This window comes from Lolium rigidum, chromosome 4, assembly GCF_022539505.1.
Source record: "Lolium rigidum isolate FL_2022 chromosome 4, APGP_CSIRO_Lrig_0.1, whole genome shotgun sequence".
NCBI lineage: Eukaryota > Viridiplantae > Streptophyta > Magnoliopsida > Poales > Poaceae > Lolium > Lolium rigidum.
Genome location: NC_061511.1, coordinates 273689563 through 273761651, shown reverse-complemented (window position 1 = coordinate 273761651; position 72089 = coordinate 273689563). Strand labels below are relative to the sequence as shown.

General features: G+C 43.6%; 3 protein-coding genes and 1 long non-coding RNA gene across 5 annotated transcripts; all 4 read left to right on the top strand.

Moving 5' to 3' along the window:
• The first annotated feature begins 13535 nt into the window (after positions 1 to 13535).
• On the top strand, positions 13536 to 14587 carry LOC124650616 (probable calcium-binding protein CML15). Its single transcript, XM_047190135.1, has one exon. It carries the CDS (start codon positions 13617 to 13619, stop codon positions 14208 to 14210), a length of 594 nt encoding a protein of 197 aa, XP_047046091.1. The 5' UTR covers positions 13536 to 13616; the 3' UTR covers positions 14211 to 14587.
• Positions 14588 to 36190: 21603 nt separating this feature from the next.
• LOC124650612 lies at positions 36191 to 36880 on the top strand. Its single transcript, XR_006987073.1, has 2 exons — positions 36191 to 36592; positions 36718 to 36880. It is a non-coding gene; the product is annotated as an uncharacterized LOC124650612 (long non-coding RNA).
• Positions 36881 to 47037: 10157 nt separating this feature from the next.
• Positions 47038 to 51562, top strand: LOC124707778 (conserved oligomeric Golgi complex subunit 5-like). The gene is made up of 3 exons (XM_047239472.1): positions 47038 to 48120; positions 48852 to 49325; positions 50478 to 51562. Exons 1-3 carry the CDS (start codon positions 47059 to 47061, stop codon positions 51390 to 51392), a joined length of 2451 nt encoding a protein of 816 aa, XP_047095428.1. The 5' UTR covers positions 47038 to 47058; the 3' UTR covers positions 51393 to 51562.
• A 1206-nt stretch (positions 51563 to 52768) lies between these two features.
• LOC124650611 (probable methyltransferase PMT7) lies at positions 52769 to 57028 on the top strand. Of its 2 annotated transcripts, none has more exons than XM_047190130.1 (7): positions 52769 to 52957; positions 53359 to 53770; positions 54029 to 54318; positions 54576 to 54959; positions 55256 to 55502; positions 55578 to 55716; positions 56491 to 57028. In XM_047190130.1, exons 1-7 carry the CDS (start codon positions 52786 to 52788, stop codon positions 56647 to 56649), a joined length of 1803 nt encoding a protein of 600 aa, XP_047046086.1. In that variant the 5' UTR covers positions 52769 to 52785; the 3' UTR covers positions 56650 to 57028. The 2 variants fall into 2 exon arrangements, with proteins under 2 accessions (XP_047046086.1, XP_047046085.1); XM_047190129.1 differs by having other exon boundaries at positions 53353 to 53770.
• Positions 57029 to 72089: the final 15061 nt, after the last annotated feature.

Below are 72089 nucleotides of genomic sequence, written 5' to 3'. Positions count from 1 at the left end.
TGTTTCCAGGTAGTCGACTAGCCAATCCTCCGGATCTTGCAAACCATCGAACTTTTTGTAGTTATCGGGTAATTCGAAACCAGACGGTACCCGCGTTTTGCGAACTCGTCGAGTAAAACAGGGGAGTCCGCACATCTCCTCCTCGTCAACCTCTGGTGACTGCCGACTGATACGTCTCAAACGTATCTATAATTTCTTATGTTCCATGCTACTTTTATGATGATACTCACATATTTTATACACACTCTATGTCATTATTATGCATTTTCCGGCACTAACCTATTGACGAGATGCCGAAGAGCCGCTTGTTGTTTTCTCGTTGTTTTTGGTTTCAGAAATCCTACAAAGGAAATATTCTCGGAATTGGACGAAATCAACGCCCAGGTTCTTATTTTTCCACGAAGCTTCCCGAAGACCGGAGGGAATACGAAGTGGGGCCACGAGGACCCGTAACCATAGGGCGGCGCGGCCAGCCAGGGGCCCGCGCCGGCCTATGGTGTGGGTCCCCCGCGCCGCCTCCAACCCTACCCTTCCGCCTAATTATAGCCTTCGTCACGAAAACCCCTGTACCGAGAGCCACGATACGGAAAACCTTCCAGAGACGCCGCCGCCGCCAATCCCATCTCGGGGGATTCAGGAGATCGCCTCCGGCACTCCCGCCGGAGAGGGGAATCATCTCCCGGAGGACTCTACATCATCATGATCGCCTCCGGATTGATGTGTGAGTAGTTCACCCCTGGACTATGGGTCCATAGCGTAGCTAGATGGTTGTCTTCTCCTCATTGTGCTATCATGTTAGATCTTGTGAGCTGCCTATCATGATCAAGATCATCTATTTGTAATGCTACATGTTGTGTTTGTTGGGATCCGATGAATATGGAATACTATGTCAAGTTGATTATCAATCTATCATATATGTGTTGTTTATGTTCTTGCATGCTCTCCGTTGCTAGTAGAGGCTCGGCCAAGTTGATACTTGTAACTCCAAGAGGGAGTATTTATGCTCGATAGTGGGTTCATGCCTCCATTGAATCCGGGACGAGTGACGTAAAGTTCTAAGGTTGTGGATGTGTTGTTGCCACTAGGGATAAAACATCAATGCTTTGTCTAAGGATATTTGTGTTGATTACATTACGCACCATACTTAATGCAATTGTCTCGTTGTTTGCAACTTAATACCGGAAGGGGTGCGGATGCAAACCCGAAGGTGGACTTTTTAGGCATAGATGCATGTCTGGATAGCGGTCTATGTACTTTGTCGTAATGCCCCGATTAAATCTCATAGTAGTCATCGTGATATGTATGTGCATTGTTATGCCCTCTCTATTTGTCAATTGCCCAACCGTAATTTGTTCACCCAACATGCTATTTATCTTATGGGAGAGACACCACTAGTGAACCGTGGACCCCGGTCCATTCTTTTACATCTGAAATACAATCTATCGCAAACTCGTTTCTTTACTGTTCTTCGCAAACAAACATCATTTTCCACACCATACGTTTAATCCTTTGTTTACAGCAAGCCGGTGAGATTGACAACCTCACTGTTACGTTGGGGCAAAGTACTTTGATTGTGTTGTGCCGTGGAGTGCTCTCCAGGTGAATATTTGGACCTTTGTACAGGCGGCATAGAGGTACCCCTTTGTGACACTTGGTTGAAACATATGTTATGCAATGATAATCCGTGTTAATCCAAGCTAATTAGGACAAGGTGCGAGCACTATTGGTATTATATGCATGAGGCTTGCAACTTATAGGATGTCTTATACATAACACATATGATTTATTACTACCGTTGACAAAATTATTTCTATGTTTTCAAAATGAAAAGCTCTAGCACAAAAATAGTAATCCATGCATCCCTCTGCGAAGGGCCATTCTTTTACTTTATGTTGAGTCAGTTCACCTACTTCTTTCTATCTTAGAAGCAAACACTTGTGTCAACTGTGTACATTGATTCCTACATACTTGCTTATTTGCATTCATCATATTACTTTGTGTTGACAATTATCCATGAGATACATCCATGAGATAAACATGTTGAAAGTTGAAAGCAACCGCTGAAACTTATATCTTCCTTTGTGTTGCTTCAAAGCTTTCTACTAAGAATTTATTGCTTTATGAGTTAACTCTTATGCAAGTCTTATTGATGCTTGTCTTGAAAGTACTATTCATGAAAAGTCTTTGCTATATGATTCAGCTTGTTTAATCATTGTCTTTACCATTGCTTCAATCGCTGCATTCATCTCATATGCTTTACAATAGTATTGATCAAGATTATGATAGCATGTCACTTCAGAAATTATCCTTGTTATCGTTTACCTACTCGAGGGCGAGTAGGAACTAAGCTTGGGGATGCTTGATACGTCTCAAACGTATCTATAATTTCTTATGTTCCATGTTACTTTTATGATGATACTCACATGTTTTATACACACTCTATGTCATTATTATGCATTTTCTGGCACTAACCTATTGACGAGATGCCGAAGAGCCGCTTGTTGTTTTCTCGCTGTTTTTGGTTTCAGAAATTCTACAAAGGAAATATTCTCGGAATTGGACGAAATCAACGCCCAGGGTCTTATTTTTCCACGAAGCTTCCAGAAGACCGGAGGGAATACGAAGTGGGGCCACGAGGGCACGTAACCATAGGGCGGCGCAGCCAGCCAGGGGCCCGCGCCGGCCTATGGTGTGGGGCCCCCGCGCCGCCTCCAACCCTACCCTTCCGCCTACTTATAGCCTTCATCGCGAAAACCCCTGTACCGAGAGCCAAGATACGGAAAACCTTCCAGAGACGCCGCCGCCGCCAATCCCATCTCGGGGGATTCAGGAGATCGCCTCCGGCACCCTGCCGGAGAGGGGAATCATCTCCCGGAGGACTCTACATCACCATGATCGCCTCCGTATTGATGTGTGAGTAGTTCACCTCTGGACTATGGGTCCATAGAAGTAGCTAGATGGTTGTCTTCTCCTCATTGTGCTATCATGTTAGATCTTGTGAGCTGCCTATCATGATCAAGATCATCTATTTGTAATGCTACATGTTGTGTTTGTTGGGATCCGATGAATATGGAATACTATGTCAAGTTGATTATCAATCTATCATATATGTGTTGTTTATGTTCTTGCATGCTTTCCATTGCTAGTAGAGGCTCTGGCCAAGTTGATACTTGTAACTCCAAGAGGGAGTATTTATGCTCGATAGTGGGTTCATGCCTCCATTGAATCTGGGACAAGTGATGTAAAGTTCTAAGGTTGTGGATGTGCTGTTTCCACTAGGGATAAAACATCAATGCTTTGTCTAAGGATATTTGTGTTGATTACATTACGCACCATACATAATTCAATTGTCTGTTGTTTGCAACTTAATACTGGAAGGGGTGTGGATGCTAACCCGAAGGTGGACTTTTTAGGCATAGATGCATGCTGGATAGCGGTCTATGTACTTTGTCGTAATGTCCTGATTAAATCTCATAGTAGTCATCATGATATGTATGTGCATTGTTATGCCCTCTCTATTTGTCAATTGCCCAACTGTAATTTGTTTACCCAACATGCTATTTATCTTATGGGAGAGACACCACTAGTGAACTGTGGACCCCGGTCCATTCTTTTACATCTGAAATACAATCTATCGCAAACTCGTTCTTTATCGTTCTTCGCAAATAAACATCATTTTTCACACCATACGTTTAATCCTTTGTTTACAGCAAGCCGGTGAGATTGACAACCTCACTGTTACGTTGGGGCAAAGTACTTTGATTGTGTTGTGCAGGTTCCACGTTGGCGCCGGAATCCCTGGTGTTGCGCCGCACTACACTCCGTCACCAACAACCTTCACGTGTTCCTTGACTCCTACTGGTTCAATAACCTTGGTTTCACACTGAGGGAAAACTCACTGCTGTACGCATCACACCTTCCTCTTGGGGTTCCCAACGGACGTGTGTCAACTGCACGCATCACCGACGTTCTCTCCTTTCTTGACGCGCCCTGTCGACCCGCGCATGTGTCGTTGTATCTCTTGCCGATGTTCTTGGGGATTCTGAACCACCACTGTAGGTCGTGGACTATTTTGTCTTGCGGCACCTTCGGGAGGTGTGCTTGTTCTTGCAAACGCTGTCCCCATGACTCCGACTCCTGCCATGGCCATGTTATACAATGCCTCTCTTGGATCTCCTGGGGGTGGCCTGTTAGCCAGTATGAAGGCCTGTGTCGCCATATATCCAGCTTCCGATGTTTTGGGAATATTGTTTCCTCTTGTGTCTATTGACATAAAAGACATATCGAGGTTCTGGATCAGTTTCTCCCTCTCGGCTTCAGGTATGTTCTGCAGCCGCGATCTTCCCCTATTACGAGCATCTCTGTGACTATCACCCGAAGTTCCTGGCTCTTCCCTTCTTCGGCTTGACGCAGAAGCTGCGGCCTTTCTCCTATTAAGCTCAGTTGTCTGCTTTTCAAGTTCTCGTCCAGCACGGGCGAGTCTATATTGGTATGCTTGTAACTCTTCTGCCGTAGCAATTGTATTCATCGGCTCTGTACCGTCCATGGCTTTTGCGGCTCTGTCCCAAGCCGCTTGTGGGAGCTGCACCCTTAGTCGCAGTGTAGGCCCGACATACTTGGTGCCCAAACCTCGCGTAAGATCAGCGGGATTGACGTATGGATTTCCCACATCATCGAAAGCCTCTGACGTCTCCTCCGGGCGACTTGCTTCTCCAACTACATAAATTTGATGATATTTGGAAGCTATATTTTTGCTGGGATTGGTGACACCGTCGTATAGATCGGTGAAGACCTCCCGAACAGAAGTAGATCTGTCGATGAAGTTGTAGCTGTCGACGCTGTCTGAGTCGCTGCTTATATTGGAGTCCGCAAACGACTCGAAGGACATGCCGCCGAAGATCTTGACGAGTTCTCCGCTCGATGACGACTTGTCGAAGCGCGGCGATGAGATTTCCTTGGCGTCGATCCTGAACGATGATGATCCCAAAAAATCGGAATCGGTCGCTGACGATTCCGACGAAACCGGAACCTCGAGATGATGAGACCCTTCTTTTCCGACGCGGAAGTGGAACCTTCCAAACGTCATCTCCATAGGCTCCTCCAGATACGCATATGCATCCACACGGGAGGGCGGGTGAGGAACCAAATCGACTAGATCAGTTTCGATCTGTTTACCTCCGTCCATTGTTTTGCTTCCCACCGAAGATGTCGACGATGTTGAGCGTGCCATCGAGATCAGATCCTTGTCGCCTCTAATTCCCACAGACGGCGCCAATTGACAAGGTATCGACTTGTCAATACCTACAAGTTGTAGACTAGGGTTTTGTTGGAAGTAGAGGGCAAGTAGATCTCGAGTGTTTCAACCGGAAAAGTACTCGACTGCTATGAAAACTAGGGTTGTGTTGACAATGATTCGATCCTCTCTTCGTCCCTCGACTCCCCCTTATATAGGAGGCGGAGCCGAGGGTTTCGTACTACACAAGTTTACAGATTCCAGGAGACTATTTGAGTTCAACACGTAAAGTTACAAATCTCTTTATTCCTAATACAATTCTATCTTTCCTTAACAGCAACTAATTGGGCTTCCGAGCTTCATATTCTTCGACTCGTGGGCCTTCAGTAAACCCTGGGTACCATCTTCGGCAGGCCCATCAGGGATGTCTATGTCACCCTTCTTCCGCATTGAGTTGGTTCCTCCTCTTTCTCTCTCTCTACTCCATTGTTTAGTCACCCTCTAATTTCTCCATGATTCATGCTCATATTTGAGGAAAAGAGAGAGGAGATCTAGATCTACATTTTGACCAATCAAATCCTTCTCTTTGTTAGAGGAACCCACTAGATCTAGATTTTAGAGAAATTTGGTGTTCCTCCTCCTATTTGTTCTTCCTCTCTTATTTTCCCAATAGCTTTGTACCTTTGGTGAAATTTGAGAGTGAAGGATTTGAGCATCCTAGTGGTGTTCTTGCCACTGCATTTGGTGCATCGAGTTGACTTCTTCACGGTGATATGTGGAGGTGAAAGTTCGTGAATATTCAATTCAGGAGCTTGTTCCCGGAGCTTGTTCCACCTGGGTCTTTGGACCCTAGACGTCTTAGTGGTTTTTGTGGTGTTTCAGGGGCCTCCAATTAGGTTGTGGAGATTCCTCAAGTGTGAGGTCTTTGTGGTGGTTTATTGGGAGCCTCCAATTAAGTTGTAGAGTTTACCCCAAGCTTTGTGCGGTTTCGGCAACCACCCCCGAGGTTCCATAGTGGATTGAGGACTTCCCTTTTGGTGGGAAGGCTCGAGCAGAATATGGTGAGACCATCGTTGCAGTTGGGGAGCATTGTGCCTCCACACCGCTCCAACGGAGAGTATCACTCACAAGAGTGTGAACTTCGGGATACATCACCATCTCTGCGTCACCTCGGTTATTCCTATACCTGAGCTCTTTACTTATGCACTTTATATTACTTTGTGATAGCCTTCGTGCTTTATATTATATATCTTTCAATCACATAGTTGTTTGTCTTGCTTAGTATAAGTTGTTGGTGCATATAGGTGAACTCTAGTTATAAAGGTTTTGTGCTTCACAAATGAAACGCTAGTTTTATTCCGCATTTGTTCAGCACATATCTAAAAAAATTAAACCGTCTATTCACCATTCCCCTCTAGGCGGCATACGTGTCCTCTCAGTTGGTATCAGAGGCCAGACTCTCTTTTTAGGCTTCACCACCTTGAGAGGAAGGATGTCAGCTAGAGGATTTGTGCACGATGACACTTCTATACTCGATGTCACAAATTATGATGTTTTGAAAATTCGCATGCTTAGATGTTTTCGAGTCATTGACCCTTATATGGAGCAAATTCTAGATATAGGTTTTTCTCCTCCTATGTCGGATGAAGGCGCGCAGTTGCCGGCGGGCGCGGACTGACCCCCCACGATGTTGCGGCGTTGCACGCACTGGCTCTGGGTGTCGGCCATGTCGATGATGAACCTAAGGCATGCTTTAGCCCCCTACCTGGCGCGCCAGCTGACGGTGTTTTGGTATCTCAGAGGAACACATGTACCTCGGCTAGACCCTTAGGTTATCAGACCACATGGGGCTAGAAGCAACGCTCCAAGCTGACCAAAGCCATGGAGATATTGGATAGAAGCGATGGCGGCATGACTGAGAGAGACACGGAATTACCCAGGTTTAGGGTCCTTGTGGTGAGGTAAAACCCCTACATCTTACCTTGTAGTGGTATTGATGTCTCGCCGAGCGAGTGTAGTGTTCACAAGGTTATGGCTTGATCCAGATCTAGCCTGCTCTAGGTAGAAGAAGATCCTTTCTACGGGCCCAGTAGCAGGTACACCGTGGTTCCCACGCTGGACTACACCGACAACGTTTGGCTTCCCGTGCGCGAAATGGTGGCCGAGCGCGCCAAACGCTTGGCTTCGCACGGGAATCTAAGGCATTCGCGCGCAAACTGGTAAGCCCCTGCGCCGGGAGTCAACGGGACGCCAATCATCATTAGAACGATGTGCAACTTCGTGAATCCTGGCTGGTGCAGGGGACGTCGGCGATTCCTCCGACCACGTCGACACGCACCCACGCGTGCGCCATCTCCTGCTCCATCCCCAGCCTGGGATCCGTGGCCGTTGTCACCGCAGGCTCCCCTTCCTCCTCCATCGCTGGTCTACCACCTGTCATGGCGGACGCCGGACATCATCGACCTTGTCAGCGACGACGAGCAGTAGTCCATGACTAGTTTTTAGTAGGCATTGCTGGCCCTTTTTATTTTTTAAGTTTTCTCTGCATTTTTATAATTATGTAAATTATGGGCTTTTAATGATTGAAACAAATTCTGATTTTTATGTGTCGGACCGCTGAAAACACCCAGACGCGAATAAATTCACTGTCGATTTCGATCATTCGGACCAACTCAAACGGACGTATAGCCGGTTATTTTTGACTGTCTAAGAGCATCTTCACCGGTGCCCCCCAAATATGCGCCGGCAGGGGCGCCGACACTACCGTATGCGGGGGCGCCGGCACAACATCCTCTATTTAGGGATGCTGTTCCCACACCGACGCTTCCCATACGGTGGCCGGCTAGCAACTTTTGTGAAGAAATTTGGTGTCGGCACTCCCAATCGGAGCCCTTAACATAGGGATCCTTTGGGGAGTGCCGGCTGTTTTATGCCGGTGCGGACGCTTTCTCTCACTAGAATTCCAATAAAGCTATTGGAAGCTCTATTAGGAGCGCCGGTGGAGATGTTCTAATATGCATTGTGGCATTGGAGACGAGGTCCTTCCGGTCGGAGTTCTGGTCCACGACGACGACAGGACGGGCACCGCATCCTTGCCGTCGTCCCCTCACCCAGCACCAACGGGACCCCTGCCCCCGGTTTGGACGGCCGGCAGCAGCTGACGTGACGTGACGAGACCGCCGGAGACGGGACGCGACCTGACCCTCACTACTGTACGGTCTATGTTTAGGGGCACTTCAAAGTGCCCCAATAGGTAGCCAAAGTGCCCCTAATTACTTTTAGGGGCACTATGAAAAGTGCCTCGGATGCTTGTGTCCCTAAATGTATTTGGGGCACTTTGAATGAAATGCCCCAAATACATTTAGGGGCAGTTTGAAAAGTGCCTCTAAAGATTTTTAGGGGCAGTTTGAACAGTACCTCTAAAGGTTTTTAGGGGCAGTTTGAAAAGTGTCTCTAAAGGTTTTTAGGGGCAGTTTAAATTTTGCCTCTAAAGGTTTTTAGGGGCAGTTTGAATTTTGCCTCTAAAGAATTTTAGGGGCAGTTTGAAAAGTGCCTCTAAATGTTTTTAGAGGCAGTTTGAATTTTGCCTCTAAAGGGTTTTAGGGGCAGTTTGAGATTTGCCTCTAAAGGTTTTCAGGGGCACTTCGAGTTTTGTCTCTAAATGTTTTTAGGGGCACTTTGAGATATGCCCCAAAACACAATTAGAGACAACTCTAAGAATTGTCCCAAAACACAATTAGAGGCAAATCTAGAAAAATTCTTCAATATAACAATAAAGGCAGATATAAACAACAATGAATGCACATAATCCAAATACATATACATAATCCAGAATTCTATATATCACGTCATAACAAATCATAATACATGTAACTTCACAAGCATTCCAAATATCAGGTTTTCAACTAAAAGTTGAAGTAAAAACTGCAACCTTCTAATCATGACATAAACAATGCCACCGGTAAGGCCTAGAGCGAACTGAATTGCTTCCGGGTATGTGCCACGACCACAACATGATGAACATTTGAACTAGAAAAGAAACAACAAATCAGTAGTTTACTCAAAATACAAGACATCCCAATTTTTATTGGCAAATACATGACTTGCATATCATAAGAACATATTTTACAAAACAACAAACTTGTGACTGGTCAAAACAGATTTCATAGAATAGTTTATTTACAACTTCACTTCACATAGTAGAATATTGCTCGAGAAAAATGAGAGACCAAACAACTCTGTCTTTGTTCAAGCAAGTGTCATCGTCAAGAACTGTAGATCCACAAAACAAATCAAACAACTAATATTCCCATCGAAATGCAGAGGAGCAATTATATATCGGTCATTGTATTCACAGCAGATGAAAACATCGAGTGATTTTACAGTAATGCAATGCAATGATTTTACAGTAGCTAGATGGTTGTCTTCTCCTCATTGTGCTTCATTGTTGGATCTTGTGAGCTGCCTAACATGATCAAGATCATCTATCTGTAATACTCTATGTTGTGTTTGTCGGGATCCGATGGATAGAGAATACCATGTTATGTTAATTATCAAGTTATTACATATGTGTTGTTTATGATCTTGCATGCTCTCCGTTATTAGTAGAGGCTCTGGCCAAGTTTTTGCTCTTAACTCCAAGAGGGAGTATTTATGCTCGATAGTGGGTTCATGCCTGCATTGACACCTGGGACGATGACGAGAAAGTTCTAAGGTTGTGCTGTGTCTGTTGCCACTAGGGATAAAACATTGGCGCTATGTCCGAGGATGTAGTTGTTGAATACATTACGCACCATACTTAATGCAATTGTCTGTTGCTTTGCAACTTAATACTGGAAGGGGTTCGGACGATAACCTGAAGGTGGACTTTTTAGGCATAGATGCAGTTGGATGGCGGTCTATGTACTTTGTCGTAATGCCCAATTAAATCTCACTATACTTCACTGGTATCGGAACAAGTACATATCAAAAAATGAAACATAAACGCGTAGACTATCTCTACTGAGTGCGCTCAAAATTACAACGGAGCAGCTACATGCGCGCAATAAAGAAACAGGAGCTACATGCTCGCAACAAAGAAATAGGAAGGATCTGCCCAGCCAATGGTTTGCTCCGCTTAAAGCGGAAAATAGGCTCTCCCACCGTGCCGTCTTACAAAGTGCTCACCCGCGCCTATGCCTGTAAGTGGTCACGGGCCGTCCACGGGGCCGCCAGCCCAGCCCAGTTTAATCGATAAAGTGATGGCCCACGGTTAGGGGAAAAAATCTGGTGGACAACCGCAAAGCATTCGCTACCGCCGCCATGCCGCTCACCACATGCGCGCACGATCACGGGAGAGCACAACTACCTCCGACGAACGCCATGGAAGATCCGCCTCTGCTCACCACTTCCGCATCAAGGCTCCTCCCTCCGTCCGCTGAATTGACCGCCTCTCAGTCCCTCCGCCCCCTTCTCAGGCCACACCCAAGCTGACCCCGCCCCTCGAGGAGAAGTGTCCCGGCTAGATCCGCGTGGAGCACCCGGCTGCCGGCCATGTTCTTGAGGAGGAGATATCCGGAGAGATTCATGGGGAGATGCAGGGCGGTATGGAGATCTAGCGGAAGAAGAACAGCAAGAAGGTACTCTTCCTCTCTTACTCTTTGTTAAGTTCGATCTTGTTCTTCTTCTTCTTATTCGGGAGCAATCTTGACATCATGTTAGGGTTACGAAATTGGGGCTTCTTGTTGGTCGAAGATTTTTTACGATTAAGGGTCAAGAATTGGGGCTTATCATGGAAAGAAACCACCAACTGGCTATGTTTTAGGGTTAATGGACTGGTATAATTCTCCTTTTCTTTATGTAATCTTAGTTATCCTTTATATCCTTCCCATATATAATTTAATTTTTATTATTCAGCGTATACCGAAGGAAGTTGTTAGGTCCTTAAATATCTCTGAAAGCGGCGAGGCATGTTTTTTTGTTGATGACTATGGCTACCGCCCTCAGGGTGCATACTACACTACTACTGATGGAAGGCTGAAGTTCGATTCCTGCTGCTCGGAGTTTGCTAAGGAGTATAACTTTGAATCTGAGATTGTTGTTCTCGTTCTTTTCAACCAGGACGGCCGTGGTGGTATTGAAGTTTCAGTTGATATCATATGATATAATCTTTATCATATGATATAATTGTTTTAGTCTACAATTTCTGTGTGTCCATTGTGTGTTTATGTCATTTTGCTACCCTGACCGCTTGTTTGACTATATATGTCGCAGTATCTATTATGCAAACTATATTTCTGAATTTTTTTTATTTGGGTTTTGGGGGGTAACTCCGTCTACCATATTCTCGGTAGCCGGTCCCAAGCCCGGATAAAAGAGGAGGGTCTCTAAATAATGGGCATATGGGTTGTTAAATTGTGAGCTAAAATATTTATAAAATACTTTTAATAAAATTAGCTTTTTGGGTTGATAACTCTCACGTTTACCATTGCTAAATAACGAACATAGGGTTTATAAATTGTGAGCTAATAATATTCCCAAAAATATTTTAAATAAAATTGGCTTTTCGTGTCGATAACTTATTAAATTTAGCGTTGATAAACAATGGGGCGATAGGTTCATAAATTGTGAGATAAAAATGTTCCCAAAATATTCTAAATGAAATTAACTTTTCGGATCAATAACTTTTCATATTTACCGTTGATAAATTACAGGCAGAGGGATTGATAAATTTTGCACGTATTAAATTTACCCTTGAAAAGAATTCAAAATTTTGCACGTATTAAATTTACCTTTCGAGAATCCTAGTATAAAAACCGGATTAGTGAACAAACGATTCACTTGTTATATCTACTTCGTTTCGCTGGTTGTTGACTGTACGCACAACGAATTGTCGATTTTCAGTCCGGCACCGTGTTAGTTATATACTAAATATGATATGTGTCTAATGTACTACCAAGAACAGTTGAAGCGAAGTTGGCTAGCAGCGCAGTTCTCTTGGGCCCCTGCTCCGAAGGTCCCAAGTTCGAAACTCGTTGGGCGCAACTTATTTTTGCCTGCGCGCGGAGGGCAACATCGGTAGGACGAAAAAGGAAAGTCGCGGTCGGAATCCGCGGTCGACCGCGTCCTAGGGCCGCCCCGAATAGGTAGTATATAGCAATTGGGGCAGGGGCACTTCTCCAAACTGCCCCAATAGGTGTATATCAATTGGGGCACTTTCTGAAACTGCCCCAATTGGGGCACTTTCTGAAACTGCCCCAATAGGTGTATAGTAATTGGGGCACTTTCTGAAACTGCCCCAATAGGTGTATAGTAATTGGGGCACTTCTCCAAACTGCCCGATAGGTGTATACGCGATTGGGGCACTTTCTAAACTGCCCCAATAGGTAGAGCGTTAGAGGCGTTTTGGTCGAAGTGCCTCTAAAAGGGTATTTAGAGCGACTTTAAGAAGTCTCTGCGAGCAAAGTGCCCCTAAATCCCTACCGTGTAGTAGTGCCTGCCTCTCGCACGGCACGGCACGGACGGTCGAGCTCCACGTCGCTGGCGCCCGGACGGCGACGTTCCAGCGAGCTACAGACAGATCGGCCCACCGTACCGACGGACCTAGCGAGCACACGGCCAACAGAGAGGACCCTGGTAGCTAGCGCGCGCGCTGCTGGTTTTGCCTGCCTGCGAGCAGCTCGGGTCACGCCCCCACAGTCGCGATCACGGCCACGTAGGTCGGCACCGCGCCGTCCAGTTTGTACGCGCGTGCGGCCGTTTTTTCAGCGCTTTGCGAAAGTCGCGGCGGCGCCGCCGCGTGGTGTGCGCGTGTGACGGACGGACGAACGGCAGCGCTTGACTTGCAAGGCAGCACCACACGCTTGGTCGCCGATAAAAAAATACTCTACTCCACTGAACAGAAAGTAGTAGCTCCGGCGGATAGGGACGGCCATGTCGAACTGCTGCGGGACGCGGTCTGGCCGCAAAGGTCCAAAGCCCCGCCGCAAAAACAGGGGCGCGTCTCCTCCTCCAACGGCATGGCAATATGGCATGGCAGCCCTATCCATATCCCAGAGGCCGGAGTTGCCATCTCATCGGACGCGCAAAACCGTCCGTCGGGCGGACCAAAACCGTACGCGCAACGCAGCTCCGGGAAGTTCGGCAGGCGCCAGGGAGGAAGGATCCAGATCCCCTCTGGCCCCCACCTGTCATACCCTCCATCCGCCAGATTCCTAACTGCATCAACCAGCTCTTCCCCCAAACGCGTTTTCCCTTCCCGCCCCACGCGCCTATAAGTACGCTCCTCCCCTACAATCCAACTCGATCAGCCTAGGGAAGAAGATCATCCAACACAAAGCTTTTCCCGTCCATCCCGCACAGACAACAACACAACCAACAGAGCTCAATCTTCCATCCTCCATCCATGGGCAAGATGCGGTCCCTCTTCTCCCGCAACGGCAGCACCGGCCGCCGCTCCTCCTCCTCCTCCAGGTCCTCCACCCCACCCTCCCCCACCCACAACCCCACCTCCTCCTCCCCGCCACGCACCCCCACCACCCCCTCCACCTCCGAGATGGAGCGCGTCTTCCGGAAGTTCGACGCCAACGGCGACGGCCGCATCTCCCGGTCCGAGCTGGCCGCCCTCTTCGCCTCCGTGGGCCACGCCGCCACCGACGACGAGGTCACGCGCATGATGGAGGAGGCGGACGCCGACGGCGACGGCTTCATCAGCCTCGCCGAGTTCGCCGCCATCAACGCCGCCCCCGACGCCGCCGTCGTCGAGGAGGACCTGCGCCACGCCTTCGGCGTCTTCGACGCAGACGGCAACGGCGTCATCTCCCCCGCCGAGCTGGCGCGCGTGCTCCGCGGCCTCGGCGAGGCCGCCACCGTCGCGCAGTGCCGCCGCATGATCCAGGGCGTCGACCGCAACGGCGACGGCCTCGTCTCCTTCGACGAGTTCAAGATCATGATGGCGTCCGGCGCGGGATTCGGCTGCAACAGCAACATCCGCGCATGAAGATCCAAACAAGGAACTCCCGATCGATATAATGTGACTTCTCTGCATCGATTCCGTGGCTCCCTGCCCCTCTGCTCCTGTTCATTCATTCTTTTGCGATCGACATACGACAACACCTGTAAATACTACCCTTTACCCACCGTCAAATACTCCCTGGCCTATAGTTAGCTAGCCGCATAAATCACACCAACGTACATTGTCCGAGTGCGATTATTACTCATTTTCTTGTACGTACTACTATATAGTAAGATCGGAATTGTTGGCTGTAAATGGCATCTTCACTTCCGATTTTTACGTTTAAGTGCCGGTTTGGCTCCAATGTTTTCAGAGTACATCGGGTGAGCAGAATGTAATTCGCACAATGAATGGCAATATTACTTTTGTGAATCTTATTATTCTGCAAGTGTCGTATATAGCAGTATGTGCCATTATTACGTGTTCACTGATAATGCGTCCCGATCAAAGCTTCTTGTCAACTTTTTCAACTGATTTATCGCAAAAAAAAAAAACTTTTTCAACTGATGCAAACCAGGACACGCGTGACGCTTTGACAATGTCTGAATTCCTGAAAACAACCGCCCAGCCCAAGTAGACTGGATAATCTCCTGGTCGACCCCCTTTTCCCCTCTCAAGCGGCTACAGTACTCCCGTATTGAGAGTCGTCTTTCCACCGTCGTGGTCGCCGGCCCGATCCAGAATCTCCTCCGTCGGCGTCGCCGGCCGGAGTAGAGGATGGAAAGGTGCCTGGCCACAAGTACATAGTAGTGTAGGTTGCTGTTTGTTGTTGTTTACCCTGGTGGAGTTTGGGAGTAGGAGGCTGGATCTCCAGGGCCAGATCCAGCCCGTCCTCATCTTCTTCCTCAACGTTGCTCCTCTCTGGTGGCAAGAGGGGTGGCAGGCGGAGAGGAGGCGGTGCGGCATCTCCGACAATAAGCCCGTCTTCTTCCTTCCTCGTCATCTGGTTTGGTTGTGCTGGAGCACCAACCAAATCATAGATCTCTGGATCTTCCGAGCTCATCCATGGTGGAAGGGCAAAGGAAGCCGAAGATCTGAAGATGGCTGCTGCAATAAGCTCCTGTGGGTCTTCCGAATCTGCCATCAACTTCGCCTACCTCCCCGAGTCCGTGGCAGGTTCTTCGGGTTTGACGGCGGGCCAATTTCTCCGGCGCGGATTTGGTATGCCTATGCTGCTTCTTCGAACCCTTCTCCTTTGCTGTTATCCCTGGTTCCAAGCGTCATGGAGGCGACAGATCTGGGAGAGCGCAAGGAGACGGTGATGAGGAGGTGGTGTCGGAGTTCTACAGAAGCGTCTCTTTGGAGCAACACATCGACGGCGTCCAAGCCGTTCGTTATCCAAGCCGGTGAAGTCCGGCGTTCTTTCAACCTCCTTCTGAGGCCCTTGAGGTCTGCGGTCGCATCCATCGCCGGCTTTGACGCAAGTGGCGTAGTCCCCGCTTCAGAGTTCGACGGCGACATTGCAGGTCTCCTGCTCATCGGTGGGGAAAGAGAAGGACCTGATCGCTTTTTCATATTTGTTAGTAAGGTCTTTTCTGCAAATATCAGGGGCCTATGTGTACTTTTCCTTTCTTATGGGGTCCTTTGTAACTTTTTGTACACCCACCGACTGGAATGAATGGAAGCTTCTTCGCCCTTCGGGGCGCTCCGTGTTTCAAAAAAAAAAAAAAAAAAAAAAAAAGTAGACTGGACAACAAAACCTCCGGTTTCGCTACCTAAAACTTGCAATTAGAGCATATATAATGCTTATATCTTAGCAATGCCACCTAGAATAATTGATGTTGTGGATGAGAGAGAAATATAAAAAGAGGGCTGGTCTTCTCTTAGCAACCAACAATCAATCTCATCAAATATTTATGATGTCTCATTATAAAAGATAGGGCTAAAAAATAATCCATTGTACGTACCACTATATAAGATCGGAATTGTTGGCTGTAAATGGCATCTTCACTTCCGATTTTTACGTTTAATAACTGCCGGTTTGGCTCAAATGTTTTCAGAGTACTACGTACACCGGATGAGCAGAATGTAATTCGCACAATGAATGACAATATTACTCCTTAATCTTCTTCTGCAAGTGTCATACATAGCAGTAAATGCCATTGTTACTTGTTACCTTTTGCGGATTTTCATCTTAATTAGTCCTAACAGCCGGCCCGATTAAGCTTCTTGTAAACTTTTTCAACTGATGCAAACAGGGGAGCCGTGCCACTTTGACAATGCCTGGATCCGTGAAAACAACCGCCCAGCCCGAGTAGACTGGACAACAAAACCTCCGGTGTCGCAATCCAGAAACTTGCATTAAAGATATATACAATGGTTATATCTTAGCAATACCAACTAGAATAATTTATGATGTGGATGAGAGAGAAGTATAAAAACAAAGGCTCGTAATCTCTTAACTAAGAGATGTCTCTTAGCAACAATCAATCCGACCACATATTTATGATATCTCATTACAAGAGATAAGACTAAAAAAATACCCATTGTACACTCCCCGGCTGCACCGCTGCAACCCACCCTGCACAGCCCGCCTAACACTCATCCCCGTGCATGGGCGGAGCCACCACCGGGTCGAGGAGGGTCGGTCGACCCGGCTCAGAAATTGGAGAAAAATAATCGACACCGAATCGGTACAAGAGGGTGGACTCGTCAACGCCTAGACCCTAACCCCGCGCCAGACCGAGACGCGAGACCCCCATCCCGCACGACGCTAGTACGCGACCTAGCCCCGCCGTCGCCACGCCCAGTTCTGGCGGCCCGCCGCCTTTCCCTGCCGGCCCGCCGCCGCCTTCGTCTCCAGTCGCCTCCCCCTGCTTAGCGCCTTAGCTCGTCCCCATCTCCGACTCCAATCGCCTGGCCTCTGCTCGGCCGGTCGGCCCTGCCCGGCTGCCCCCAGCTCGGCTCGTCCCCAGCTGCCTTCGATGGATGCCGACAAGGAGGCTCGTTGGATCGAAGAGGAGGCAACAGAGGTTGAAGAACAGGAAGCACGCTACAGGGCACGCATACCCCCCCACCCCCCCATGTTGAGTTTTGATATATATATCTGTCTAGTATAATTACTAGTGTTTAATTAGTAGCTCAGTGGCTCAATGATTTGGTTTTGATATATATATATATATATCTGTCTAGTATAATTACTAGTGTTTAATTAGTAGCTCAGTGGCTCAATGATTTGATGATTTGCTATGTTGAGAAAGATATATTTGCCAAAATTGATGACAAGAAGATTATGCTACGTTTCCATTCCTATGACAACAGTAGAGGTCATCTTCCGCGGGGCTTTCGTCTTCCAAGCTTAGATGCAACTTAATGGTATGATACTATCTTATCAAAATGTAGCTCTATTTTGGTGTTCTTGTTTTTTATAGTCATTTTATTGTTGTACTTGAAGAAATATGCAAATCAAATCTGTTTGGACCTCTTTTGTTGAATACATTTACTCTTTTCTATCAAAAAAAGTTTTAGAGTTTGGTTTTGACCCCCTCAATTCAATTCCTAGCTCCACAAGTGTCCCCGTGTGAAGCCGAGTGGCTAGAGGTGCACTTCCACTCCCTCCATCTTTGACAGCCGGGAGTCGCCGACGGCGACCAGTGGAGCAGGTGGCGGCTCTTTAGTTAGGGTTTGGTGGGGGCGCCTTCAGAATCGCTCGTGTGAGCGACCCGGGAGGGAGGGAGGTTTTTTCCTCCGTGTATGACCTGAATGAACCGTGAGACATTGACAATGCCTAAATTCGTGAAAACAACCGCCCAACCCGATTAGACTGGACAACAAAACCTCCGGTTTCGCTATCCAGAAACTTGCATTGTACATCATATTTAATTGTTATATCTAGATTACATGACGGTCTTATCAACGGTTGTTCATGCGCTTACCTCGCTAGAATGTGACAAGTATTTGGGAAACTATAATTTTAGTTTACATTTTTAGAAACTTGAAAGTGTCCAATAAAAATAAGGTCCACCCGCAACTAGTTGCGGAATGTTCCTTCTCCAAGTATATGAGTGAAACTCTCAATTCGGATGACGACAATGACACACAACCAATGCAACCTAAATTCGATCTACTGGTAAGGCAAGATTATTAATTTCCCATATGACTCTGACAGGCGGTGTTTACTACAATAGACTAGTGACTGAGCATTGACGAAGAAAGTCTTAAATAACATGAGTTTTGTACTGGCCAAAATGGGTGCATGCTGCGGTTTTCCAAACGAATCACCTAGCTGATTACCTCTGGCCGGCGTATTGTATACAGGCGAAACGACTTCACAGTGGTCAAGCCAACAGGGTTCCACCGATACTTCCTGCACAATTCATGGCTCAACTTCCAGGTAGACCTGTATGCATTGACAGCTTGACGCCGATACATCAGCAACAAATTGACGGATACCAACGACACTTAGTACCATGATCCCACCCTATAGAACATGCAGATGTGACTGGCTTCGAGGATTATCAGATGACACGTAAGGACAGATAGGTAACCCACGACCTTCCCATCTTCACTGAGATCACGCGGCCGCCGGACGACAGATAACCCACGAGCTAGCCTACCTCCTCATCTTCAGGCTTCAGCTAGTTGCAGAGCCAGTTGATTCCAACATACCTTCAGAAAGATTCCATAGAGAACAAGATCATCTAGCTAGCAATGTCTCATTCCACATGTTTGCATTATTCGGACGAGAGACGATTAGGCCAGTGGTGGCCCGCTACGCATGACAACTAGGTCACCGTGTGTGCCATGTCTCATATTCCACGAGTCAGCTACAGGAACCGATGGACGGAGCTCGTGCCGGGAACTTCACCAAAAGATTGGACAAAAAAAAGGGAACTGCCTGCGAAACTTACATGGCATTATAACTACTGGTACCTTCCCTGATCCTTTGCAATTACTCGATCGTTTCCCCGGAGTAGTTTGGTACGACTTTGCAGTCTTCATGTTTGGTGGGCATCCCTCGGCGGTAGGCCGGAAATTTACAAAAGTTATGAAAATTGGAAGGACGGTCAAGCTGGTACCTTCGGTCCTTCAAAATTCATGGCACCCCAAAGCAAGCAAGTTTCCTACCTAGCACATGGAGAGGAGTTTCTCCATCTTCTTCTCATTTCTGGCAATCCGAGCCTGACAGATCTGCAGGAGAGTCGGCATCTTACCCGAAACAAGCGGCAACGCGACATTCAGTTAGCTAGCTGATGCAGCTTCGTGCCGCAGGAAATGTCCAGGCAGCTTCTCGTTCATGATTCATGTGCCTTGCTGCTTTGGCAGGCGAGGCTTTCCTCGTTTTGGCAATTCACTCGGCAGACGCTTTGATCGGTCGGCTGGCCAGGCGACCCGGTAGGCCGGTGCCGATCAGATTGAGTATGGCGCGTGGCAGGAATCAGCGCAAGGTTGGTGGCAGTCACATCTGGTTGCCTTGCGAGCTTGCGACCTAGACCTGAAAGTGGCCAAGTTGTTGGGGGTGCCTTAGCAGCACGAGCAGCAAACGTTCTTGGAGTTTCTTCTTCTAGAAAAGGTCTGTGCAGATGGACAAACGCAAAGGGTATCGCACGCGTTGAAACATCTTCAACAATCCATGGGGTATCCCACGCACTGAAATATCTTCAACAATCCATGCATTATTTTTGGGGGGCAGCTTGGTATCAATCGACTGAGATTTATATTTAATTAAATCTCAGTCAAGTACTTGTTTTTTTGTGACTTCGTTTTCAACGGGTTATGCGTGCTGCTTTTTTTTTTTTGAAATGGAGATAATACCCCAGCCTCTGCATTAAAATGAAGAAGAAAAAAATGCGTGCTGCTTTTGCATGCATCCTCCATTCCTGCTGTACACGTCCCTGCACGGCCCATGAGTAGGCGACTAGCACCGATAGATCAACAAACGGGCTTGCTGAATTATTGTAGTGTTTGTACAGTTGTGAGTATACTTATGTGTGCCAATATGTAAAATGAATCTGCTAATTCTTATCTGATTAATATTTAAGTTTGAGCTTGGTCAACGCCCAGGCCGTCACATTGTGCCATAGTTTCTGCTTGTGTGTTGGTTACAATTGTTATTTTTCAAGTTGCATCTCTCGTGCAATGTTTTTTTAAGGGTTTAACTTTAAAGATACTTAACTCCATAGAAGTCGTGATAGACTTGATAGCACTCTTGATAGGAGTTGTTTGATGGAATTGAAGTCTAGTGGTAGCGGAGACACATGCCAATATATAAGGTTGAATATAAATATGAGATATTGCTTTGGGCGTGTCAACATATGCATTAATATCTGATATTGCTTTATGCGTGTCAACGGGATTGCTGCGCACACTCTTGGGATACTAGCACCACTGGTCCCATGATTGTCACAATCCTATAAGGCCATTCATGACTTTTACTTGGAAATTGTCAAAGAAATCCAAAAGATATCACTTCTGAAGTCTTGGCATGAACTCACTACTATTAGATGAATATATTCTTGAAAGGCAATGAATGGATAGTAAAGTGTTTTGATAGCCTTGATCAATTGATGTGGATGTAATTAAGATACTTCATTGCATATACCTCTTTTAACATGAATGTTCATACTTAATTTGATGATAATAAACTTCCAGTGTTTCTTGGCAAACTGAGAGTTAACTATTTAACCTAGAGTAATTGTTTACACAACTAGTTGTTCATACTTATAATCTTTATTGTGATTGTCTTGAGTTACCAATGCTTGTATAATATTCTCGACACTTCTCTAACTATGCTAAGCTTTCAAATGGAAGAAGTGTTGGGCACATAAGGCTATCACCTAGTTCCTTATATTTATTTGTTTCTTGCTCGGGAACGATCAAGTTTAAGCTTGGAAAAGTTGATGGTTGTGAAATACACCATTTTTTCTCGCGTTTAAACTATTAGCTAAGTCAAGAATTTGACTAAGTTTACATATCAATATGTCACTAATGACTAATTAATGCAAAGATGTGCAATATCTTCCATTTTTGGATGTTGTGCAGGAAATCACGTTATAATGACTAATGGACATGCAATTACTGAAGAAAATCGCGTCAGGAGCATGAAAAAGTTGACTACGCTCGGAAAGGTGGTCCCAGGAGTTTTAACGGGTATCGGTACGAGCAAGCTCCGCCCGTACCGTTCGCCCGTACCATGTGCTGAATAGGAGTTTTGCAATCTTGTATCCTTATCTTTTTGCCTCGTCTTAATGATCTGCAGGTACCCATGTTATTCAAGTCGATCAAGGAAAGAGGTGGGATGAGTGGAGAACGGCGTGCTACCGCGAAATTCAGTGACAGAAAGGGGAAAGTAATGGTACATGTTTAGTGATTCATTCGAGATCATGGTACAATCATCTAGCTTAAGACTTTAGTCTGTATTCATTTACTTAATAACTATTATTGCTTGCGGCTGTAAGGACAGTGGTTGGCCCATTAGGCTCTTGTCACCTCTGCCTTTAGGCGCAAGAGTATTTACGAATGTTCTACTCACAAATCTCTTATCTCTATTTTATTTGTTACACATATGTGCTTTAATTATATATGTATGCATAGCTACAGGTGAAACCTTAACACTGCCCTATATCCATCATTGAACACAACCCCCTTAAAAATAAAATAGATAGGTCCGTAAACTGAAGATAAAATACACTAGCAAGTCTTCTAGACATTTTCTTTATACCATTTTAGTAGTGCTTTCCATGGTTTGATTAAACCTAGGTCTTCTAGGAAAAAATTCTATCATACTACAATCCTGATGACCCACAAGTATAGGGGGTGTATCGTAGTATCTTCGATAAGTAAGAATGTCGATCCCAACGAGTAGCAGAAGGTGTTGACAGGCAGTTTTGATGAAGGATTCACTGTAAATGCTCACAGACAAGTATTCAGGGGGTTTTGATGTAACAGATGAATAAAGTACAAGTAAGCAAAATGCGAGAGAAATAATTGCAGCGAGTGGCCCAATCCTTTTTAGCACAAAGGACAAGCCGGTTTGTTTACTTATAATGACCAAACGTTCTCGAGGACACACGGGATTTTAGTCTAGTGCTTTCGCTACATACAGTTGATTAATCTTCATTGTTTTGATAAGTGTTGTGTGGGTGAACCTATGCTAATGTACCGCCCTTCCTAGGACTAATACATACTTGTGATTATACCCCTTGCAAGCATCCGCAACTACAAGAAAGTAATTAAGATAAATCTAACCACGACCTTAAACTGCGAGATCCTGCGATCCCTCCCGCATCGATATACCAACGGGGGTTTAGGTTTCTCGTCACTCCGGCAACCCCGCAATTGGCAAACGAGTACAAGATGCATTCCCCTAGGCCCATAAATGGTGAAGTGTCGTGTAGTCGACGTTCACACGACACCACTAGAAGAATAACACCACAACTTAAATATCATAACATTGAATATTACTCAACCATAATTCACTACTAACATTTAGACTTCACCCTTGTCCTCAAGAACTAAACGAACTACTCACGAGACATCATATGGAACATGATCAGAGGTGATATGATGATGAATAACAATCTGAACATAAACCTTGGTTCAATGGTTTCACTCAATAGCATCAATAACAAGTAGAAATCAGTATCGGGAGAGTTTCCCCTATCAAACAATCAAGATCAAACCCAAATTGCTACAGCGATGACGATGTCCAGCGGTGGAGATGGCGATGATGATGATGGTGATGGAGATGATGTCCAGCTCGATGGCGGTGACGATGGCGTCGATTTCCCCCTCCGGGAGGGAATTTCCCGGCGGATTCCTGCCCGCCGGAGAGCTCTTTTCTCTCCGGTGTTCTCCGCCCCGCGAGGCGGCCGTAACCCTTCGTGAGGATTCCTCCGTGGCTTAGGTCTTCGGGACGAAGGGTTTCGCGAAGAAAAGGAGGCGAAAGAGGCTGTGGGGGCCCCACACCACATGGTGGCGCGGCCAGGCCATGGGCCTCGCCGCCCTATGGTGTGGGCCCACCATGGGTCCAGCTGGCTCCCCCTCGGCTTCCTTCGTCATCCGGAAAAATAGGATTTTTGGTAAAACTTCCTTCCACAGTTGATCTTCCGAAATATTGCATCCTGACGGTGCTTTTTCCAGCAGAATCCCGGCTCCGGTGCTCGATCTCCAAATAATCATGAAACATGCAAAATAGATGAAATAACATAAGTATTGTGTCCCAATATGAAATATATCAATGAATAACAGACAAATTATGATATAAAATAGTGATGCAAATTGGACGTATCAACTCCCCCAAGCTTAGACTTCGCTTGTCCCCAAGCGAAACTGAACTCGGTAAACGGGACCACATGTTTATGGAGTGAAGAGTCGATAAATAAAATACGGACAAGAAGCATCATATTCATTCACACAAGACATTATAGTAAACAACTTCCTCATATAACTCAACTTGAAACAAGTATAAGGTAATCACAAATAAAGGTGCATAAGAAATCATAATTGGTGATGGCAAACTTTGTTCTTGGTCAGAGAACAGTTAACAGATTATACTTATCTATTGAGCAGCGCTCTCATATTAAAGCTTATGGTAAACTTGCATACTCAATCATATTAATCATTGATGACTTTCAAAGCTATATTCAATCAGGTAAAACTTGTACTAAACAAGAAAGAGTAAAGACATGATGAAGCAAATCACAATATAATAGTTTGATCACAACAACTCAAATGCTTGCTTGAGATGGAGGGAAATAGGTTTACTCGACTCAACATAAAGTAAAAGATAGGCCCTTCGCAGAGGAAGCAGGGATTAAATCATGTGCTAGAGCTTTTTCAGTTTTGAAATCATATAAAGAGAATAAAAGTAAAGTTTTGAGAGGTGTTTGTCGTTGTCAACGACTGGTAGCGGGTTCTCTAACCCCCTTGCCAAACAGACCTCCAAAGAGCGGCTCCCATGAAGGACGTTATCTCTACCAGCAAGGTAGATCATCCCTCTTCTCTTTTGTTTACACATGTACTTTAGTTTATTTAAGGATGACACTCCCCCAACCTTTGCTTACACAAGCCATGGCTAACCGAATCCTCGGGTGCCTTCGAACAATCTCATACCATGGAGGAGGGTCTATTGCAAAATTAAGTTGCTTACTGATGAATCAGGGCAAAACATGTGAAGAGAATTATTAATGAAAGTTGATTAATTGGGGCTGGGAACCCCGTTGCCAGCTCTTATTGCAAAATTATAGGATAAGTGGATGAAGCCACTAGTCCTTTAATGGAGGCTGCCTAACAAGACTGAAAGATAAAACACCACATACTTCCTCATGAGCTACAAAACATTGACACAAATAAGGAGTAATAAGTTTTGAATTGTTTAAAGGTAGCACATGAAGTATTTACTTGGAATGGCAGAAAATACCATGCGGTAGGTAGATATGGTGGACACAATTGGCATAGGTTTGGGTTCAGGTTTGGATGCACGAGAAGTATTCCCTCTCAGTACAGGTCTTTGGCTAGCAAGGTTAAATAGCAAGCATAGGAGTTTGAGGGAAACAAACAAATATACATGTGATAGAAACAATCATGCATCTTACTTGTAAGTACAAACAGTTTTAACTTTAGAATACTAATGCTAAGGACTGATAAGAAAGATAATAATATCTTCTACATGTATTTCCTCTATTCCTCTTAAACTCAAAGTGTTATTGCTATTGACCATTACTAAGTTTGCCAAAACCAAATAGATTTACTCAATGCTCCCTAAGTGGTACCAATACTAAAATCAAGATCAATCATATAGTAGAAATTGCAAACTAAAATAAGGTGTGCAATATGTAAATGATAAGACTTCTCATTAATATTCCATAACGATAACTCACACCAAGGGATACATAGACAAACTAAAGGAGAGATACTTCCACACTGCAACCCATCTTATACGATAACTTCCCTACTCATGATATGACACTACTTGATAGTAAAAAGTAAAAGGTAGTAATGATGTGATACCGTGGCACTCCCCCAAGCTTGGAACAAACCAAGGGGATGCCAATACCGATGATGGATTACTCCTTTGGCGATGGTGGTGATGAATTCCCATCTTCAGACTTCCAAGATAGAGGCTCTCCATCAACAAATGACATCTTGGTCTCGGGAATCCTGAAACTAGCAGCACGGCTTATATGTTTAAACCTGTTTTCATACTCACAGTTCTGATTATGAATGTCATAGAGTTGAGCTTGGAGTTTGTTGGTGGTGTCGTGAAGTGAGAGGATGTCGCCCCATAGCTTTGCGGTTTCCTTCTCGTGTTCAGCAATGAGTTCAGACACAATCTTGTGAAAGATATCCACTTCACGCTCGGCCATCTTCTTGTAATTGAAGACCTCTTGTTCTAGCTTCTCCATCCTGTCTTCCAAGCTTCCTTCTCCTTTGGGACCACGAACATCTTTGATCTGCAGTTTTCCCTCGACGAGCATCAACTCCTTTGGGTGCATCCTCAGCTCCTCCATGTACAAGTTGCCAACATCCTTGCAGGAGCTGTCCTTCGGAGTTCCCGATGAAGACATGATGGCTCTAGATCTAAAACAAATCCTGGCAGAAACAGCTCGAAACAAAACACGTCGAGAAAACGATATACGGACCTCCAGGGGTCCGGGGGATTTTATAATAAAAATTTTCAGAACAAACGGAAAGTACCAGGTCGAACCAGAGTCGGAAAGGAGCGACGAGGCGGTGCCACCATAGGTCGGCGCGGCCAGGCTGGGGCCGCGCCGGCCTGTGGTGGCACACCCTCGTGCGTCTTTTCCACTCCGTTTCGATCTCGTAATTTTTCTTATTTTCCAAAAACAGCAAAAATATTGTTCGGAAAGTAAATTGCGAACTTTTCATTACCAGTACTGTTACCTATTCAAAGTCGAGTTCTGTGGACTGTCAATTTGTCCTTTGATGAAAGCCTCCGGTGTTTCCACTTGAATAATATCAACATCAACATTATAAGAATCACCCGAGATATAATGTTTGAGTCTTTGTCCATTCACCACTTGCGTAGCATTGCCTTGGAGAGAGCTAATTTTAATTGCTCCTGAACGATACACCTCCTCAACAACATATGGTCCTTCCCATTTCGAGAGTAATTTCCCCAAAGAATGCGAGACGAGACCGATACAATAGGACTTTATCCCCAATATTAAACTCTCTTTTGATGATCCTTCTATCATGCCATTTTTTAACTTTTTCTTTAAAGAGTTTAGCATTTTCATAAGCTTCACTTCTCCATTCATCTAGAGAACTTAATTGTAGCAACCTCTTATCACCGGCAAGTTTAGGATCTTTATTTAATTCTCTAACAGCCCGATAAGCTTTGTGTTCTAGTTCTAAGGGTAAATGACAAGCTTTTCCGTAGACCATTTTATAAGGTGACATTCCCATGGGGTTTTTATAAGCAGTTCTATAAGCCCATAGTGCTTCTTTCAATTTACTAGCCCAATTCTTTCTAGATTTATTAACGGTCTTCTGCAAGATAGATTTAATTTCTCTATTTGATAATTCTACTTGACCACTACTTTGAGGGTGATAAGCGGAAGCAATTCTATGATTAATACCATACTTAGCAAGAGTTTTTCTAAAACCTCCATGAATAAAATGAGAACCTCCATCAGTCATAATATATCTAGGTACTCCAAATCTAGGAAAAATAACATCTAAAAGCATTTTTAAAGAGGTCTCACCATCCAGCACTTTTTGTAGGTATGGCTTCCACCCATTTAGTAACATAATCAACAGCAACAAGTATATGAGTGTTACCTTTTGAAGAGGGCAAAGGTCCCATGAAGTCAAATCCCCAACAATCAAACGGTTCAATAACAAGAGTATAATTCATAGGCATTTCATTGCGTCTGGAGATATTACCAACCCTTTGACATTCATCACAAGATAAAATAAATTTCCTTGCATCTTTGAAGAGAGTTGGCCAATAAAAACCTGATTGTAGAACCTTTTGCGTGGTTCTATCTCCGGCGTGATGTCCTCCATAAGCGCTACCATGACATTTACTCAATATCTCTTGTTGTTCATATTCGGGAACACACCTTCGCAGAATACCATCCACTCCTTCTTTATATAAGTGTGGGTCATCCCGAAATAATGCCTCAAGTCATAAAAGAATTTCCTCCTCTGCTGAGCTGAAAAGGTTGGAGGCAAGTACTTGGAAACAATAAAGTTAGCATAATCAGCATACCAAGGATCTGTCTCGCGAGCTCACCTTTATTACAGCCAATTGTTCATTTGGAAAACTATCATTAACGGAACAGGATCATAAGCAATATTTTCCAATCTAGACAAATTATCGACAATAGGATTATCAGCACCTTTCCTATCTACAATATGTAAATCAAATTCTTGCAAAAGAAGTACCCATCTAATAAGCCTCGGCTTAGCATCTTTCTTTGTCATAAGGTATCTAATTGCAAGCATGATCGGTATGAATTGTAACCTTTGAATCAACAATATAAGATCTAAATTTATCACAAGCAAAGACTACGACTAACAATTCTTTTTCAGTAGTAGCATAATTTCTTTGAGCAGCATCAAGAGTTTTACTAGCATAATGAATAACATTCAATTTCTTATCTACTCGCTGTCCAAGAACAGCGCCTACAGCAAAATCACTAGCATCACACATAATTTCAAAAGGTAAATTCCAATCAGGAGGTTCAACTATAGGAGCGGTTGTTAAGGCTTTCTTTAGGGTTTCAAAAGCTTCCTTACAATCATCATCAAAAACAAAAGGTACATCTTTTTGAAGAAGATTAGTAAGAGGCTTTGAAATCTTAGAGAAGTCTTTAATAAATCTCCTATAAAACCCAGCATGACCAAGAACACTACGAATTCCTTCTATAAATGTTCCAAGAGTACCCGGCCAACCAGGGGGTCTGAAAGGGGCAAAACGATCCCTTTCGTCCGTTTCACCGCACAGTAAAGTTCTGAAACCCGCTTTTCATCTCAGCCGTCGGATGTGGTCATTCTTTTCTCACCTGTTGGTATCTCGAGAGAGTCCATGACGCGTGGGACCAACCGCTGCGGGACCGACGAGTGTGAGACAGCCGGGCGCTCTCGTTCGCGTGAACTTCCCAAGCGCGCGATGGGAAGGGGTGAAAACCTAGATCGGCTCGCATGCCTCCTCTGCTCATCCTCTCCCCAATCCCGTGCCTCCCGTCCTCCCCCAATCCCCGCCTCCTCCTCCTCTAGAGACGGCGGCGGCTCGGCCCGGCCATGGAGATGGAGCTCGGCGTGGTTGGAGGTGAGAGCGGGTGCGAGCGGCTGGACGAGCGTATCCTAGAGGAGGGTGGTGGCGACCGGACGGAGCTAGATCGGATGTCCACGGTGGCGCGCCGCCGCTTTCCCGGGTCGCCAGACAGCCGAACGCTGCGACGACTAGACGCGGCGGAGGCTCGCCAGACGGCCGGATGCGGCGGCGCGGCGGCGCGCAGCGGCTGGACGCTGCAGCGGTGGAGGCTCACCGGAGGTGGATGGCCGGAAGGCCGGCATGCTTAGGAGGCGCGGGTCGGCGGCGGCATGGCTGATGTGGGGACCATGGACGCCTTCACCGTTGTGCTGCTCGGGAGAAGCCTCTGCAACCCCGTCGACGGTAGCGGCCGCCGGAATTGAAGGGGCGGCGGTGGCGACCAGAAATGAATGTGGTGGCGGTGAGCAGAGCGGGACCGGGGCGGCGACGCCTCGTCTCGGTGGCCCTGGGCGCTCAGGAGGAGCCCTCGATCTGAGGTAGGTTGCTGCCTCTTCTTTTCCTGTGCGCCGCTCCTCCTCTTCTCCCCACAAAAACAGCAAGCGAGGAAGGCTCCTCCGTGCTGTCCATGGCCTTTGCCAGGACAAATCATTTCCTTCTCCTTCCTCCCGCTTGAGCTCCAGATTGTTTCCATTATCTGAAACTAATTTCTGCTTTTCAGCTAGGAGGGACAAGAACGGATGAGGTGAAGTTGTAGGAGTAGCTCGGATGGGGTGGGACTCAGCGTCGAAGCTTTCCTGGCTTCTTGCCGTTGTTGAACATCTAGCGATCCATGTGTGCGTCGTCGCGTCCCTGAGCTGCTCACGGTGAAATTTCGAGCGATCCGTGTGTGCGCCGTCGGCCGCGTTCCTGAGCTGCTCAGCGTGAAATATCCATGGGAGAATTCCCTGTGAAGGTAATGTTCAGCCTACACTCTACTGCTCTAGCGACAACCCACGTTCTTGTACTGTTTCTTCTGAAATAATGTCCGCAATCGTTTGGTTGGGCATGCTGTGGAGGTAGCTTTTAATTACACTCACTGGTACTCGCTCAAATGTCCTTTTGCGTCATTCTCATGTGTCCAAGAACACCGTCTGATCTTAGAAGGTAAATAAATATGAAACTATATTTACTCTGTACCAAGATACTTGAACCGAATCTGACATTTTTTCAATAATAAGCCACTTGAGGACAGATTATAGTACAAAGCCACTTGAAGGGATTTCTGTCATTTTTCCATTGCATTTCCCTTTCTTGTGTACTCATGAAATTGTTCCTTTTGTTATCTGTTGAACATTTGGCTACTGATTAGGTTTACATTCAATTGCAATGCTGTGAAGTGCTGTCTATTATCTGAAAATTGTGTCTTTTGTTATTTGTTGGACCATTGGCTGCTGATTAGGTTTACATTCAATTGCAAATGCTGGGAAGTGCCGTCTATTATCTGACTCTTAAGTATATATGGATGTATTTTGATACATATGAAGATTTGTTTACACCTTTCTACAAGTTGCAATAGTTACATGGGGATATTACTGGTGGTACATTTGAACTTGGATGCTCACAGCAGATCTATTTGGTTATTGTATCTTGGCTGATTATTACCTCTTGCACTGCAGCTATTTGTCGGCATTGATTACGCAATCCTTCTTGGATATAGGATCGGTGGCTAGGATACTAGACAGTATAATGAAGCTCTGCCTGCGATTTTGTTAGAGTATCGAGCAATATGTAACAGGCGCAAACATGTTTGAGATTGATCAGATAACTGAGGTAAGGTCACACCTGACACTATCAGCCTTCTCTAAACAAATAATTATGTGCCAGTGCTTAGCACATCACTCAAGAAAGTATTATCTCTTCGCTTAGTTTTATTAGTATATGTACCATGAACTTACATATACTTGGTGATATTCAGGAGATCAACAAGAAATCAAATTCGATGTACACTATTCTAAGGAGTAGTCGACTTAGGGGAAGTCAGAGAGCACCTTCCCTAAGGCAGTTCTGATGAGACTAAACTTCAACTGTTTCTTTGAGGTGAAGTTCCCTCTCCAGTTTTGAACAAGTAAACTGTCCATAGACATTTTTCTTCTACTTGGGAAGGCTCCGGCCAAACACGGCAGGCTAACAGCTATAACCTGTTTTTGCGAAGGTTTGCACAAAAAGCCTGCTGCTTGCGGGCAATGGCGCTCACGCGTCACACAAGAATGGGAGTAAGAAACTGTAGCCTCTGTAAATTATCTGTAGTCTGAAGTTGTTTGCCCTGAAAAGTGAACGCTAGGTAAAGTTTGCTTGTGCCAATGGTTATGTTTATGGCTCCTCGTGCTTGTGCTTGATCCTAGGTTTTGATTGCGCGAGTTGTTTGCCCAGGAAAGCGCACAAGGCGATGTTTGTTTCCGCTGAGTGCTGATGATGTGATGTGCCCTGATTGCCTACATTTCCCATGTTTTTTAATCTGCACTGTGGGGTAACCCATCATCATGATATAAGTACTCCCACCATTTCAGTTTGCTGAATTTGGGGCTACCTTAAATAAGCTGATGATATATACCCTTGTTTTTTCTTCCAAGAGAAAGCCATTGTATTTATATAAACTATTGTCGTGCCTAGAGTCTTGACATTAGTTAAAAATATAACTCGGGCGTGAATGAAAAACCATAGTATATAGCTTATTGCTACAACTCGGTGAAAAATTATTTATGTTTGTTTTCTATTAACTGTTTGTAGAATATATTTTTTTCACCTATACAATAATGTAGCTGCTGTGCCAGAGTCCCTGGACCTTGAGGTTACAAACTATACCATGAAAATCAATTAGTGGTTTGTTGTCATTCCTCTGCTGAAATTAACATGTAACATAGTAGTTCTCGTTTCTCTGCTGAAATTAGTCTTGAATATAATTATAAAGGTATCAACAAACTTTATATATGTTACTGTTGCATTGGCAAATTTATTTTGGGTGAAAACAAAATGTTGTTTTGTTTTATTTCCTATGTAGTTGCAATTATCGGTAAATGTTCATGAATTTGCCAACGCAATTTGGTCCAATTTGGTCTGAAGTCAGTGTTGCAAGAAATAGCTCTTCCACTATTACATACCAGTCAAGTTGGATGATTTTATATTATACAACACCATTTTTATTTTCTATTGTGATCTCTTTTTCGATTTGCAAAATTGAGGAGTATCATGGTTACTTTTTACATTGCTTTTGGGATTGGAACCTTTCACCCTGTGTAGAGCTATCAGTGAAGGCATGTAACTACAGATATTCCTCTAGGAATTTCTTTTCAAACTGCATAATATTTCCATGTTCCCCTTCATTGGGTGACCTATCTAGGTGAGCATCACTTGATAGTGGTGATGAACTTTTGTTACTTTACTCTATAGTGGTGTTTCATACTGCTCTTTTGATATGTTTCCTATATACTCATATATGAGCTTTATGATGTGATATACACATGTTTCTTCTCTGTTTCAGCGGTCCTTCGCTGATTACTTTGTTTTATGATTACCTGTGTTTTTTTGCGTGCAGATGTGGTTGGTATTTAGGGCACATCAACATGAAAATATAAGATATGATAGATTAGTGTAATGCAATTTTAGTGTGGTTCACCCTGGACAATGAAGGAAATAGATAGACAAATATATCCATAAAGATGCTTGTGGTTCACAATTTATTTCAGTGTACAAGAGGCGATTTCTCTATTCGGCAAACATTATTTATTCTGTGTACTGTGAATGCAACAAATAGATAGCTATTGCCTTAGTTATTAGAATACCATCTACTGTAGCACCATGGGCCTTTGGTATCTCCAGTTCACCTCTGCAGTGCAGTACCTCAGAAAGTAAAGGATATTTTCTAAAATTCTCCTGAGATCGTGCCTTGCAATTCCATCTACTTTCAGTTTCATGAAATGATGTGCGCTGAAAAGAACACTTGTGCAGCAGCTCCGGCACTAGAACCATGCTATTATGGTGGTTCATCTTCGTCTTCCCTTTATATGTTTGTATTCATTTCTTGTATGCACTGGCTTTGCGGTGAACTTTTTAATCAAAAGGATCACATGCAACACTGTCGTGCGATCTTTTCAGCTTAAGAACATCTTTATGCTATAGATATTGTCTACTGACCGTATGTGAAGATAGTGAGGATTGCTACTGGAGCATGGAGACTGGTTAATTACTTCATATAAATGTTGAAACACTACCCGGCCAACCAGGCCATCTGAGAGGGGCAAACGAATCTGGATCGGACGTTTCAGCAGCCACAGTAAATTCCAATCCCGCTTTTCTTCACAGCCGTCGGATGTGGTAATTTTTTTCCACCGGCCTCTGCTTGTTCTGAGTGCATGACTCTTGGGACCGTGCGTGCGTGGGACCATTTATTTGAGAGAGTGAGGGTACGTGCTTGTGTCGCTTGAAAAATGAAAACCATGAAAACCCTAACTTTACCGAGAGCTTCCTCTCCCCAATCCTGTGCCTCCCTCTCCTCGATTTGTACTCTATTTCGATTTGAGATGAAGATTTTTATCGGTGCTGCTACTTCCGGGTTTGTGCAGGATTGGATACAACATGGTCATTTATGTGGTGGAGAGGGAGTCCTGGAGGTCATCGTCAACCAGAGATTGCTAATGGTATTGCTGTAATTTTTGCCTATCTCTATATTTATCTTTCTTTTTCATATCCATCATGTTGTGTTAAAATTAGTGCCACATTTGCCTTGCAACTAAGTTACAACTGAGAAAGAGCATTTGTGTCACATTTGCCTACGGAGGAAGCGACCCCGACAAAAATAAGTAGTGTCTTTCTTGGCATTCTTGAATTTATTGGTATCTATACCAACATGCTAATTATTATTCCAATGAATTTTTACCTTGAAATAGCAAGAAATCATATGCTATGGTAATCTTTGTATAATATACTACCAAGTGATTTAAGTAGTTGTACTCGTATTCAAGTTTCTACTAACTGGATTCTTTACTTGTCAACATGTTTCGGTTCTTTCCTGAGGCAAATGAGGTTACTATTGCAAGACATACAACCTTTGAGGATGTTCATGAAGGGGATTATCTAACAAAACCATCCTCATTCAAAGATTCCGGTGTTACAACAAAGGTCAAAATGGCAGCCCACCTACAATGTCAATGGTGTGCTTTTCTGGTCTTTAGAGTTTAATCTATCCTCCCCTTATTACGTTTTTCAGTCACAATTCAGTTTGTTGCTATATTATTGTGCCATTGTTTATATTTGTAAGTGGATGTATCCCTTTGTTAGAGCTCATGCTCCATTGATTACCTTTAATGGGGAGCTAGAAACTCTTATCCTGTAATTCCATGTTTGTAGATTTGACAATTGATTAGACTTCTATATTTGGACGTTGCAAGAGGGATTATTTTCCTTTCGTAGTATTGTTCGACTCATATCTTTTTATTTTACAATTTTCAGCATTTTCTGCTTAATCTTTGTCATTTTTGGATCTTGGTAAGGTTTGGAGCGTATTAAACCTTTGCATTTATGGTAACCCTTTTAATTACTAAAAATAATGGAGTTTTCCATTCTGTGAGTTTCTATTTTTATTTCCCCGGATGTTGAGTTAGTTTTGGTGAGGCCGGTTCAGGCCCGATCCATTGCCTCCTTCATGCTCCAGACCAAGCTCTCCATCAAGTTATATAAAATATCCCTCTTGAGAATACTATAGTGAGTTTGGGATTGGTTAGTAATGTATTGAAATACAGCCAACCTGTTTTTATTATGGTGGCTTTACTATTTCACACTGTAATATTTATCCCTCATTTTTGTCGTGCTGCAATGTTTTTAAAATCTTCATTATGCGTGATCACAAGTGATCATATTTCTTATAAATTAAACTATTGCCAGGCGTGTCCTACATCCTGATACTTATGCATATAATGGGAAGTTCATTGCTGCTGGGCTGTGATGTCTTTATAATTCCTGAACTGTGCCCTATTTTTCTCACCCACAGCCAAGTGGCGGGTGAAGCTGGAGCCAGAGCGCGCGCCAAGTGACAGCGACAGCCGGACGCGGCAGCGGCGGTAGGCAGCGTGCGCCAAGTAACGGGGCAGGTGGATGCCGTAGCAGCGGCTCCCCCTCCCCCTTCTCTTCATCTCTCTATTGGGTAAGTCGATCCCTCCTATTGTCCATTGGAAATGCCATATATACACTTCGCAGGAAGCTGCTGCACCACATACTCGTCTACCTTGTGTGTTAATGCTCAAGGTTTTCCATGCTACCCAGTGCTAGAGTAGTTCTTGCTTGTGTATTGTTCTTTTTATGCATCTCAAAGCAATGTGAAACTGGTATCTTTTGCTATATACATCTTCCTTAAACATAAAATATTAATTTTAAAGTTCAACAAGTGGCTATCTAAGCTTTTCTTCAGTTCTGAATGTTGTGGAGAAATATAGAGCAGCGATGGTATTATCTAGGTGGTCCAAGCACTTCATATTCATCCAGTCAGATGGATCGGTTTCTATTTTCAGCAGAGTAATAATCTCTATAAGAAAAACTGAAGTGCAGATCACCCACCACAGCCTTTTAATTACCTTACTACATGGCTAACTATCATATTTGTTAAATGGGCAATCTGCGACTTCTAGCTAATCTTTTATGCAGAGCACAATATAGCCATATAGGCTTCTTTGGTTATTCAAAGTTTAATGCTTGGCCTTTTAACAGGGTTAAAATGATAGGCCACTCACTCGCACTAATTCCGTGACCTGTCACTTCCATAGATCAAAGCATCCATACAAAATCACTTAGAGGTTAAGCAATGCAATCTCTACATAATACGCGATACACAAAAAATTAGTTGATCCGTTTTTGTTTCTGTGATGACCTTCTGAATGTATTATACATTTTTTCATAAACCGATTACTGAGTCCTAACTAGAGTCAAATGTTGAACTTTTGAATGGTTCAAAAGGTATAAAAAGCACCAGGTCCTGAGCAAAATGGAGATTTCAGGCTTGAAGATGTTGTCTGCGTTCAGTAGTTCATAGGTAAATGAATGTGTCTCTTTTTCCGAGTTCCGATTGAACCGTTGGGTACAGTACCATCCTTCCGGTTGCATCTCCTTGCGTGAGCTCTTTCCTCCCAAACTTTGCCGCTAATTTTGGGCTCAGCTTTTGAGCAGTTCTCGCATGAGGCAATAAATACGGTATTTTCGAGTGGTCCTCTGGAATACCTTTTTAAATTCCTCTGCTAGAGTGTTTTGTTATGGCTTTTGGTTCTCTAACATATTTTAAAGTTTGTCATATTTCAGAAATATCGGAGCTTATACCTGGATAAAGGTATGAAGAATCCGATGGCAATTGATCCCCCGTTGGTAAGTAGGTCTACAGAAACATCAAATTTAATGTGTGCTATTTTTAGCTTTGCCTACAATACAATGCTCAAATAGTGATCATGTATATACATCCCGAGCAAAGACAGGATAGTGATCAAAAATGTTGTTTGCAGAATATAACTGTCATAGTTTCCCCTGTGTGGAAAATTAACGACTACAGGTCCATTTTTGGCTGAGATTTTGGTTTTGAAAGTGGGATGTACCTAGCTTGGCATGTACATCTTGACATGGCTGTTTATCCCAGGCTCCAGGTGACACAATAGGGATTTGTGCCAATTATCATCGGTCATCATAGTGTGATGCAAACTTGTGTCTCTACACCACTAATCTAATCAGGCTACGACCATGATTTCAAAAATTAGTTTGTCTGGCTGACTGAAAATAATGTTTGTTGCGTGGTAGTACTTGATTGCCACTTGACTAACATCTTGTGTATATATCTTGAAGGAACTAAGCTCGGCAATTGCCTCCAAGCGAGTGGCAAGAGAAAACGATGACTTGTGCTATATTACTAGAGCTAGAATCATTTGCTGGTTTTAGGCCTTAGATTAATCTTTGTAGATTGTATGACACTGACATCAAATTAAAATTCAGTATAAACCATCATGTTTACAAATAGTGAGAGTTTTGTTGAGGACATCTAACTGAAAGAGGTTTATTTTTGACATCAAATTCTTCATGAAATATGTCAGCATCCACGGCCAGCTTGGAGCATGTCCGTGCGCCATCGGCATGTGATCCTGTTGGAGTTGATGAGTGGCAGAGCCTCATTGCAAAGGTACATGTTACTGTAATTGTGTCTCGCTAAAGGCACTCAATTTCGAATGGTATGACTTTCAAAAAAATAAATAAATTCGAATGGTAGTTTGGAACCTGGTTACATAATGTATGCAAGTATTGCAGGCGTTGTATATGCGGTCAACTACAGTTTGTGTGTCCGTTTAAATAGCTGCAGCAGCTGAACACATGTATCTATTTTTTTCTTTCTATGTAAGAACTATATAATTGTAAGTGTCATCGGATGTAATGCACATATGATATATGCACACTCTGGTAGTTCTGTTTATTGCGTTCGATCTCCTTTTTAGGAACGTGGTTCTCCTGTTTTATAGCTTCATCTTGCATAGTACGTTGGCATGTTAACATACTCACTAGGCTGGAGTGTATTGGTTCCAAATTTTGGGATATTATAGGCTAATATTTCTTTTTTGTTCTTGCTTTGTTCACACGATCATGTGATTATTTAGTTTAGGTCTGCAGTTACAAACATATCAAAGGCACTATTCAGGATCTTCACTAAACAAGATTTCTAATGCTGAGTTTTGTGCTCTTGCCAATGAATATTTCCCTGCCTGATTTGAGGAAGATGCACGGTTTTCAGACTACGGAAATTTATTGTTTATTTTGGTTTGGTCATTGTTTATTTCGGTTTATTTCTAACCCTGGATTATGTGAATGGATCATATCAAAAGTTCATAACGAGATGCATCTACTTCCGGCAAGTGTTTCGGTTCACTTGTGCAAACATCCACGCGATATATTGATGATTTAGTTATATACTATATGGTGCTTACCAATGTGGTTCCGGTAAAGCGTGATAAGTTATAGAAATTGTGAAATATTTAATATCAATGGACAATAGCATAAAATGGGAAAACAAAATCTCGGGCAAAAATGGAAGGCGAATCTAATAGAACCGTGGATACTCTCCGCATTAACTTTGAATGACCAATACATGAAAGATCGTCTTACAACTATTTTGGTATGAAACATCCTGTATAATTCATGTAAAATTTAGAGGAGCAAGAAATGAACGCCATATTTGATGCGTATATAGCAACTCAAGACATGAACCATCACCAAAAATATAGATTTAAGCACCGAAATAAATTATTTATTAAATTACCGTCCTATATATCAGCATTCATTGGCATATTAATACGCTTTCATTTGCACTTGCGCGATAGCGCAACGGGTCATCTAGTACCTTTAACATCCCTAGGATAGGGCATCTTCTCAATAGCTTCAACTTTAGCTCTATCAACTTCAATACCTCTCTCGGAAATTTTATGTCCTGATACAATTCCTTCATTAACCATAAAGTGGCATTTCTCCCAATTAAGAACAAGGTTAGTTTCTTCACATCTCTGCAAAACTTTATCAAGGTTTCGCAAGCAACTATCTAAAGAATTCCCATAGACAGAAAAATCATCCATGAATACTTCCACAATACTCTCACAAAAGCCATGACAGACATGCATCTTTGAAAAGTAGCAGGAGCATTACACAAACCAAAAGGCATACGCCTATAAGCATAAGTTCCATAGGGACAAGTAAAAGTGGTTTTCTCTTGATCTTTAGCTTTAACAACAATTTGCGAAAACCCAGAATAACCATCAAGAAAGCAAAAATGAGTATTTTTAGATAACCTTTCTAGCATTTGATCAATAAATGGTAAAGGGTAATGATCTTTCTTAGTAACTTTATTAACTTTTCGATAATCAATGCACATTCTATACCCTACAACTACTCTTTGAGGTATGAGCTCATCATTATCATTAGGCACAACAGATCATTCCTCCTTTCTTAGGAACGCAATGCACAGGACTAACCCATCTACTATCGGCAATAGGATATATAATACCAGCTTCAAGAAGTCGTAATACCTCATTTCTTACCACATCCTTCATCTTAGGAATTAGACGACGCCGAGGTTCAACAACGAGGCTTCACATCATCTTCCATATTAATGGCGTGTTGGCAAATAGAGGGAGAAATCCCCTTCAAGTCATCAAGAGTATAGCCAATAGCACCTCGGCGTTTCTTCAATATTTGCAATAATCTTTCTTCTTCAAACTCTGTAAGCTTAGAACTAATAATAACAGGATGTATTTTCTTATCATCAATATGAGCATATTTAAGATTATCAGGCAAAGGCTTTAAATCAAAAACGGGATCTTCCTTTGGTGGCGGTGTTGTACCCAAGTCTTCCACCGGTAAATCATGCTTGAGAATAGGTTGGCGAAGAAAAATCTCCTCAAGCTCATCTCTTTCTTTCCTAAAAACTTCACTCTCGCTATTCTCCAAATGTTGTTGCAAAGGATTATTAGGAACAAGAACAATAGATGCACACTGCTCCATTTTAAAATCATTACTAGGCAAATCGGCTTTATAAGGAGTTTTGGTAAATTTAGAGAAGTTAAACTCATAAGATTCACCAGCAAATTTAGTCAAAATTTTCTCTTTCTTGCGATCTATAATAGCTCCACAAGTATTTAGAAAAGGTCTACCAAAAATGATAGGACAATAATCACTAGCGAGCAGAACCAAGTACCAAAAAGTCAGCGGGATATTTAATCTTACCACATAGAACTTCCACATCTCGAACAATACCAATCGGAGAAATAGTTTCTCTATTAGCCGACTGAATAACCACATCAATATCTTCAAGTTCACAAGAATCAATTTCGTGCATAATCTCCGTGTAAAGCTCATAAGGAATAGCACTAACACTTGCACCAATATCACATAAACCATAATAGCAATGATCACCAATTCCAACGGATAGCATAGGAACACTAGCTTGTTTGGGTTTATTAGGATGTGAAACAATATTAGAAGCATCTTCACGAGAAAATAATATGACCATCCTCCACATTTTCGAGTCACAAGATCTTTAACTATTGCAACGAGCGAGTTCAACTTTTATTTGTTCTTCGGGTTCTATAGGTTTCTTTTCACTTTTATGAACCGCACTATTTATAACGAGTACTCTTTCATTTTAGCAGGAAAAGGAGTTTTTTCAATGTAAGCTTCGGGAATAACACGATCAGCAGTTTCAACTACAACACACTTATTAATAGATGAATCAATTTTATCTTTATACGGTTCATGATACTTATCAAAATTCTTCTTAGGCAATTCATAATGAGAGGCAAAAGCTTTATAAAGATTTGCAACAACTTGAGAATCAAGACCATATGTAGCACTCATATTACGAAATGTATCAGTATCCATAAAAGCTTCAATGCATTTATAATCGTAAATTATACCTGATTCTCTATCCTTGTCGTTCTCCCAACCTTCGAGTATTTTCTTGGATCCGATCAAGAAGGTCCCTTTTAAACTCTTCCTTATTGCGTGTAAAGGATCCGAACAAGAAGTATCCGGCAAGGTCTTGTCTTGAAAAGAAAGTCTTGCATAGAAATTATCAATAATAACATTACCGGGAAGCTCATGAATGGGGCATTTGAGCATTAAAGACTTCAATCTCCCCCAAGCTTGGGCAATACTCTCTCCATCATGAGGCCAGAAATTATATATGCGGTTCCGATCTTTGTGAATTTCACTTGGAGGATAAAATTTGGAATAAAATAAAGGCACAATGTCCTCCCAATCAAGAGAATCACCATTCTTCGGCAATTTATACCAATGCGCCGCTTTACCAGACAACGATATAGAGAATAGCTTCTTCCTAACTTCATTCATAGCAATACTGCACATTTGAATAACCCGCATAATTCATGCAAAAACGAGTAAATGATCACCGGGATGGACAGGTTCCATCCCCTTCATAGAGGTTATCCATAACATGTTCAATAATTTTCGTAGGTATTTTATATGGTATTACTTCCTCACTGGCGCCTCATCCACTACCGTTGCAATAGTAGTAGATTTCCCAAATAGAAATTGAAGAGAAGATCTCTCCATAATGACTTATAGCGACGAGCGAGAAATAAAATCAGCACAAACAGTAAAGGTTTTTTCCTTACCAATTCCGCTTACCAATAGCGCTTCACTCCCCGGCAACGGCGCTAGAAAATAGTCTTGATGACCCACAAGTATAGGGGGTGTATCGTAGTATCTTCGATAAGTAAGAATGTCGATCCCAACGAGGAGCGAGAAGGTGTTGACAGGCGGTTTTGATGAAGGATTCACTGTAAATGCTCACGAGACAAGTATTCGGGGGTTTTGATGTAACGAGATGAATAAAGTACAAGTAAGTAAAATGCGAGAGAAATAATTGCAGCGAGTGGCCCAATCCTTTTTAGCACAAAGGACAAGCCGGTTTGTTTACTTATAATGACCAAACGTTCTCGAGGACACACGGGATTTTAGTCTAGTGCTTTCGCTACATACGAGTTGATTAATCTTCATTGTTTTGATAAGTGTTGTGTGGGTGAACCTATGCTAATGTACCGCCCTTCCTAGGACTAATACATACTTGTGATTATACCCCTTGCAAGCATCCGCAACTACAAGAAAGTAATTAAGATAAATCTAACCACAGCCTTAAACTGCGAGATCCTGCGATCCCTCCTGCATCGATATACCAACGGGGGTTTAGGTTTTCGTCACTCCGGCAACCCCGCAATTGGCAAACGAGTACAAGATGCATTCCCCTAGGCCCATAAATGGTGAAGTGTCGTGTAGTCGACGTTCACACGACACCACTAGAAGAATAACACCACAACTTAAATATCATAACATTGAATATTACTCAACCATAATTCACTACTAACATTTAGACTTCACCCTTGTCCTCAAGAACTAAACGAACTACTCACGAGACATCATATGGAACATGATCAGAGGTGATATGATGATGAATAACAATCTGAACATAAACCTTGGTTCAATGGTTTCACTCAATAGCATCAATAACAAGTAGAAATCGATGCACGGGAGAGTTTCCCCTATCAAACAATCAAGATCAAACCCAAATTGCTACAGCGGTGACGATGTCCAGCGGTGGAGATGGCGATGATGATGATGGTGATGGAGATGATGTCCAGCTCGATGGCGGTGACGATGGCGTCGATTTCCCCCTCCGGGAGGGAATTTCCCCGGCGGATTCCTGCCCGCCGGAGAGCTCTTTTCTCTCTGGTGTTCTCCGCCCCGCGAGAGGCGGCCGTAACCCTTCGTGAGGATTCCTCTCGTGGCTTAGGTCTTCGGGACGAAGGGTTTCGCGAAGAAAAGGAGGCGAAAGAGGCTGTGGGGGCCCCACACCACATGGTGGCGCGGCCAGGCCATGGGCCGCGCCGCCCTATGGTGTGGGCCCACCATGGGTCCAGCTGGCTCCCCTTCCGGCTTCCTTCGTCATCCGGAAAAATAGGATTTTTGGTAAAACTTCCTTCCACAGTTGATCTTCCGAAATATTGCATCTCGACGGTGCTTTTTCCAGCGAGAATCCGGGCTCCGGTGCTCGATCTCCAAATAATCATGAAACATGCAAAATAGATGAAATAACATAAGTATTGTGTCCCAATATGAAATATATCAATGAATAACAGCAAATTATGATATAAAATAGTGATGCAAATTGGACGTATCAAATCCGTAATCCGGATCAAAGGTATCAATAGGATCATTCAAAATCCAGCCGTTCCACAGTTCCTGCATGACCGGTACTACCGCTCTGGTGAGCGGTACTACCGCGTCCATGCAACCGTTACCCCAACCAACTACATCCCGCACGACCGGTATTAACGGGTGTAGTACCGCTCAAGGTACCGGCATAGGTATTCTGCATATTGGATCCCTTGCGGTATCGAAGTGGTACTAGGTGCGGTAGTGCCGCATGTTGGGATTAGATGCGGTACTTGACCGGTAACTCAACCGGTACTACCGCGATTCACTCATAAGAGTGACTCGAGCGGTACTTCCGACATCGGTACCGTACAAGTATCGTAACGATTCTAGGGGGCAAGGACCGCATGGTCGGTATCACCTGCGGTACCTCAAGCGGTAGTACCGGTTCCACGGAGGAACCGGTAGTACCGTCATAGAGATTCCAGCTGGCGTGTACCTGGTGCTGAAGGCGGTAGCGGTACTACCGCTCTCAGCACCGATACTACCGGTCATGCTGTGAACATATATTTTCCACAGCTTCTCAAATCCTCTCCAACTGTTGTCTCACGATACACACACAAATAACCGAAAAACCTATCAAACTATGACTAGCTATGATCTTGGTCTTCCAAACTCGAGTGGACCATGAGTACACCGTGCAACTACATATATATCAACAATTACGCACACGGTGCAGTTATATTCTAGCGTTGTTATCAAACACATAGAACACTAACGAAGACTTTGCTCTTTCAAGCGTAGAGGCTAGCTCTCAGGCGGGCAACACAAAGGGCACAAAGGTGACTTGTTGCTCGGTGGCCTTTTACATGTGCCGCTGCAAAGGTTTCATAGCCATGATGAAAATCATAGAGGCATGCATGAGCCCTCTATGATGCAGAAATAACTTGCTACAACATCCGTTTTGCATCACACAAGAGAAGGAGGACACCAGTGTAAGAGAAACAATGTTGCACCACCCCTTCCCAAAGCCCATCTCAGTCATCACCTTCAACAAAAAAACTATAGTTTACCGAATCGAAAGCTTTAGCAATGTCTAGCTATGCAGTGGGGACTTTTTTGTGTGAGCATCCTTGACCACATTCTTGACTTAGATAAAATTATCCTGAATTGACCTTCCTTTGATGAAATCGCCTTTTCCTCTTAACACCAATTTTGTTAACTCCGACGCTATTATGTTAGCAAGCAATTTGCATAGGATTTTTGCCGCGGTATGCATTAGGCTCACTAGTCTATAAGCATTGGCATCTGAGGCTCCATCCTTCTTCGAAAGCAAGACAATGTTGGCTAAGTTCAAAAAACACCACTGGTCTCCCTTCGGTTGATGTGTTTGGTTCATTGCCGCCAACAGATCCTTCTTGACAACATGTCAATAGTTCTTGCAAAGTTTCTAGCGAACCCATTAGGCCTTGGTGCCTTCTCTCCATGCATTCCATGAATTGTTGTATTCAACTTAGCCATGGAGAATGAACCATCCAGATGCTCAGATCAAGCGAAGGCATTCCCGAAGTTGCCCAATTAAGATCATCTCTGGTGCAAGACAGGTCCCCACCAACTTACTATAGTGGTTCAACAGGATATCAACCGTTTTATTATGATAACAAACAATCCCATTAGGCCCATGCAAGTTGGGAGTGTGGTTCTTCCAACGACAACCATTTGCCCTAAGATTAAATAATTTTGTATTGGTGTCTCTCTCTCTCTCTCTCTCTCTCTCTCTCTCTCTCTCTTATCCAGGTAATCTTGTACCTCTGTCTCCATCTCACTTTTTCAATGACAGCAATACCTACCAGTTTACTTTAAGAAGATTCTCAACTCCCTTTCTTCTAGAGCCAGAACTCTGATTTCTTGACTCCCTTTCTTCTAGAGTCAGAACTCTGATTTCTTGATCGACGTCCAGATTAAAGATGACATCATTTGTTAAAGATGTGACAACTCTAGCCCAACTGACTTTTCTCTTGCTCCACTTCTTCAAGCCTTGGTGATGCGGAGAGCCTGATATGCAAAGCCCTGATTGCATCATTATATTTGATTGACTTTTCCCAAGCTTGTTGCACAACTCGGAGATGCATCTTATTTACCAAAAAGCGGGAGTGGTCATAAACATTAGATGAAGCCGGGGCGAGCTGGAAGTGGGGAAAGCAAAGATCCCACTTCTTTGGTACAAACACCATGTCAATACAAGTTAAGCGTGGTATTCAAACACTCATTCGACCATGTGAATCGTCTTCCAATATGAGGATCCTCAATAACCTCCAAATCCTGAATGAGAGTACACAACTACCGGCATCTGATTTATGTTGGCATTGCATTTATCTACAGTTTGGCAAATGTGATTGAAATCTCCCAACACCATCCACTTGTTCTGCACATTGGCTCTGACTTCTCTTAAATCTTGCATTAATTTATTTTTCAAATCATCCTCATGTGGTCCATACACTCGAGTAATTGATCAAGAGGTTACCAGATCGATGCACAACATTACATGTGACCAGTGGCGAAGGACGAAAAAAATCTAAGGTAGGGCGAACTTTGAATGATGCAAATATCAAATAGTCCTAAAAAGTAGTAATATCTCAATACAATAAAAATAAAAAATATTTGATTATAAGTATAACCTAAAAAACATACCAATAATGCTAACTCAACGGCAAAGCTTTACATCTCCTTAAAAAATATGATGTAATTTAAATAATCAAAACGTTTGATTATCCCTCGTTCGATGCGCAACTCGATTTTGATTATTTTTGTTGCTAGAAAATTCCTTTCAATTGTTGATGTCGCCACGGGTAAATCCTATGTCATCTTAATGGAGTAATAACGCAGTCAGAGAAAGTATTACTTGTCTTTAAAACATCTAAAAATCTTCAATTCTACAAGTATGTATAATGAATAACTCGAGTTTATCTTGTATATACTAGGGTACATTCAATGATAAATCTCTGTAATACAAGCAATATTATTCACATTGAATCTAGAATACGAGTTTATATTTGGAGATAAAAATAGTCTATATTTTTGGCCTGTAATCGATCTTGCGCAGTGTTTTTACTGAAACACGCATAACTTTCTCATATGGAGTCCGTTTTCGATGTATGACCACTCAAAATTTTCAGAAAAAACACGCGCATCTAAGTGTATTCACCAAAAATCAAGGTAGGGAGGCTGCCCTACCTTGCCCTACTGGGAGCTCCGCCCCTGCATGTGACAAAAAACCTGATAGCAGTAGTCGAAGACTCATGCAAAATCTGAAAATCTGCAATGCAAGAAAGAAGAACTCCCCCTCTTGTCCCTTCAACCGGCAAGAAAATAAAATTGTCACCAAATCTTGGCCCTAACAATTCAACAACCAACTCTTTAGTCATGACTGTAATTTTTGTTTCTTAGAGGCAAACCACATTACATGCTTTGTCAGCAAATTAAAGCTAGACACCACGCCGCTTAGCCCCTCTGACGTTCCAACCCATCACTGCAAGCTTCATAGATAAACTAGGATCCATACCATCTCCATAACACGTCACATGCACTCACACACGCAACTAGCATAGGCCAATAAACCACATTGCGAGAAAGAGAAAACAAGGCAAACATAAACATTGGAACAAGAGGGGAACACAGACAAAAGATACCGGCATGGTGGATCCTAGAGCAAACCCATAGAATAGAGAGCAAACAAAATGTTGAACAAACTATCTGTCCCTTTTTCCAAGTAACCGACACCACCTTTCGATTAGAATAATAGAGTTATGTTAGGGCATGTAAATAGTGTTGAATCCCTTGTATGTAAGGAGATGTTATATGTGGTTTTGGGCCTCACTTTGGAGGTCTTGGGCACCTCGAAAATCCATTTTTTCATGGTTGGTAATTCAAAATATAATATGGACAGCAGACCAGCTACAACATAGAGGTCGACAACAATTTGAAAATTGCCCACTTTGCTATGCTAGACAGAGCATGACCTTGAGCGCGACAACCATGTTTTAGAGCATGGCTAAGTTGGTGGTGACCCCATGCTTAAGAGCATATGACTCCCTTGGTGGCGACACCACATGCTTGAGAGTATGGCTCCCTTAGTGCTGACGCCATGCTTAAGAGTGGTGTGTTGCTTAAGAGCATATCTCTCTTGGTTATTTCGTGAATTAATTTTAGAATAAGATTACTTTATGCTGACTTTTCAAGATTAGGTTATTTTTGTCGATTTCATCTCAAGAGCGTTGACTTATAGTTTACCTCTACACCACCATCAGTGGTGGGGGTTACCAAGCCCAACATTTACCAACTTCCACATATATGAAGACAGTTATAGTTGTCTCATTACTTGCAATGCACAAGTGAAAAGTAGGCTATTGTGTCAAAACTTTGTGTTAGGCAGCGTTCACTTCCACGAGTTTTCATTTTTTTTTAATAAATGAGATATCGTTTTTTTTTCTTATGATGTGATGACAGAACTTTTCGTTCTCTTTTTCTGTTTCAGCAGACAAATTGAAGATACAGTAAAATAACGTTTGGTGAGTAGTGGCTTAAAATATTAAGTTGCACATAATTCTTTTTCATACCATGAAATATTTTCTTAAGTAGAAATCGATGTTCATTTAGTGTGACAGGCTAACAGCAAAAAATAAGGTTCGCAGGGGCAACTATGTTGCACATAATTCCATATCGACAAATTCTCTGGAACAGAAATCACTATATACTACAGTGCTAAGAGTCAATCAATTTATTCATGAAATGAAATTGGATGAAAAAGGTTTTTTTCCCACGAAATTGGACAATTTTCTCGATCTTCTAACGACAAAATGACGCCTACTGAGTGGTGAGTCTTCCGGATCTCTCCCCTCCCCAGATCCACCACCCGCCTCGCCGCCGGCCACCGCAATGGCCGCCCCAGCCACGCCGCGCCTCCTCCTCTCGCCGACCTCCAGGGACCTCCTCACCGGCAGCTCCTTCGCCTCGCCGCCTTCCCCCACCTCCCCCGACCCCGCCTCCCCGCTCGACGCCTTCGCCTCCGACCCCGTCCTCTCCGCCTTCCTCTCCCCGTCCTTCTCCCCCTCCGACTTCTCCTCCGCCGCGCTCTCCTCCGGCCTCGCCGCCTCCCGCGCCGAGCAGCTGCAGGAGGCCATCCGCCTCCTCCGCCGCCACCTCCGCGCCGAGGTGCTCCGCCGCCACCCGCTGCTCCTCTCCCACCTCCTCTCCCTCCGCTCCGCCAACGCCGCCCTCTCAACCCTCCCCTCCAACCTCCGCCTCCTCTTCTCCCACCTCTCCCTGCTCTCCTCCCACCTCTCCGCGCCGCGCTCCCACCTCGCGCTCTCCTCCTCCTCCCTCTCCAGCCTCCTCGCCACCGCCGACCTCCTCCTCCACTCCCACCGCCTCGTCCGCCTCTCCACGCGCCTCCTCGCCTCCTCCCCCGCCCCGGACCTCGCGCGCCAGGCCGAGCTCCACCGCGAGATCCGCCTCCTCTACGACGAGAAGAACCTCTCCGGCATCAATGCCGTCGACGAGGAGATGCGGAAGGTCGATGCCGCCGCCTCCAAGCTCCGGTCGGAGGCCAGCGCCGTCATCGACCGTGGTATCGCTGAGTCCAACCAGAACGACGTCTGGTGCGGCCTGCAGGTGTACTACAATCTGGGGGAACTGAAGCCAGCAGTTGAGGGGCTCGTGGGGAAATGCAAGGCAGCCGGGGCCAAGAGCGTGACAGTGGCATTGGACATGAAGGCAATATCAATGGCTGGTGGTGGAGGTGGCCCTGGAGGCGTGCAGAGAAGTGGCACGCCGCAGCTTGGTGGCAGCAAGAGGGCCGCAGATGCGCTCTGGGAAAGGATGAGGCAGTGCATGGAGGAGCTGCACAGGGCTGTCACCGCTGCATGGCAGCTGCAGACCGTGCTCACCAAGAAGCGTGTGCCCTTCACGCAAATGCTCTTCCTTGAGGAGGTTTGGCAGGTGAGGCATCATCTTATAGTAATGACTTTGATTTGAAATGCCAATATAGACTTAGGATGATGTATTATTAAAGTTGATGCTAATGTTGACCATATTCTGTAGCATGAATTAGTTGGCAGTATGATCATCATGTGTAAATTATGAGATATACAGAAAGTCAAAGAGTTACAAAAATGACAATGTAGGCATAGAAAAAATAAGAAGTATATACCAATATATATTCATGTCTCGATGATTTTGCAATTTCTATGTTCATTAGAGTTTAGTTTTGTGAGTGGGGATTATACTGTAATCTGCATATCGAAACACTGTTGGAAACTGATGATATTATTATTGTCTAGTAGTTTCCACTAGAGCTAAGCCTAGTGTATCCTGGGATCAGGTATAAGATTTCAGTTAAACCATCTATTCATGATGCCCGGCTTTGATATTTCACTGGTAAATGCATAGTATCTTCTGGCATCATCCTTAATCATGGCTCCCTGTCCTTCAGAATTAAAGTGGAATGTTCCATGTTATTATTTGCAATGAGGTTCTGAAGTTTTCCATCTCATTGCTCTTAGCAATTTTTTAGACCTGCAATGATAGTTGCATCTATTTACTATGTTCCCCTTGTTTCCAAAGTATGGTGTTTACATGCACATCATGAGTCTTGATACCGCCCTGCTCTTTCTTGATTAATTATTAATTCGATTAGCTTGAATCATTACTAAAAAAAAATCCTTTTGCAGGAAGGTGAGCCTCTATTGACGGAGAGAGTATGGGATGCCATTGTTAAGGCCTTTGCAAGCCAGCTGAAATCGGTCTTTACTGCGTCAAGCTTTGTCAAGGAAATATTTACTCTTGGATATCCGAGACTCTTCTCTATGATTGAGAACCTTCTTGAGAGGATTTCAAGAGATACCGATGTAAAGGGTACCCTTCCAGCACTTACTCTTGAAGGAAAAGATCACATGGTTGCAGCTATTGGGATATTCCAGAACGCCTTTTTGGCTCTCAGTCAGAGTCGCCTTTCTGATTATATCAATAGCATATTTCCTATGTCAAACCGGGGAAGCATACCTTCAAAGGATCAAATATCAAGGTTAATATCTCGAATCCAAGAGGAAATTGAAGTTGTGAGAACTCATGGGCATTTGCTGCTTCTTGTTCTACGTGAAATCGGGAAGATCTTGCTTCTTTTAGCACAAAGAGCTGAATATCAGGTACTCACTATGTTCTACGAAGTTATTTGTTACAACTTCCTGGATAGTTTCTGGTTTCTCAGTTCGTCCATCAAAGTTTAGCAAGTGTTCCTCATGCTAGGTGGCGTTAATTGTAAGTTTCTGACGATGTGTTTATAGCTTGTCTATGTTTGTTTTTTTGCTATCGTCTTAACTGTTCCACATCGTTGAATTTTCTCAAGCTTGACTAGGACCCACTGTAGAAGGTTTGAACATTGAACTTCAGCTTTAAAGATGCTCTGATCTTAATCCCTCCCAGTTAGGTTGAAACATGTTCTGTTGTGGTGTCTGTATGTCCAGAAGCAGAAAATCATTGTTGTCTAAGACGGTTATAGCTGCATCTGCTAGATCCTTGTCTTGACTGGGTTGATTGTTCACTCTTCTCACTTGAGTCTGAACCTAATCAATCACCTCCTATTCCAACCTTTATTAGTAGACACTGCTCATGGTGTTCACTATTCAGTAAATTGGAGGTGCTTTGTATTCTCATCTTCTGGACTTGAATACTCCTGCTCACACTATTCTTGAAAAATCAAGCTTACCCATTGAGACCAGTGAATATACAGGTTTTAGTCAGATCTGTGATTGCTGGGGTCAGCTGAGTAAATTAGTTATCCCTGGGGTTGTGGCAGGACTTGCAGCACCTGGTAGCATCCAGAAAAATAGTGCTTTTATGTTGGTTTTGTTAACTGAGTTTCTTGTTCTATTGCATGCATATTGGATGTTGCAAGTAATAGAGGTAAATAGAGTATATCAAACAAGAGAAATCATGAGAAAAATACAGTCCTGTAGTAGCACTCTGCTGCATGTATCCTGTCTTCATGTGCATTCCTATTCGGTAGTTTCAGCTGTCTTACAATCTTTTCGTACAGAAAGATTTGAGCATTATGCCTTCCCAGGGAAGTAAAAAGGGCATGCATTATCTGGGCTTATAATTGCTGTCTTATATATATTGGTGCTGTCATATGACAGTCTTTAGTTTCAGTTTTTTCATCCTTTTCTAATTTATAAGCCTTACTGTGCTTGCTTGTATGTGTTCACATTCTTGTGCAGTGCACATCTAAGATATGTTGATGTCTTGTCATTGCTTCAATTGTTACGTGCTTTTGCTGACATATTTTGCTTCAAATGTAGATCTCTACTGGTCCCGAAGCTCGTCAAGTTACTGGCACAGTGACTCCAGCTCAATTAAAAAACTTTGCTCTGTGTCTACACCTCCATGAGGTTCACACACGCATTTCAAGCATCTTGTCAACACTCCCAAATGTTGCTTCTGAAGTCCTTTCGCCATCTCTTGGGGTAATATACGGTGTCGCTTGTGATTCGGTGACCTCCCTATTCCAAGCAATGCTCGATCGTCTGGAGTCCTGTATCCTTCAAATGCACGAGCAAGACTTTGGAGCTCATGGAATGGATGGGGGAATGGATAACAATGCATCGGCTTACATGGAGGAGCTTCAGAAGTGTGCCATCCACTTCCGAAGCGAGTTCCTGTCAAAGCTTCTGCCATCGTCAGCCTCCCGATCAGAGACCATATGTACCATAATGGTCAGAAGGATGGCCTCGAGGATCTTAATATTCTTCATAAGACATGCTTCTCTTGTTAGGCCACTCTCTGAAGCAGGGAAGTTGAGAATGGCTAGGGACATGGCCGAGTTGGAGCTGGCTGTTGGCCAGAATCTGTTTCCAGTGGAGCAGCTGGGCCCGCCATACCGGGCGTTGCGTGCATTCCGCCCCGTCCTATTCCTGGAGACATCTCAGCTTGAGAACTCTCCACTCCTTCAGGACTTGCCACCCAGTGTGATCCTCCACCACCTATATTCTCGAGGACCTGACGAGCTACAATCCCCTTTACAGCGAAACAAGCTGACGCCCCTACAGTACTCTCTGTGGCTTGATTCACAAGGGGAGGATCAGATCTGGAAAGGTGTGAAGGCAACCCTGGATGACTACGAGATGAAGGTCCGGTCTCGCGGAGACAAGGAGTTCAGTCCAGTCTACCCTCTCATGTGTCAGATTGGATCTGCATTGTCACAGGCCACACCCTGACATGTGTTCGATTCAGCAGCGCATCGTATAGTTGTATCACCATATCCTGTAGCCGTTGATTTGTGGAGAGATCGGCTGAAGCCTCGGCATAGATTCTATACTCGTGAAATAGCATTTGTATTTCTTTTCACACACAAAATTGTTGGAAGTACAGACTGTGTTCCCCCGTATCTATTGTCATGTTCCGGAGAGTCTATATGTGAGCAGAACCTGCAACCACATCCAGCTTTACAGTTTTGAGAGAGAAATCCATACATTGAAAGTTTTCCAAATTAAGCCAGAGCCCCGAGACTAAATTGTATTCCGTATTTATTTATTTCCTACGTTCTAGTGAACTTCTCCAAGCTGGCATACGGAATTTGATGATATACAGCTGTTCATTTTCCAAGTTTGCTTCCCAATTAAAGCTGTCCAGAAAAAGTGATGCATACTGCATTGTAGAAATTTGATGATTTCATTTCGACGACCCAGCAATTGAAAGAAAAATCTCCCGAATTCGAAATTCTCAAGAATTCATATTGAAATCGCACATACGAGAGAAACCTTCGTTTTATATTTCCATAATACTGGATGACTTTGATTCTTCACTCAAAAGCCAACTCCAGTTATCCTTGAACACGAGTGAATTACATAAAACTACCACATTTGGAGTAATGGTTACACCTTGGCATCAACACTGATAATTTTTTTCTATTTATGGGGCATGTCGCAATAGATTGTACAAAATTTTGGTTGATCACATTTTAACAGTAAAACTGATAGGTTGGGCCTATATGTAAGTGATGACTAGGCAGTACAGTAGGATATTATGCTGAGATGGTAGGCTAATAAAAAGAACAAACAATTCATTTTTTTCCTCGCTCCCACTCTGTTGATGGTATTCCCCCCCCCCACCATCGACAAGCTCATCGTTGTCTCACCTGCGAACTTGCCCCCACCTCCCCCACCTGAGACTACCGCGCCACCTCCTGGCAACCCCAGCCCCCAGTGCCGCGATTGTCCAAGAAGCAAGGCTAGAAAGCATCGCCCATCCAGAGGGTTAAAAATGGAGCTGGCACGTGGGTCCCATGTCCACATCAGCTCTTCTTCCACATGTGATGCCATCTCAGCATAATATTCACCTCTACTGTCTAGTCATCACTTACATATGGGCCTAACCTATCAGTTTTGGTACGTATTAAAACGTGATCAACAAACATTTTGTGCAATCTATTGCGACATGCCTTAAAAGTGGTATTTATGTAAAATATAATACCATTAGCTTTATGTAATTTACTCCCTTGAACACATGGATTTAATGAAAAAATAAATAGAGAAAGGAAGGAGACACCTCCAAGCAAGGGATCGCCTTGACACTGGGGGAAAAGGGGGAGTGCGAGTGAGAAGCAGTACAATGGGGCGGTGGTGGTCGCCGCCGGAGCCGCGGTCGGTGGAGCTGCTCCTGCTGGGCGTCGCCCTCGTCGCCGCCTCCTTCTACGCCGGCACCCTCTTCCAGTCCTCCGCCTCCCCCGCGGTCGTATTGCCCCCATCCGGCTCCCGGTCGCCCGATTCCTCCAATCCCCAAGGTACCAGTCCGCTCCCAACCCTCGGGGCGCAGAACGCGCCCCCCTTTCCGATCCGCTGCTCGATCGCAATTACTACTAGTTCAGTTCTCTGCAATTGGCGCGGCGGCTTTAAGCTTCGTATTCAGGAATCAGGATCTCTCAGCTGCTCTCCTACATTACTAGTACATATGCCATGCTTGAGAAATTCGTCCTCCGAAATTGCTGCACTTGTCCGCGACTAGATGTAAATTTAATGGGCCTTGGCATAGTTCATAGCCAAAACTGTATCATTCTGGCCTTGACGCTTATCCTGCGTGTTGCAATCACGCTGTAAATGTACCATTTGCTGCATATATCCTGAGCTCCTAGTGTAACCGTTTCCATGCCAAAGAAGTTAAAACCTGTTTGATTTTCAGTGGCAGATGCTCCAGAGTTCACAAACAGAGTTGCTGCCACTTACCGAACGACGCCAATCTCGGTTCCGGATCACGGGCTCGACGTGTGTCCTCTGGAGTACAACGAGTATGTCCCGTGTCACGATGCAGCCTATGTGAGCAGCTTAAGGAACCTGGATAGATCTAGGCACGAGGATCTTGAGCATATCTGCCCTCCGCGAGAGAAGCGATTGTTCTGTTTGGTGCCCCCGCCGAATGACTACAAGGTACCGATAAGATGGCCAACGAGCAGGGACTATGTGTGGCGCAGTAATGTGAACCATTCACGCCTTTCTGAGGTGAAAGGGGGACAGAATTGGGTGCATGAGAGTGGCAAGCTTTGGTGGTTTCCTGGAGGCGGTACTCATTTCAAGCATGGCGCATCAGAATACATAGAGAGGTACCCTTAATTGCCTGTCTAGATCTAAAAATTGCATACCTACGTGGCAGAATGCTTGCAATATCCTCTAGAGTAATAGTTCAGTGTGATGCCTAAATGCTAAGCATTATCAACTTCGATCTTATGTTCATCATCTTTAGCTAATATATCCTACTTGATGCATAAACACCAAATAATAGCGGTTTCATGTTGCCATCCTCTTTTATCTTTGTAAGAAAGATTTTTCCATGAGGTAATTTTTGTGATGGATTAATGCAGGCTAGGAAATATGACGACAAATAGTACCGGCGATCTCAGCTCGGCAGGAGTAGTTCAAGTCTTAGATGTTGGATGTGGTGTTGCCAGCTTTTCTGCTTATCTTCTTCCCCTAGACATTCATACTATGTCATTTGCCCCGAAAGATGGCCATGAGAATCAAATCCAGTTTGCATTAGAACGTGGGATTGGCGCAATGATCTCCGTGTTAGCCACGAAGCAATTACCCTATCCTGGAAATTCATTTGAAATGGTACATTGCTCCCGATGTCGTGTCGACTGGCATGAAAATGGTGAGATTCACACTCTGTCAAATGGTTATGATGTGTTTAGTTGCATCTTATGTGGGAACAGCTAGTTAGTTATATATTATGTTCTCATATGTGTGCAGTTTACTGTAACATGTCTTCCTTAAAGTTTATTTGGCATGCAAACGTGTGCTCTTTCATTGTTTGTTTTAGATAAAAAAGGTCCCTTCTGATGATGATCTTTTGTTTATGCATTCTACTTTAGAACACACCATTCAAATAGTAACTCTTTCTTTTTCCAGATGGAATATTGCTCAAAGAGGTTGATCGTCTTTTGCGACCTAATGGATATTTTGTATACTCGGCTCCACCAGCTTATAGAAAAGACAAAGATTTCCCTATTATCTGGGAGAAGCTAATTAATATCACAACCGCTATGTGTTGGAAGCTTATTGCTAAGCATGTTCAGACGGCTATATGGATCAAACCTGACGATGAATCCTGCCGACAGAAAAATGCTGACATGAAGCTCCTGAATATCTGCAACCCCGATGACAGTTCTTTGCCATCATGGAAATCCCCATTAATGAACTGTGTTCGGTTGAACACGGATCAATCAAAATTGCAGAAACTGCCTCCCAGACCTGACCGCCTATTATTTTATTCGAGGAGTTTGGAGAGAATAGGTCAGTCCATTTCCATTGCTTACAAAAGAGAAAGAATAACTATTTTTTTGTTTAGTGTTATTGGCATCTGACACTGCAACTAGGTCGAATTCACAACTATGACATGCTACTTTGTGAAGCATAGGGACTACACACATGTATTATGATAGTCAATATTTAAGTTCTGTAAATGGCTAATATATGCCACTTTTAATTCAACTTTTACAAATAATCTTAGGTAAATCTAGTTTGATCTTTGGCTTGATTGTGTAGCACATTTATATAAAATAATCTGTTTTCTGGAATATGTTTTCTAGGAGTAACTCTAGAGAAGTTTGAGAATAATAACCAGTTCTGGCGGGACCAGGTTCGCAAGTACTGGTCACTTCTTGGGGTTGAAAAGACTAACATAAGGAATGTCATGGACATGAATGCTAACTATGGTGGATTTGCTATGGCACTAAGCACTGATCCTGTCTGGATTATGAATGTAGTACCCCATACAATGATCAACACACTGCCTGTTATCTATGATCGGGGGTTAATTGGTTCTTATCATGACTGGTTAGTATTTTTCTTCTGGAAAAGTAGACATTCATTCCCTTGTTTAGATGAATCTAAAACCCATCCATGCTGCAGGTGTCAGCCATTCTCAACATATCCTAGGACATATGATTTGCTACATGCCTTCCACCTCTTTTCTCATTATCAAGGGCGTGTAGAAGGTTGCTCATTGGAAGATATCCTACTAGAAATAGATCGCATCATTCGTCCACAGGTAAATATTCACGTATAAGCTATTTGATTTAAATATTTTTATTCGTTGCATATCCTATCTATATTGCTAGTGTTTGGTCAGTATTGTTTACCCTTTTTTTAACCAGAACCAAGGGATTTAATTTTTGGAAGAGTGAAGTTTATGACATGTTCGTGTCGCAATAGATCCCTAAGCATAATCTAGTAATTGACACAGATTTAGGCAAAATGTTGTCTAAAATCTGTCTAGATTCAGTGAATTTGCGTCAACTAATTTGGATCAGAGGGAGTAACTTCAATCATCTCATATTTTGGGCATAGCAATCTAGTATATCGTTGTAGATAAATATAATAGAAATTTTCCTGAAGAAGCACATCATTTTTCTAGTGAAAACTGCTCCTTGAATTTTTGGATCTACACGATTTTTGTTTAATAACTTTTAATATATATTTTTCTACTTGATTTAAATTTCCCTCCAAATGATGGAACATGCCTTAAGAAGGTTCATTGAAGGACACACTGATTAAAATACTATCATAAGTGGTCGTGTGATAAATGAAGGGCAATGAGATAGTATGCGGTGTAATCAGCCTGTTTCTCAACCTAATAATTTGCTAGTTGTAGCTAAATGTAGTTTACAGTGCAAGCCAACTTTATCGCCATTTAGAGATATTTGTGTGTGGGATTATCTTCTGTCCTTCACAAGGAAAAGAGATAAAATATGATAGTATAGTGATATAAATCAAGTTAATTGAGAATAACTAACTCTTTCTTGGTAACAATTTTGGACATCAGGGTTTTATGATTATCAGAGATGAGAATACCACCCTCTCAAGAATCAGTGATCTCGCACCAAAGTTCCTATGGGATGTCACCACTCACACATTGGAAAATGAGGAAAACAGGCCTGAGCAGGTTTTGATCTGTAGGAAGAAATTCTGGGCCATCATTTAAGGGTTGCTTGTGCACGAAGATTTAGTCCTATATTTCCCCACCCCTTATCTTGCTGACACAACATAATGAAGACTTTCAGGTGTACTACAGAAGTTTTGAGATGTTACACAATATTCATCACCAACTCTTTCTAGGTGATACCACCACGTTACTGAAAAAGCAGAAGACATAAGGAGTTCCTTCAGGAAATCGCGGCTTTTTTTTTTCTTTAAGGACGATTTGGTAGGTGTAAAGAGGCAAGATAACAGTTCGATTTGTGTAGTTTTATCAATGACTGTTGTGGTTTGTCATGTAATTTACTAACTTTGTAAACTAATTTAGGGTTTCTGACAAATCTTGAGCTATAGTTATGCAATGAATGACGAGGCATAGTTATTTCGGATTGAGCTTGGGTGACTTTGTCAGTCCACAAAGTCACTGACTTTGTGTCACTTACAAGTGGGGCAATGTGGGGCACATACAATGAAGTGTCCCACATTGCCCCACTTGTAAGTGACACAAAGTCAGTGACTTTGTGGACTGACAAAGTCACTGAAGCTCAATCCAGTTATTTCATGATGTGCCGTCAATCTACTGCAGATCAGGTGATTCTGAATCAAACACTTCCTTTGACATGTGCTACCTCCTTTTCAAAAGAAGTGCTGCAACTTTGTCTAGATACGGACGTATCTAGATGCATTTCGATGTGTTGATACATCTGTATTTAGAAAAAAAGACAATTATTTTGAAACCAAGGGAATACTGCCCATGTTTCTATCGTATGGATAGAAATGCTTGTTTGTTTGGTTTGGATACTAGCTCTTCACAGAGTGGCTATGGCGTTGCCCCGAGGCCATTGCACCGGCGTAGCTATTTCCATCTCTGAATCCTCGGTGAAAGTTGTCCTAAAACAGCGGAAACAAGCCGGGGAATCGACAGATCGAATTGCCGTGCTTGTCAATTGATCCACCGAGCGCTACAGCAGCACGAATCTGCTTTGTCAAATGCAATGGAGAAGCAGAGAATCGGCTTAGATCTCGCGCGCCTTTCCCACGCTTTTTATGTTTTTTTTTTTATCATTCCAGGAGCACGATCAACCAACCAGCGCGATCTTACCCAGTCGGTAAAAGTGGTAGCAGCACGGACAGATTCTACCACCGGTTGACAATTTTCACTTATCTATCGTCTCACATGATCTTATCTTGTCGGGGCGGCAGATCTTGGAAGCGCAGTAACCCGTAGCTATATCTTCGCCAAACGCATGGCCACACAACAGCAACAGGATACCAACTGCTTCTCATGAGTTCACGGCGCCGCCTCCGGCTTGTGAATTCTATGCGCGCCGACGGGCTGCTTCAGCTGCGTCTCACATGCACATTTGTGAAAAAGTAGTTTGTTGTCAAAAGGAGGAATCAGATGCCGGCCAACTATCCTGAATGACATGTTTCGTCGGGTGTACACAGTGGCGGATCCAGAAATTTTGGTTAGCCGGGGCGAACATTTTTAGGAAAATTTCTTAACGCACAAATAAAACTCTAGTACATGGAAATTATAGGGAAGTGGCACACAAAAAATTCAGCTGCTACAATCAATGAAATACAACTACGAGAAACATGAAAATGAAAAAAAAAAATTAAAACCTACTAACATAGACTCTTGCCGCGTGAGATACGCATTGGCAACCATAATAGTAACTTCAAGGACCTGAAATACCTATGCAATTTCAATCCAAACCGGGCTCCTCGTCCGGGACCATCGGCGGCGGTGGCCAGATCAGGAGCCCAGCTGCCCAAGCCTCACAGTGGCCGGCGTTGTGTGCAACGGTGCAGATCGTTCATCATCCGTCAAGCATTGAGAGAACGTGCTAGCCTCTAGGGATTTGAGGCGAGCGATGTGGGTATTTTTCCAATGCGGAACGATGGAGCCATCGTCATGTCTACTGGGTGCGAGCGTGGTATTTCAGCATCAAAAATAATAACCAACATGCCTATCAACCCAATAGTGGAAGAGCCCACCTAGGCCCTAGCCCAGTTTTCTTTGCTCTCCCTTGCATGTACCGGTTCGATCGGAAAAGCTCGCATAGCTCTTTTTCGTCAATGGCGGCCATCCAAGACTTGGAGCTGCTGACCGCTTGGGTGCCCTACTCCACACCAGGAGACCCGGGGCGGCCGCCCCTGCTCGCCCCCCCTGGTAGGTCCGCCACTGGGTGTACAAGATGGTCTGTGTAACCCTCATGATGCTGACTTAATTTTACAATTATCTAGACTTACATACTAGCTAGTTCAAGCCTACAAGGTAGTAATACAGATTGTAAAACACAAAGTATATCAAATTCATACACGGGGAGCGAGATGACCACCCCCTTCGATTCCGACCTCTTATTCAAGGTACCCTACCACTGGCTACACTCAGATCATACCTTGCATTCGAGATGTCACTATGCCGCCATGCGCACGTCGTGTATGTTCTTCTGCTATATATGTCAAATATACGTTGTAGCATGAGACATACATATGACTTGACGTGTACTATCAGTCGATCATATTTTCAGCTGTGTATCTATTGACTATTGTGTATTCCATTTGAACCACTATGCTATATACCGCAAACAAAACAAAAAAAAATCAAGATCAACATCAGGGCCTATCCCATAGTTTTTAGATAGTTGCAAATGTCGTCAGCTTGATTTGCTATTCCATTTTGTGGAGCTGTCATCTATAGTTCATATGGAGTTACTGTTGGATTATTAGGCAATTTTCCGTGTGAGTTTAATTACCGAAAGCAAGTTTACAGATGCACAAGCATACTTAACCACGCACATCAGACTAAGCACATGCATCAGATCTGAACATGGAACAAGTAGCAGTGCAAGGTAGGAGAGGAAAAGCACGTACATAGCAACCGGGAAGGTCGCACTAGCAGCACCACCACCACCATGGGAGTTGTTGATGTCGCCCATGGTGTAGTCGGATCTGTCGATGAAGCAGCCGATTCGTCGATGAAGAAGACGAACAGCAGCGAGCAGTCGCGCCGAGACGCTCCCCAAAAACCTTATCGCCCGTATCCCGGTGCAGGATCTCAACGAACGGAGTTTCGGAGGCCTGCTCTCCCGGACGGCTGTGCACGCAGTCGCCGGGATGGGGAAGACTAGAGAGTAGCACAACAAGAGGAACTTCGGAGAGAGAGAGATCTAAGAGCACTATTCTCCAGATCTGATCGGTCTCCTTGTATAGCCTGGGAGGAGAGCCGCCCCGACCGTGTTGCCACGCGTAGGAAGTCAGGGACACGCGGCGAGCATGCACATGCAGGCCGACACGTACCCAACACAGTTGGTGCACCAAGCAAAAATTTAGGCTTTCTTGAGTGTGTCTCGAACTCGAACTCGAGTCACGAAACGCGACGTGCGTGCGTGACGAGGCGAGGCGAGGCGGGCGAAGGAGGAGGAGTGCGCGAGGGCTCCTTCTATTCTCACTCACTTGGAATGACTAGAACAGCAGCCCTTATATACCACTCCAACTCTCTCCTAACTAGCAATGTGGGACTAAACTTTGTCCCCAAAGGCTGTCCCAAGCTGCCAATCGTGATGGGCCTTGAGATTTCAGGAATTATAAACTATATGGGCTTCCTTACTGGGCTGCAGCCCATCTACATTCAACAATCCCCCACCAGATCTCATATGCACATCAGATGACACATTAGTTCCATTCACTGTTTAATATACCTGCACTTCGGTGGAGACTGTTAAGTTGAACTTCCACTTAGGCAAGGTGCTACGCTTGACTACAACTGAACAATGGACTATGCCTTGAATTGTCAGTCTTTGTGCAGCAAGTTTCGCTCAATGCCGGCACGGTACTAGGCTACCATAGCCTTCCCCTCGGGTGAAGCTTATAAGTCATACTCCTCGGCCTTTCATGAGCTTACTAGAGATTCACCCAAATCTCCCACACTATGACCAGTAGTGTCACTCATATAGGTGTGTTCTTCAAAAGATCGCCCTGTAGGACGGCGTCTTCGCTCATTAAGAGCCGCTCAGAACACATTAAGACATTGTCAACCTGCCTTACATTAGCTATGAGAGAATTGCATCTGCAGCGGAGTGGGAGTATTAAATTTTCTCTCGACTCAGTTGCTCCGGTTTGTTTTCCCAGGTCCTACTTCACGGAATTTCCGATTACATAGGTTGGGTTACCCCCTCGGCAACTCAAGTGGGTCTCAAACCCATCTCCCTCGATGCAAGGTCTATCATGTTTCTTGATAGTCCTTTTGTGAAAGGATCTGCGCAGATTTTGGCACTTTGGACATAATCCAATGCTATCACTCCGGAGTTCTTCAGTTTTCTGACAGACTTCAATCTCCTCTTGATATGGTTGGAACTTTTCATATTATCCTTAGAACTTTTCACTTTAATAATCACAGTTTGATTATCACAGTTCATAAGGATGGCCGGTATTGGTTTTTCAACCATAGGCAAGTCCATCAAGAGCTCACGAAGCCATTCCGCTTCGACGATAGCTGTATCTAATGCTTGTGAGTTCTGCTTCCATTGTTGACCTCGTTAAGATGGTCTGCTTGCAAGACTTTCAGGAAATAGCGCCACCACCAAGAGTGAAAACATATCCACTTGTGGCCTTCATTTTAGCATCAGAAATCCAATTGGAATCACTATACCCTTCAAGTCCTCTTGGATACCCGGTATAATGAATTCCATAACTCATGGTTCCCTTTAGATAGCGCATTACTCTCTCAAGAGCATGCCAATGATCATCTCCCGGGTTGGCCACAAACCGGCTAAGTTTGCACACAGCAAACGAGATATCAGGCCTCGTAGCGCAAGCTAAATACATGAGTGAACCAATGATTTGAGAGTATCTCAATTGATCTCTGATTGGCTTTTCATTCTTTCGAAGCAAGACACTAGGATCATAAGGTGTGAGAGTAGATTTGCAATCAGCATAGCAAAATCTGCTCAACACCTTCTCAACCTAATGAGATTGCACAAGTGTAATCCCATTATTCTCATCTCTCAATAGCTTGATGTTTAATATAACATCAGCTTCTCCAAGATCTTTCATCTCGAAACATTGAGATAAGAAGGTTTTTACCTCCTCAATCACTTTGAGGCTTGTCCCAAAAATTAGTATGTCATCCACATACAAGCATAGGACAACTCCCTCACCCCCACTATGGCGATAGTACACACATTTGTCGGCTTCATTAACAACAAAGCCCACAGATGTCAAAGTTCTTTCAAACTTCTCATGCCATTGTTTGGGTGCTTGTTTGAGACCATACAAAGATTTCTTTAATTTACGCACCTTTCTTTCTTGACCTTGCGAGTACGAAACCATCAGGCTGTTCCATGTAAATTTCCTCGTCCAACTCTCCATTTAGGAAAGCTGTCTTAACGTCCATTTGATGAACGAGAAGACCGTGTGAGGCAGCCAATGACAGTAGTACTCGAATTGTGGTCAATCTCGCCACATGTGAGTAGGTATCGAAGAAATCTTCGCCTTCCTTTTGGGTATAGCCTTTGGCTACAAGTCGAGCTTTGTACTTCTCAATAGTACTATCAGCTCGAAGCTTCTTCTTAAATACCCATTTACATCCTACAGGTTTGCACCCATAAGGACGCTCAGTTAACTCCCACGTTCCATTAGCCAAGATGGAATCCATCTCGCTTTGAACCGCTTCCTTCCAGTAGTACGCATCGGGAGATGCAAGAGCTTCTGAAATGGTAGTGGGAGTATCATCCACAAGATACACAATGAAATCATTACCAAAAGACTTTGCAGTCCTTTGTCTCTTACTCCTTGTGGGAGCTTCATTGTTATCTTCATCAGAATCTGAACTCTCATCATCAAATTCGTCATCAGACTCCATAGGAGTTTCATGTATTGGATCAGATTCCCAACTAGACATGCCATGCATATCTCTCATAGGGAATATATCCTCAAAGAATGTAGCATCTCTTGATTCAAAGATGGTGCCAACATTCATGTCGTCCACTCCAGATTTCACCACAAGAAATCTATAAGCAATGCTATGGGCAGCATAGCCAAGAAAGACACAGTCCACGGTTTTTGGTCCAAGCTTTCGCTTTTTGGTGATTGGAAAATTCACTTTTGCCAAACAACCCCAAGTTCGTAGGTAGGAGAGTGTTGGTCTTTTCTTTTCCCATTCCTCATAAGGGGTAATCTCTTTATTCTTGGTTGGAACACGATTTAGGACATGACATGAAGTCAATATAGCCTCCCCCACCATTCCTTGGATAAACCCAAAACATCTAACATGGCATTGACCAAATCTGTTAGAGTACGGTTTTTCCTTTCCGCAATCCCATTGGATTGTGGGGAATTGGGAGGCTTCCTCTCATGGATTATACCATGTTCCGCACAGAATAAATTGAACTCATTAGAAAAGTACTCTCCACCACGATCGGACCGAACCCTTTTTATCTTTCTTTCAAGTTGATTCTCAACTTCAGCCTTATAGATTTTAAAGAAATCAAGAGCCTCATCTTTAGTTTTCGGGAGATACACATAACGAGTACCTAGTGGAGTCATCAATCAAAGTCATGAAATATTTCTTTCCACCTCTTGTCAACTCACCATTCATCTCACATTGATCCGAATGTACGAGCTCTAGTGGTGCCAAGTTTCTTTCCTTCGCGAGCTTGTGAGGCTTGCGAGGCTGCTTTGCTTGCACACAAGCATGGTACTTAGAGCCTTTGACAAAGGTGAATTTCGGAATTAAACTCATATCAACAAGCCGCGTCATACAACCGAAATTAACATGACAAAGTCGTGAATGCCAAACATTAGTTTCATTAACACTAGTGCTTACATGGTTCACAACATTATCACAGAAGTCTTCTAGAGAGAAGCGAAACATTCCCTCACATTCATATCCCTTTCCAACAAAAGTTCCATACTTAGACAGTACAACTTTATTGGACTCGAATACCAACTTAAACCCATCTTTCATAAGACGGGAGCCACTAACGAGATTCTTCTTGATAGAAGGGACATGCAGCACGTTCTTCAGTTGCACGATCTTTCCCGAAGTAAACTTCAGATCTACCATGCCAACACCACGAACAGTAGCATGTAACCCATTCCCCATCATTACTGAGGAACCTCGGGCCTGATAAGAGGTAAACATGGAGATGTCAGCACACACATGAACATTGGCACTTGTATCAACCCACCATTCCGTGGGCTGAAACACCGAAAGAACGAGTAGGTAACATATTACCATACCCTGTAGTTCCTTCCTCTGTGTTGCCAATGACCATGCTGACAGAATTTGAGTTCTGTCCAGCCTGACATTTCTTTCCTTTGCGTTGTGGACAACGATTAGCCCAATGGTCTGTCTGAAGGAGATATGCCCTAGAGGCAATAATAAAGTGGTTATTATTTATATCTTTATGTTTATGATAAATGTTTATATATCATGCTAGAATTGTATTAACCGAAACATTAGTACATGTGTGATATGTAGACAACAAGAAGTCCCTAGTATGCCTCTTAAACTAGCTTGTTGATTAATGGATGATTAGTTTCATAATCATGAACATTGGATGTTATTAATAACAAGGTTATATCATTATATGAATGATGTAATGGACACACCCAATTAAGCGTAGCATAAGATCTCGTCATTAAGTTATTTGCTATAAGCTTTCGATACATAGTTACCTAGTCCTTATGACCATGAGATCATGTAAATCACTTATACCGGAAAGGTACTTTGATTACACCAAACACCATCTGCGTAAATGGGTGGCTATAAAGGTGGGATTAAGTATCCGGAAAGTATGAGTTGAGGCATATGGATCAATAGTGGGATTTGTCCATCCCGATGACGGATAGATATACTCGGGCCCTCTCGGTGGAATGTCGTCTAATGTCTTGCAAGCATATGAATGAGTTCATAAGAGACCACATACCACGGTACGAGTAAAAGAGTACTTGTCGGAGACGAGGTTGAACAAGGTATAGAGTGATACCGAAGATCAAACCTCGGACAAGTAAAATATCGCGAGACAAAGGGAATTGGTAATGTATGTGAATGGTTCATTCGATCACTAAAGTCATCGTTGAATATGTGGGAGCCATTATGGATCTCCGGATCCCGCTATTGGTTATTGGTCGGAGTGAGTACTCAACCATGTCCGCATAGTTCTCGAACCGTAGGGTGACACACTTAAAGTTGGATGTTGAAATGGTAGTTCTTGAATATGGAATGAAGTTGGAATATTTGTTCGGAGTCCGGATGTGATCCCGGACATCACGAGGAGTCCCGGAATGGTCCGGAGAATAAGATTCATATATAGGATGTCATTTTATGTGAATAAAATGTCGCGGAAGGTTCTATGGAAGGTTCTAGAAGGTTCTAGAAAAGTCCGGAAGAAACCACCAAGGAAGGTGGAGTCCACAAGGGACTCCACCCCCATGGCCGGCCAACCCTAGTGGGGGAGGAGTCCCAAGTGGACTCCCCTTAGGGGCCGGCCACCCCCACATGGGAGGTGGGAATCCCACCTTTGGGTGGGAGTCCTAGTTGGGCTAGGATTGCCCCCTCCTATGGAAGGATTTGGTTCGGGTCTTATTCGAAGACTTGGACACCACCTCTTGGGGTTCCACCTATATAATGAGGGACAAGGGGGAGGGGGCCGGCCACCTCAAACACCACCAAGGTGGCCGCACCCCTATAGTGGCCGGCGCCCCCTCTCCCCAAACCCTAGCCGCCTCGCTCCTCCACTTCCCGCACGCTTAGCGAAGCTCCGCCGGACTTCTCCACCACCACCGACACCACGCCGTCGTGCTGTCGGATTCAAGAGGAGCTACTACTTCCGCTGCCCGCTGGAACGGGGAGGTGGACGTCGTCTTCATCAACAACCGAACGTGTGACCGAGTACGGAGGTGCTGCCCGTTCGTGGCGCCGGAACCGATCGTGATCAAGATCTTCTACGCGCTTTTGCAAGCGGCAAGTGAACGTCTACCGCAGCAACAAGAGCCTCATCTTGTAGGCTTTGGAATCTCTTCAAGGGTGAGACTCGATACCCCCTCGTTGCTACCGTCTTCTAGATTGCATCTTGGCTTGGATTGCGTGTTCGCGGTAGGAAAATTTTTGTTTTCTATGCTACGTTATCCTACGGTGGTATCGAGCCGTGTCTATGCATAGATGGTTGCACGAGTAGAACACAATGGTTTGTGGGCGTTGATGCTCTTGTTATCTTTAGTTGAGTACTTTGCATCTTTATGGCATAGTGGGATGAAGCGGCTCGGACTAACTTTACATGACCGCGTTCATGAGACTTGTTCCTCGTTCGACATGCAACTTGTATTGCATAAGAGGCTTTGCGGGTGTCTGTCTCTCCTACTATAGTAAAGATTCAATTTACTCTTCTATAGACAACATTAGTATCAACGTTGTGGTTCATGTTCGTAGGTAGATTAGATCTATATCGAAAAACCCTAAACCACGTAAAATATGCAAACCAAATTAGAGAGCGTCTAACTTGTTTTTGCAGGGTTTGGTGATGTGATATGGCCATAATGTGATGATGAATATGTATGAGATGATCATTATTGTATTGTGGCAACCGGCGGGAGCCTTATGGTTGTCTTTAAATTTCATGTTGAGTAGTATTTCAAAGTAGTTGTAATAGTTGCTACATGGAGGACAATCATGAAGACGGCGCCATTGACCTTGGTGCTTCGCCGACGATGATGGAGATCATGCCCGAAGATGATGGAGATCATGTCCGTGCTTTGGAGATGAAGATCAAAGGCGCAAAGACAAAAGGGCCATATCATATCACATATGAACTGCATGTGATGTTAATCCTTTTATGCATCTTATTTTGCTTAGATCGCGACGGTAGCATTATAAGATGATCCCTCACTAAAATCTCAAGATAATAAAGTGTTCATCCTTAGTAGCACCGTTATCAAGTCTTGTCGTTTCGAAGCATCTCGTGATGATCGGGTGTGATAGATTCAATAAGTACATACAAACGGGTGCAAGACGGTTTTGCACATGCGGATACTAAGGTGGCCTTGACGAGCCTAGCATGTACGGACATGGTCTCGGAACACATGATACCGAAAGGTAGAGCATGAATCATATGGTTGATATGATGAACACTTTGAGTGTTCGCCAAAGAAATCACACCTTTTCTCGTGATGATCGGGTTTTGGTGCGGTGGATTTGGTTCGTGTGATCACTAAGACAATGCGAGGGATATTGTTTTGAGTGGGAGTTCATCTAGATTTTTAATTATGTAGAATTAAAATTTGAACTCAATTTGTCATAAACTTAGTCTAAACTATTGCAAATATATGTTGTAGAGATGGCGTCCCCAATCAATTTTAACCGGTTCCTAGAGAAAGAAAAGCTTAAGAACAACGGTAGCAACTTCACCGATCGGGTTCCGTCATGTGAGGATCTTCCTCTCCGGCGGAAATCTGCAATATGTGCTTGATGCACCGCTAGGTGACCCTCCTGCGAAACTGAAACCGATGAAGTAAAAGCTGTTTACGCGACTCGGAAAACTCGGTACTCTCAAGTTCAGTGTGCCATCTTATGCGATGCCGGAATCCGATCTTCAAAAACGTTTTGAGCACCACGATCCTCATGAGTTGATGAAAGAGTTGAAGACTATTTTTGAGACTCATGCGGCCGTGGAATGCTATGAAGCATCGAAACAATTTTTCAGTTGTATGATGGAAGAAGGCAGCTCAGTTAGTGAGCACATGCTCGCCATGACCGGGCATGCGAAGAAACTCGGTGACTTGGGAATAGTGATTCCTAACGGTACGGGGATTAATCGTGTCCTTCAATCACCGCCACCAAGTTACAAGAACTTTGTGATGAACTACAATATGCAGAACATGAACAAGGAGTTACCTGAACTCTTTGGCATGCTAAAAGCTGCTTGAGATTGAGATCAAGAAAGAGCACCAAGTGTTGATGGTCAACAAGACCACCGGTTTCAAGAAACAGGGCAAGTCTAAGGGAAAATTCAAGAAGGGTGGCAAGAAAGCTGCCACGCCTCCTGTGAAACCTAAGAACGGCCCTAAGCCCGATGCTTGAGTGCTATTATCGCAAGGAGAAGGGACACTTTGGAAGCGTAATTGCTCCAAGTATCTGGCTGATCCGAAGAGCGGCCTTGTCAAGAAGAAGAAAGAAGGTATATATGATATACATGTTATAGATGTTCATTTCATTGGTTCTCGTTCTAGTACTCGGGTATTTGATACTTGGTTCGGTTGCTCATATTTGTAACTCGAAACGAGAACTAAAGAATAAACGACAAGCTGCTGAAGGATGAAGTGACGATGCGCGTTGGAAACGGATCCAAGGTCAATGTGATCGCGGTCGGCACACTTCCTCTACATCTACCTTCGGGATTAGTTTTAAGCCTAAATAATTGTTATTATGTACTGCGTTGAGCATGAACATTATATCCGGATCTTGTTTAATGCAAGACGGTTATTCATTCAAGTCTGAGAATAATGGTTGTTCTATTTTTATGAATAATATCTTTTATGGTCGAGCACCACAAAAGAATGGCTTATTTACGTTAGATCTCGATAGTAGTGATACGCATATACATAACATTGATGCTAAGCGAATTAAATTGAATGATAATTCTACTTATATGTGGCACTCGTCGTCTTGGTCATATTGGAGTGAAACGCATGAAGAAACTCCATACTGATGGATTACTAGAATCACTTGACTTTGAGTCACTTGATAGATGCGAAGCATGTCCGATGGGAAAAAATGACTAAGACTCCATTTTACGGTATGATGGAGCGAGCTACTGACTTATTGGAAATCATACATACCGATGTGTGCGGACCAATGAGCGTAGCATCGCGCGGTGGTTATCGTTATGTTCTAACCTTCACGGATGATCCGAGTAGATATGGGTATATCTATTTCATGAAACATAAATCCGAAACTTTCGAGAAGTTTAAGGAATTCCAAAGTGAAGTAGAAAATCAACGTAACAAGAAGATTAAATTTCTACGATCTGATCGTGGAGGTGAATATCTGAGTTATGAGTTTGGCATGCATTTAAAGAAATGCGGAATACTTTCACAATTGACACCGCCGGGAACACCACAACGATACGGTGTGTCCGAACGTCGTAATCGAACTCTCTTAGATATGGTTCGTTCTATGATGTCTCTTACTGATTTGCCGTTATCTTTTTGGAGTTATGCATTAGAGACAGCCGCATTCACTTTAAATAGAGCACCATCAAAATCCGTAGAAACGACACCGTATGAATTATGGTTTAATAAGAAACCTAAGTCAGTCGTTCTGAAAGTTTGGGGTTGCGAAGCCTATGTAAAAAGGTTACAACCGGACAAGCTAGAACCCAAAGCGGAGAAATGCGTCTTCATAGGATACCCTAAGGAAACTATAGGGTACACTTTCTATCACGGATCCGAAGGCAAAATCTTTGTTGCTAAGAACGGAACCTTTCTTGAGAAAGAATTTCTCACTAAAGAAGTGATCTGGAAGAAAAGTAGAACTCGATGAGATTGATGAATCTATACTCGTTGATCGAGTAGCGCGATGACCGGAAGTTGTACTGTACCGCCTACACCGGCAACGAGAGGAAGCAAATGATAATGATCATGAAACTTCGAACGAGGAAACTACTGAACCTCGCGGATCGACAAGGGAACGTACCACTCCTGATTGGTTTGATCCTTGTCTAAATGTCATGATTGTGGATAACAATGATGAGGACCCCACGACGTATGAAGAAGCGATGATGAGCCCCGATTCCAACAAATGGCAAGAAGCCATGAAATCCGAAATGGGATCCATGTATGATAACAAAGTATGGACTTTGGTAGACTTACCTGAGAGCCGAAAGGCTGTCGAGAATAAATGGATCTTCAAGAGAAAAACAGATGCTCGATGGTAATATTACTTGTCTATAAAGCTCGACTTGTCGCAAAGGGTTTCCGACAAATTCAAGGAGTTGACTACGATGAGACTTTCTCACCGGTAGCGAAGCTAAAATCTGTGAGGATTTTGTTAGCAATAGCTGCATTTTTCGATTATGAGATTTGGCGGATGGATGTCAAAACGGCGTTCCTTAATGGAGACATTGAGGAAGAGTTGTATATGGTACAACCCAAAGGTTTTGTCGATCCTAAAAATGCTGACAAAGTATGCAAACTTCAGCGTTCAATCTATGGACTGAAGCAAGCATCAAGAAGTTGGAACCGACGCTTTGATAAGGTGATCAAAGACTTCGGGTTTATACGAGTGTCATGGAGAGGCCTGTATTTACAAGAAAGTGAGTGGGAGCTCGTAGCATTCCCGATATTATATGTAGATGACATATTATTGATCGGGAATGATATAGAACTATTAAGCGAGTGTTAAGGGTTATTTGAATAATAGTTTTTCAATGAAAGACCTTGGTGAAGCATCATATATATTAGGCATCAAGATTTATAGAGATAGATCAAGACGCCTAATAGGGCTATCACGAGTACATATCTGGACAAGATTCTAAAGAAATTTAGAATGGACGAAAGTAAGAAAGGGTTCTTACCTATGTTACCGGGCAAGGTATTGAGTAAGACTCAAGGACCGGCTACGACGGAAGAAAGAGAAAGGATGAATAATATCCCCTATGCCTCGGCGATGAGGATCTATCATGTATGCCATGCTATGTACTAGACCGGATATAGCACATGCTTGTTAGTTTGACTAGCGAGATATCAAAGTGATCCGGGAATGGAACACTCGGACAGCGGTCAAGAATATCCTGAAGTACTTGAAAAGAACTAAGGATATGTTTCTTTGTTATGGAGGTGACCAAGAGCTCGTTGTAAACGGTTACACCGATGCAAGTTGGAACACCGATCCCGATGACTCTAAGTCACAATGCGGGTACGTGTTTATATTGAATGGTGTCTGCGATAAGTTGGGCAAGCTCGAAGCGGTGCACGGTGGCGAAGTCTTCAACAGAATCGAGTACATAGCGGCTTCGGAGGCTTCATCGGAAGCGGTATGGATGAAGAGGTTCATTGTAGAGCTCGGTGTGGTTCCTAGTGCATTGGACCCATTAATCATTTACTTGTGATAACATGGGTGCCATCGCCAATGCACAAGAACCAAGGTCACACAAGAGGCTGAAGCATATCAAGCTGCGTTACCACTCGATTCGCGAGTACATCGAAGATGGAGAAGTAAAGATTTGCAAAGTACACACCGATCCGAATGTAGCAGATCCGTTGACTAAAGCTCTCCCTAGGGCAAAGCATGACCAACACCGGAATGCCATGGGTGTTAGGTATATTACTATGTAATCTAGATTATTGACTCTAGTGCAAGTGGGAGACTGAAGGAGATATGCCCTAGAGGCAATAATAAAGTGGTTATTATTTATATCTTTATGTTTATGATAAATGTTTATATATCATGCTAGAATTGTATTAACCGAAACATTAGTACATGTGTGATATGTAGACAACAAGAAGTCCCTAGTATGCCTCTTAAACTAGCTTGTTGATTAATGGATGATTAGTTTCATAATCATGAACATTGGATGTTATTAATAACAAGGTTATATCATTATATGAATGATGTAATGGACACACCCAATTAAGCGTAGCATAAGATCTCGTCATTAAGTTATTTGCTATAAGCTTTCGATACATAGTTACCTAGTCCTTATGACCATGAGATCATGTAAATCACTTATACCGGAAAGGTACTTTGATTACACCAAACACCACTGCGTAAATGGGTGGCTATAAAGGTGGGATTAAGTATCCGGAAAGTATGAGTTGAGGCATATGGATCAATAGTGGGATTTGTCCATCCCGATGACGGATAGATATACTCCGGGCCCTCTCGGTGGAATGTCGTCTAATGTCTTGCAAGCATATGAATGAGTTCATAAGAGACCACATACCACGGTACGAGTAAAAGAGTACTTGTCGGGAGACGAGGTTGAACAAGGTATAGAGTGATACCGAAGATCAAACCTCGGACAAGTAAAATATCGCGAGACAAAGGGAATTGGTAATGTATGTGAATGGTTCATTCGATCACTAAAGTCATCGTTGAATATGTGGGAGCCATTATGGATCTCCGGATCCCGCTATTGGTTATTGGTCGGAGTGAGTACTCAACCATGTCCGCATAGTTCTCGAACCGTAGGGTGACACACTTAAAGTTGGATGTTGAAATGGTAGTTCTTGAATATGGAATGAAGTTGGAATATTTGTTCGGAGTCCCGGATGTGATCCCGGACATCACGAGGAGTCCCGGAATGGTCCGGAGAATAAGATTCATATATAGGATGTCATTTTATGTGAATAAAATGTCGCGGAAGGTTCTATGGAAGGTTCTAGAAGGTTCTAGAAAAGTCCGGAAGAAACCACCAAGGAAGGTGGAGTCCACAAGGGACT

What these genes read in the sequence shown, in the direction of transcription:
- LOC124650611 (XM_047190129.1), top strand. Translation starts at nt 52,786, where the DNA reads ATGGGGCGGTGGTGGTCGCCGCCGGAGCCGCGGTCGGTGGAGCTGCTC. An exon ending in GAGGAGTTTGGAGAGAATAG is followed by an intron (nt 54,960 to 55,255) that starts GTCAGTCCATTT and finishes TATGTTTTCTAG; the next exon opens with GAGTAACTCTAGAGAAGTTT. An exon ending in ATCGCATCATTCGTCCACAG is followed by an intron (nt 55,717 to 56,490) that starts GTAAATATTCAC and finishes TTTGGACATCAG; the next exon opens with GGTTTTATGATTATCAGAGA.
- LOC124707778 (XM_047239472.1), top strand. Translation starts at nt 47,059, where the DNA reads ATGGCCGCCCCAGCCACGCCGCGCCTCCTCCTCTCGCCGACCTCCAGG. An exon ending in TCCTTGAGGAGGTTTGGCAG is followed by an intron (nt 48,121 to 48,851) that starts GTGAGGCATCAT and finishes ATCCTTTTGCAG; the next exon opens with GAAGGTGAGCCTCTATTGAC. An exon ending in CACAAAGAGCTGAATATCAG is followed by an intron (nt 49,326 to 50,477) that starts GTACTCACTATG and finishes CTTCAAATGTAG; the next exon opens with ATCTCTACTGGTCCCGAAGC.
- LOC124650616 (XM_047190135.1), top strand. Translation starts at nt 13,617, where the DNA reads ATGGGCAAGATGCGGTCCCTCTTCTCCCGCAACGGCAGCACCGGCCGC.